General features: G+C 37.1%; 1 protein-coding gene across 1 annotated transcript; it reads right to left on the bottom strand.

Moving 5' to 3' along the window:
- Positions 1-20,618: 20,618 nt before the first annotated feature.
- Positions 20,619-31,189, bottom strand: LOC149923119 (uncharacterized). Its single transcript, XM_090162353.1, has 8 exons — positions 31,138-31,189; positions 29,623-30,279; positions 29,293-29,554; positions 27,869-29,242; positions 26,973-27,625; positions 25,082-26,116; positions 24,086-24,220; positions 20,619-20,756 (listed from the first exon to the last, which is right to left on the bottom strand). Exons 1-8 carry the CDS (start codon positions 31,186-31,188, stop codon positions 20,619-20,621), a joined length of 4,305 nt encoding a protein of 1,434 aa, XP_090018479.1. The 5' UTR covers position 31,189.
- Between the last annotated feature and the right edge of the window lie 29,759 nt (positions 31,190-60,948).

Raw genomic sequence — 60,948 nt, 5'->3', positions numbered from 1 at the left:
CAGTTGCAGTTATGTTTCCCACGAGCCGGTGAAGAAGGGGGATTATGATCTCACTGTCTGGAAAAGTGGGAGACCCAATCAGCAGCCAAGAGAGAAATGAAAAAGTGTCCATGCTTCAATATATGACTTTTTTTTCGGAATTTTGCTCCGATCCCGTTCTATTACAAAGGTTTTGGAAAATTTTACTCCGATCCCGTTCCGCTAAAATGATTTTTCGGAAATTTGCTCCGATCCCGTTCCGTTACAAAGATTTTACGGAAATTTGCTCCGATCCCGTTCCGTTACAAAGATTTTTCGGAAATTTGTTCCGATCCCGTTCCGTTACAACGATTTTTCGGAATTTTGCTCCGATTCCGTTCCGATACAACAAATTTTCGGAAATTTGCTCCGATTCCATTCCGTTCCTCTACTTTCTTATAAATTAGCTCCGATTCCGTTCCAGCGCCGCGGAACGGAACGGAGTCCGCGGAAACGGAATAATTTCCGCTCCGTTGCAGCTCTCTATTTCAGGGTATGTAGATTTGACCTTCCTGATGAACGTACGGTGGTGTGACCTAGTGTCCGAAGTGAGCGCTCGCCGCCATCTTGGAAAATGGCCGTCAAAATAACGCTTTTCCCCGAATTTATCGTTTTATCTCTTAAACCGTACACCCTACAAGAGTGTACTAATTTTTTTCAGATAAAGGATTTGATTAGGCATAAAATGATGTATCCAAATGTGTAAGTACGACTAACCGCTTGACCGCTACGAATTTTTAAAGATTGACCACTCAGTTGAAAAAAAATGGATTTTTGTGTTTTTCGGAACTTTCATGCGTTTTTATTTTTATAAAAGTCTTAAAAAATAAAATGCATTTACAGAGATTTACTTGAGTAACATTCTAAAATCTCCGTTTAACTATAGTTATTAGCATGAGTGCATAAGGAATAAGTATGCCACGTTACAGATTTGTATAGGAAGCCTTGTTTTTGATTATTGAGGTGGAAATTTGTGAAAGTATTTGTCGGCTCCAAGCAGGGCGAATTAAAGGAGTAAAGTTAGTATTGTTTAAATATATTTATTATTATTATTGTTACCCGTTAAGTATTATCCGCATGAGTGGATAAGCAATAAGTATAAGCGGGAGTGTCTGACAGGTAGGTCTCTCACCAGGTGTCGTAGGATAACCGTATGAGCCCTTTTCGATTTTCGGAAACTTCTTTATTTTATTAAAAACTAACCGTTTAACATTTTTTGATTTAGTTTTCGTTACAACATTTATTTTATTTACGGGTTATGTGGTTATATAACTGGTTAAAGCTTGACCGTTCCCCTTTCACACAAAAAAAATAAAGCATATTATAGTATTAGGTTTTTTTAATGAAACATGTATGACAAGAATTTGAGTTTTAAGTATCGGTGACAATGTCTTCTTCTTCTGAATTGTTCTCTAGCCTTCAGTTTCGCCTGATTCTAGACCTTCGTTGTCCGAGTCGATCACCTCTACAGCTTTCGAATTATTACTACCATTACCCCGGCACTGTCCACATGGTACTGAACATAACAGTCCGTTTGCACTTGCATGATATTCGGTTTAATAATATTTATGGTGCAGGTGGTTGTCGTGTAAGTACTGGATAAAGTTCACCATTAACGGAGACCCATCCCCAATCGGTAGCTTTCAACTCATACCCGAGCCAGTGTTGAACTTGGTGGTACGCGCGTAACGAATGTTCAGCAGCTGCGGAGCTAGTTGGTGGCAGAGAAGCTAGTTGCGGGCTATTTTGAATGGAACATTTCGCAACAGCTCTCATGTAAGAGTGAAAACGGTGCTCGTTCAAAGAAGTTGTAGTTTTTGGAGCACCATACAAAGCGAGTAAAAATGTTTCTCCAGCTGCAACAATTTCGTCTTTACTTGAAGTTGGGTTGTTGAAAGCGTCAACTGGTGCGACTATGTCCTTTCTCATCATAAGGTTAAAACCGATTTTCTTCCCTTGACGGTATAAAGCGGAGGTCGTGTCACAGCCCGTGATTGCGTGTAGGAAAAGTAATTCGTTGCAGTGAGTACTAAATTTCATTTGGATTGCGCTTATATCGTAACATCTGCTCTTCACTTTTCCAGAACCTTGTTTGAAATAAAAAAGATTTTTGTGCGGCAAACCAAGTTGAAAAAGTAGAATTAACAGTTCTGCATCGGTTCCGATAACAACTACATTTTCGAAATTCAATGAAACTTCTAGTGCGGTTTTGACGACTAACGTATCCGCGTCTGAAACAGCTTGTTCAACCCGTATACGTTCGATTTCCACGTGCTCCTTCCGAGAGCGTATAAATCACTTCTTGTTTTTAGAATTAGCGAAAAACTTTTCTTGACCAACTGTAATCCCCATTTCATCAGTAAACATTATCTCGGTACTTTTAACCTTCATAGCTCTTCTTATAAATAATCAATCGTGAGGATGGCACCTCCTAATTGTACCGTATATTACAATTTTGTAGGTTGTTTGTAGAATTATTATTTTTAAACTTTTGTGTAGTTAATAGTTTTATATTTACTCTGTCTGACGAGAGCCCTCGATTATTGTTGTTTTTAATACACGCCTGACGACGCGACGGAACGTGCGAATCGTTCCGAAACAGCTGTAAATAAACGTTTTATTGCGTAACAGTGGCATAATTATTTTAATTAGTACTATGCACAAGCTAGCCAGTTTATTTCTCATTTAGAATTTATATCTCAATAATAAAAAAACAAGGCTTCCTATACAAATTGATGCTGATTTTCAAGAGCGTCAACAAATTTAATTTCTAAAAGGCCGTAGTATGAAATCTATAACGTGGCATACTTATTGCTTATGCACTCATGTTAATAACTATAGTTAAACGGAGATTTTATAATGGTACTCAAGTATGACTTTTATATAAATTAAAAGGCATAAAAGTTCCGAAAACCACAAAAATCAATTTTTTCAAATGAGTGGTCAATCTTTAAAAAATCGTAGCGGTCAAGCGGTTAGTCGTACTTAGACATATGGATACATGATTTTATGCCTAATCAACTCCTTTACCGGAAATAAAATAGTACACTTTTGGGGGGTGCACGGTTTAGGAGAAATAACGATAAATGGAGGGAAAAGAGGGATTTTGGCAGCCATTTTCCATGATGGCGGCGAACGCTCACTCCGAACTTTGCCAAATTAGTTGCTATATTTACTGGACTAAGAGCTCGGCAGACATTTTTGCGATAAAACTGGAAAACGATAGCACTCATTTTTAACCTTAACAACTTAGAATTCAATAGAAGTATTAATTCAATGTTAAATTTAAATTTATGAAGAAATATTGGTGATATTACGCTCTCAGTTACGAGGAAGCGGAACTGCCAGGCATTTAAAAGGGGAGAAAGGAGATGGGATTCGTGAACTGTGGGAAATGAATGTCACCCTTCTTATTGCCTACCCGGGTAGCAAAATCTCGTTGATTAACCGTTTTTAAACGGTTGAGAAAAAACTGTAAAGTAAACATTGATAGTACATAGCGCGATGACTGGTGATTAGACGTTTTTTGTAACGTATAATAAAACGTTAATATATATATACAAAGAATAAAAAAATTATCAACGTATTTGAAAGAACTGCTTTATATTTATTTAAAAAAAATTACAATATTTTCAAAATCAGGTAATTCAAATGACTAACATGTCACTCCCAAAGAGTTAAACTTTATAAAAACTTTTAGCAAAAAAAAGTAGTTGAGGGAGAGTTCAATTATGAATATTTCTACTGAAGGTGCTCGTGCGAGGTGCTGTATAGCAGAACCCGGCTTAAAATATAATACTCTATTATATTTAAAACTGGGTTCTGCTCGCAGGAGTTCCTTCAGTAGAAATATTCATAATTGAACCCTCCCTCGACTACTTTTTTTTAGCTTTTGTCATTATCTTTCTGTATTATATATATACTCAGAAATTTGCATTTTACTTCAAATCAAAAAGACATTTTAAATATTGTTTCAATTTGATTGACTCCTTATGAAAGCTTATTTTACCCTAAGCTGATATTAACTTAACAACTTGGAATTATATTTCAAGAAAAATTTTTAGAGTTTTGGGTCAGGGTGAAAAAATTTATTTAATCTCAAACTTCAAGTATATTTCCTCCCGCTTCAAGATTAAAATTAAAGATAGATGAAATATTTCTGGGCCAATTTGACCATCTCCTTATATGAAAGCTTATCTTACTCTAAACTAACATTAATTTAAAAACTTGGAATTATATTTCGATAAAAATGTTTGAAATTTTGGCTCTGGGTGAAAATTTTTATTTAATCTCAAACTTCAAGTATATCTCCTTGAAGTTAGGTGAAATATTTCTGGGCCAATTTGACAATCTCCTTATATTATTAAGTTCGGCATAATGGGCACAGAAGGCTAAACCCAACGAAAGCTCAGTTTGGATTATATTTAAACTGGGTTCAGTAGAAATATATATATAATTGAACTCTCCCTCAACTAATTTTTTAGCTATTATTGTCATCATCTTCCTATATTATATATTCTGTCCCTATCTGTGGGGCTAGGGTGGTCACTGGATTTGCAGTCCATACTCATGGGAGCTTCTGGGTCTATTGACCCATATACCAGGCTCCTAAATCATTTACAAGGTGATCAAATTTCGGTCAGGTCCGGACTGGCCCGGGCGGCTAACCGGTGATCGCCGGTCAGATCGGGGCCAACTCAAATTGGGGCCAAAGTGGAAAAATTTGGCATTAATGGGAAATGAGGCCAACACGATTGCATAGCCGGTGGGGCCAACTACTAGCCAGTCCGGCCCGGAAAGTTCCTATCTTTTCAATACCTTCCTATACAAGAATCCATAACTCTACTTGGAATGCTTATCGAGGCAGATTTTTGTCTCGATGTGGCTGACGGTTTTATTGGCATCATGGCACTGATAAAAATAGTGGTTTACAATGCGTTTAAAATTGGTTTATATTTTTTTGAAAACTACAAATGGTTTACTTTTAAATGTTAAATAGTTTGAAAATGGTTTCGTAATATATTAGACCATTTACTTATTTATTCCATTTAATCGAATGATCTTTTTTATTCTCAATATAGAACGTTTATAAACCATTATTTTAATGGTTTATTTTCAGAATAGCAAAGTAATTATTATTACCAAAAGTGGGGTGAAAAATATGATATGTACAATTTTTCAGTTTTATAGAGGTCACTTCCATTTTGGGTGCGTCTTAATCATAGTAAAATGATTAAATCAGGGTAACCAAGATTAAAAATCTAATCACGATTTGAACGATATTTAATCATTCTAATCATGATCTAATCTTTTTAATCACGATTTAATCAATATAATCGGTCGAATTGAGGTTTTATATTTAAAATCAAAACTTAAGTTAATTAATTTAATATTAATTATAAATATTCATGGTTCTATCGCAATTGTGTTTGATTATCGTTCTAATTTCTAATCGCGATTTAATCATACTAATCATGATTTAATCGTTTCAATCAGAATTGAATCATTTAATCATTTTTAATCAGATTTAACCAATCATTTTTAATCAGATTTAATCAATCATTTTTAATCAGATTTAATCAATCATTTTTAATCAGATTTAATCAATCATTTTTAATCAGATTTAATCATCGTTTTTAATCAGATTTAAACATTCTAAACATGATTAAACGTGATTTAATAAACATAATCATGATTAAATGGAATTTAATCAAAATAATCACGATTAAATCGGATTTAATCTTTCGAGGGGTGCGTCGTTAATCAAGGAAGTGACCTGCCCCTCGGTTGGATTTTCGATTAAGACTATAGAAACAACGTAACTTGAAATATTAAGTTTTGAGATATTTGCCCCTTAGAAATGAGTGGTTGGGCTGATCCTAAAGACTTCGGCCTAAGGCTGTTGGAACACTTCAACAGGCGTCAGTTGACCAGTTGGTCTATTTTTCGCTTAACTTAGGATTAGATTTTTTATCCATAAAAAGTGTACAATGTGAGTTATTTATTATAAAATTAAGGTTAAAAGCATAAATAATAAAAAATAAAACGAAAGTGAAAATAAAAGATGTGGGGGGGGGGGGAAGAAAAGGGGTAACCAAACGGCGAGTGGCGTGATTCTGTTACTTAGGAAAGAGGAGAGAGGTTTCGACGCGATTTGTTTGGAGGGAATAAACATTGAAAAAAAAACAAAACAAAAAGAGTCTAGACACAAGCCGGGCGCATTGGAAAAAAAATAACGGGACGAAAAACGGTAACCCACGACCCCTGGGGGGGGGGGGAGGTATTATAATAAAAAGCATGGATGCCGCGCTAGGACGATTTTGAGACCAGGACGTAATTTACTGGAGGTTAATTTGGAAAACCAAAACCACCCACGGCAAACAGAAAATATTCAGATGGGCTTCAAAAGTGCGTTGAGATCAAGGGCCGAAACTCAAAGTAAGCAGCAAAATATCGCTACGATACCGCTACACCCAATCCCAATCTAGCAGAGCAAGTGGAGAATATGCTTCAGAATTTTGTACAATCAGGAAAATAATATAATATAATATTAAATTTCTTTAATATTTATCAAAGGAAAAAGTCAAAATAAGAAACGCATTTTTTCTTATTTTACAGTTAATATATTAAAACTTATAATATTACCTTACTTTTATACCTTTCAATTTAACAATAGTTCTTTTTATAAACTAACGTGGCCTTCTTGTTGAAATGTTGCTCTTACGTCACAGTCTCTTACTTTCACAAGCCTACTAGCGCGCGCTACAGTCGCGAGGAATATAGGTTTTTTTAGCGCGCGTACAAATCGCTCGTGCGCAAAATATACTAATAAAGCTGTATCTTGTGACGTAGAAGCAACATTTTAACAAGTTGGGCAAGACCACTTTTTATTTTATAAAATCAACTATTAGTCTTCTCAAAGATAAAATTTTAATTTTTCGTCTATGTAAACCAGGCTTGCAGAATAAATAAAAAGCTATTACGCATTTTTCCGATGGCATTTACGCTTTATTCCACGTGACTAAATGAACCCAATGGGGAAAAACTATAAAAAACGAAACACACGTGACCACTTTAAACCAATGAAAATCATACGCGTTGTGTGGAGAAGGCGAAACGCAAACCTACATGAAACAACAACGGCAAATCGCCATTTTTCACATTTCCGGGCATTCGATAACTTCGATAGAATGCTTAATTAATTTGGTAGATTTCGTAATTTTTGTGAGAAGTGCGGATTTCTACCTCCTAGAGGTTTAAAGAAACCTTAATGCGCTCACAGATTGTCGGAATACGTTTTAATATAATATAGTTCAACCTTTCAAAACGAAGTACCAAATAAATGGGCCCCTTTGCTAAGCCTAACCTTCCAATTTCTCCAGGATTTTAACGAAGCGTAGACCGATGCCGTACCACGCACGACAAGTATTCTTGTAAGACTTAACAAAAGGCAGAAAATATCAAGTTATTTTATTGCATTTAGACCATTTTCTATAACATTTAATTGTTATAAATAATTTATTAACGATTTTGGCGTTCGAAATATCAAAGTAAGAAATTGTGGGAAATCAACAAGGCTTAAATTAACTTCAGTCTACATGCTACAGCCTAGCCTACGTGACTGAGGAGAGCTCAGGAGACATTTTTGCGATAAAACTGGAATATGATAGCACTCATTTTTAACCTTAACAACTTATAATTCATTAGAAGTATTAATTCAATGTTAAATTTAACTTTGTGAAGAAATATTGGTGGTATTACGCTCTCAGTTACGAGGAAGCGGAACTGCTAGGCTCGCTGCTAGGCATTGAAAAGGGGAGAAAGGAGATGGGGTTCGTGAACTGTGATAGTTATTACGTTCGCCATTCTGAGGAAGCGGAATTGCATAAGAGTTAATTTTAGCGTCCGTACTAGTGTTAATGATTCTTATTACGGACACGAGTCTCGCCTTGGGAGAGAGATCCGTTAGGCAATAAGGGGGAAGGGAAAATAGGAGATGGTTGGGCAGTGCGTCGGAATAATGATGAAACTCAAGTCAAATTTTAATCGATACTTTTTCAAAATAAACAATAAAACAACAAAATAAAGGAATTTATAACTTACACATATCCCGATCGGGGTAACTTTGAATCGGAGACATTATGGGGAACCGTCTACAATTCTTTGATTTAGAGGGGTTATAAAACTATTCGTGTCTTAAGGACTTAATATAACACTTGGGACAAATATAGCTATGGGGAATTAAAAAAAACTAGATATATCGAGGAATAAAACACTTTTAAAATAGATATACGGGAAAATTAATAAAATGGCACTAGAAAAAATTATGGAACGCTACTACGCTTAAAAGCTAAGAATGAATATAATTCTGGGGGGCACTCTTTATACGTGTTTTCTTTGGGGATTTTCCATTTGGCAAGGAGAGTGGAGGGGGTATGGGTTACTTTCTTAGGGGCTAATATTGGGCCGCGAACGGGAACTATGAGGGGAGGGGGGCTTTCTAGGGATGAGACTCAGTGGCGACGGTTTCGAAGGAATGCGTTTGGCTTCGTTGGCTTTTCCCTTCCGACCAGCTGAGTTCTGTCTCTTTTGGGCCTGCTTTCTGGTTTTGTTCTTTGCCAATTTGGGGAGGGTTGCAAAAAAGGGGTTCGAATCTGTAGGCTTGGGTGTACTAATTAGTTGTGGTTATGGTTGGGGCTGTTGCTATCCTTTGGAAATAACAAGGACGCTTCATTAGGCTTGCCCTTATCCACTCTCTTCTTTCGTCTTTGGGGTGACGAACGGAAATTTCCTTGGTCCCTGGGCATCTAGGTTGCTATGCTGGACGCTAGTGATGAGGTATAGTCCTTGGTAGGGTGGTGTTGGGGCTCTTTTGGTCGAGTTGAGGTCTGTGGTGCAATCGATTTTCGCCTTGTTTTTCTAGTTTTCGTTGGCTCCAAGTAGGCGGGAAGGAGGAAGGTGTGAAATGGTGGACAATGGGAAAGGATTTAACTAAGCCAAGGCTAATAATTTATTGAAAGTGGTTTTAAAACATAGGATTTTAATTTAACGTTAAATGGGGAATATATTGGGGTAGCTTGTGACGGGGGTTTGGAGGGTCAAACTGAGCTTACATTTATTAATGATTTAAATAAGATCTGAATTTTATCAGTATCGATTACCTATTTCACATAGTCTAGCGGTTATTCTGTAAATATTATAAACAATCAGACATATATCAAACACAATTTTTTCAAATTATATAGGTACTTCATTTGGCATTTTATTTAGGGGTTTATTTAAACCTTTTCGAAATTCGGGGGTGATGTAATAATTATTTAAGATGTTGATAAATATTAATTTAAAATTAGGGGGTCATAATTTGTTATAAATGGGCATCAAAATTAACATTATATTCAGTGTCCTTTCTGAGTTGGGGAAAATATACTTTATTAAGGGTGACGTATATGGGCTATGGTTTTCTAATAGTTTAAACCGACAAATAACACTTAAGAATTTTATCCCTTTTATAGGGGAAGTTAGAATTTTATTAAAAAAAATGAAATGACAAAAATAAATAAACAGAGAAAAAAAGACAAACATATCAGAAGTAAACCAAAATTATTTTGGTTTTCGGGGAGGAAGTGAACTTTCAGGGGTAACATTCTCTTCATCTTCATCATTTAAGGAAATTAAGCTAGCGTTATCGCAGCTATTTCCCGGACAGCGCGCACACATGGCTTTAGTCTAAAAGTAGAATTAGTGCTTATCCATACTATGATACGATTGAATTTATTATTGGTTTCGCCATATTAATCAAAATTTGTTTAAGGGCTTATCATAATTTTTAAAAGGAAAATAAATTACAATTTTGAACAGCGCTTCTTCCGATTTCGGAGACTAAAAAGTCCATTACGAAAACATCCAGTGTATCCAAAGTAGTTTGGCACTCTTCGCTCATCAACTGATGTACATCCCTCCGCCGGATGTAAAATGCCGTTACCGAAGATTGAATAGTAGTTAAGGAAGATAAATAAAATAAGAATGTAATTATATATATGTATTACACAACATTATTAGAAATAATACATACGCTAAACAATCGACATTTAGTTTGGTATATCCATCCGGAGGAGGGATGTACAGACCATTGGCATTCAAAATGTATGACTGCATTTCCCCAATAAGCGCGCTTATTTGGGGCCACTCCGGTTCGCAATTTACGGAAAATATCCATCATAACTTTATAAAACATAAATAAACTTACCACTCGTTCTCGGTATCCGTGGTGGAGGATACCTCGTCGTCTAAGCCATTCGCTGGTTAGGGGCAGGGGCGTATCCAGGATTTTATTTCAGGGGGGGGGGGGGGGTGCTGACGGAAATTTCACCCCCCCCTTAAATACGCCCTTGGTTAGGGGCACTTTTCCTACGACCATTTTCAATTTATTAAAAATCAAGAGTTGTACTTTTCAGTCATCGGTAAACCCCTTTTATACGCGTTGAGCGGTCCTGGAGAGTACTGCCCATAGTTGTGAAAAATGAAACGTCCAAACTGTATAGTGTAAATCATCCTAACGATACCGGGTAGGTTCCGTGGATTTCATGACGTAGATAGTACAAATTTAGTGAAAAATAAATATCCCCCAACTGTCATCTTCAGTTGCGGAAGGGTGTTCTCTACTTCCCGAAGACACCCATTAGCCCTTTGATTTCGGGGACGTTATTCTACCCAATCAGAATCAGGTTGGAGATGCCAGTCAAAATTGTCCTCCCCCACGAGCATCTCCACTTTCCCCCCTCCCTACTATTTAATCTACACGGCTTTTTCGATAATTATGAAAATCTCAGAATCTATGCAAATTTTGAAGGACATCGAAAGTAGTCGGGTTCACAGCGTTGGCCGATTTGTCGTGGAATGACCGGTTGGCCATAAAGAAATAATATCGATCTCGAATAAGTAATTGGAGAATACTCGTCGATTACCGAGTACCAAAAAATCGCATATTCGGGTATTTGTTTTTTCTATCCTGGTTACTTCAAAGTTCAAAGAGACCCTTTTACAACTTTTTTGGGGGGCAATTAACGGCACCTAAAAAGTTGTGGAGACTGTGGCTCGTTTAAATTAAAGGAATATACTCCTTTTACATTTAATTTCATAATTACTCGAATAAAACCAACTCCTATTAAATACTCGATAACCCGACTAGGCAGAGAGGCTAGGCTAATACTCAGCATACCTATGTCACCGAATCTGTAGCGTAGCCAGGATTTTGTTTCGGGGGGGGGGGGGGGCACACCATTGAAAAAAAAAGTAAAAAAAATAAAAATATTTGTACGTACGACCATACGTTTCGGGGGGCATGTGCCCCCTGTGCCCCCCTGGCTACGCCACTGCACCGAATTTATAATGTTTTAAATAAAAATTTATATTTCTAACCATCATTAAACGAAAATTGTGGACTAGACCGCCGAAAACAATAATTGTGTTTTCTAAAGATGACATCATTCGCTAATATTATTATATTTCTAAAATGAAAAATAAAACTCAGATTTGACTAAAGTTAGTCAAGACCATTTCTCAGTGCTCGATTTTACCAGATTTTAATTTTTTTGTTTTTTTTTAGTATTTTTTAAATTTGTTTGAAAATTTCCAAATTGCACGTATTTCTCTCGTCTACTAACATCGTCAGTTCGACTAAACAAATACATCCATAGATATTTTGGATACCATACGAGTGATGGCGGAAACCAAATAGTCGAAATGTTTAGACTGTACTAAATCTACTAAAGTAAAAATACAAACCCCCAAAATATGCCGGATTTTTGGGAAAGAACTAAATATAAATATCAATATTTGGGAAAAGGTGCTATTTTTTTGTGCCAAAAACCAAGTTAAGTGTTTTCAATGGATAAAAGAAATTTTAATATTTATAAATGTAAATATCGATATTTTGAGAAATTGGCAATTCTTTGTGGCAGGAACTAAAAAGCAATGTGGTTTTAAACTTCTTAAAACTTTGCTTTTCGGTGTTTGAGACTTTCAATTCCTTGAGGTGTCTAAAATTAAGTGAATATTACATTGCTTTTTTAATTTACACACGTTACGGCTGTTGAGTCTCCTAGTGAGCTCTTGCGTTTTGTTTACGCGTTTCTGGAACTTGTGGTATAGACTAATTATAAGACTGTTAGTACTTAATTTAATTTTCTTAAATGAGGAGACGGAAATTTCACTACTATTATTTTATTTGACTATGTTTCTAACGCTCTCCTTTTCATAGAGCCTAAATTGTTACCCTAGTGGTAGCCACGAATTTCACTTTCCAACTGCTTATAAAAAGCAACGCTTCCATACAAGAAAGCTTGGTCCTACCCTGGTTTTCCCCTCTCTCGCTGACCCTCGGCGACGCTGACCAATGCTTTTATCTACCTGTCTATCAGGATTAAGGTTTTACCCCGTTATGCCGCCACCGAGTCAAGCGTAGAAAGCTTCTATCCAGAATAGGACCCCAGCAAGTTACAATATAGCGGGAATGGAAATTCCCCAAAAAACCGTTGGAAGATTTCACAACGGCCGAGATAGGATTAGTTAAAAAAACTGTTTGGGAGTGAAAACGTATTAATACACCTCTGGCCGTACAACAGCTAAGGAAAGTTTCGCGGTTTGTAGGTATTTTAAAGTTATTTGTATTATCTCACTTTAACGAGAAAAAATATGAATATATATCCAATTTAGTCGAAAATAATATTTTAATTACCAATTATTTGAACTTAAGTGTATAATAATATAATTGAAACTTTCGGTTATTAAATTCAGAGGGTATATTGCATATATTGTACCCCTGTACCCTGGTGCCTACGCCACTGAGCGTTGGGATAATATTTTTGCTTGTGGTAGCTTTATATTCTTTGGTCTATGCATTCAAAAAGAAAACGTTTTTACCAAAATCACGGCACTCCTCCCCCCCGCCAAAAATCTCGCGTCGAAGCCCTTCTTCTGCGGAACCTCTCGACTTTCTCTCGAGCAAAATCGGCAGACGCGTGCCCGGGTTGTGTCTAGACAATTTCTGTTTTTATTTTTCAATATGTATTCCCCCCCAAACAAATCCTTGTTCTGCAGACTGAAACCTCTCTCCCCTTTCCTCAAAAGCAGAATCACGCCACGCGCAGGTGTTGTGGGGTTACTGGGTACCCCTTTTCGCCCTTCATCTTTTATTTTCAATTTGGTTTTTTTTATTACTTCTGTTTTTAACCCTATTTTTATAAATAAATAACATCATCGTCAACGCCAATCTTGAGCTGGGCTTGAGCTCAGCTCAGTGAATTCGTATATTAGCTTACGCTCGGTCTCGGGCTCACCTGTGATAAATAAAGATTGGAACAAATTAAAAGTATTGTAATGCCAATCCATTTTTCATTAATTACCCTTTCATAATTGCTGTTTGTGTCCAAAAAATAAAATGAAAAAAGTAAAAAACCAGGTTTAGCATTTGAAACAATTTTATTTTGAACAGAAAAATTTAGTTAGCACTGCCAGAAAACAATATAGATATATATTAGATATTTACCCAAAATTAGATATTTACCCAAAATTAGAAATTTACACAAAATTAGATATTTACCCAATATTAGATATTTACCCAAAATTAGATATTTACCCAAAATTAGATAGTTACCCAAAATTAGATATTTACCCAAAATTAGATAGTTACCCAAAATTAGATATTTACCCAATATTAGATATTTACCCAAAATTAGATATTTACCCAAAATTGGATATTTACCCAAATTTAACCACCCTTGTTTTTTTAATAATTTCATGTTATAGGACATTTTGGTAAATATAGAATTTTATAGGAATTATAGGACCTCTGGGGTCCTTGTATGTGCCTCAAGAAATTTAAGTAAAATCCAATATAAAGGGCAAAATATGTTTATATGGGCCGTGCACTTCCAAAACTAGCAAAAGCCAAAATAAAGAAATTAGTTTAGGCTTTAGCGTTTGACGCAAAAAAAATTTACTTTTTCTAATCTCCATTGCATTCTATTTATACATTTAATTGGTTCCAATCAAAGATAAATTGTTTATCGTCGATTGGAACAAATTAAAAGTATTGTAATGCCAATCCCTTTTTCATTAATTACCCTTTCATAATTGCTGTTTGTGTCCAAAATAAAATGAAAAAAGTAAGAAACCAGGTTTAGCATTTGAAAAATTTTATTTTGAACAGAAAAATATAGTTATTAAAACAAATTAAACTGGAGAAGAATTCATGGTATAACAAATTTAGGGTAAATTGTAGTTTATGAGAATGGATGTAGTGGAAATCGCGACGAACGAATGAAGAATCTTCATATATTTCAAACTGTAATGACAGGTCAAGTTAAGTTAGGTTAGGTAACGTAACGTAAGGTTAGGTTAGTCGTGTCTACGCGGAAAAGGCGTTCGTCACGTGTTCTATTTTTCCCATTTCCATAAAGTAAATTTTTTTCCCAATTCAATTATCAATAAACCTTTCGAAATTGAACAACTGCGCTCTACAAACTGGGCATTTTTTATAAATGTAAGGCATGCTAATTAATTGGTTCGCGCAGGCTTCGCACGTGCAAATATGATTCCAAGGTTTGCACAATTGTTTTTTTTTTGTTTATTAAGCAAATGATGCGCATTGCGCGATCATGCGGTTGTTCTTCTTCGTCTGAAGAAATAACTACCAGCGATTGAGGGCGGATATCCGATAAAATATTTAAATTTTCAACCGGTTCGGCCTGAACTTGCTGATCTCCCGCAACACCCTGATCTTCGAGTGGAACCATCGCTCGTCTTCTTTTGCTCATAGCGCGCTTAATTTTGGAAAATGGCATAGCGAGGTTCGGGTAACTGAAAAATCAATCGTTAGTATAGGCTTCGAACATAGAATACCTCATCCCGCAGGGTTAATTATGAACTTCTAGTAAAACGTACCGCAGTTTTTCCTCTGTATAAAAGCCACGTAGAGGGGTACGCAATTGGTGGTCCGCTCGTCGTTTGCACGCTGATTTAAAGCGAAGCTCATCCAATTTTGTAGGCTCGGCATCGTGAGAATGTTGCTGCTGATGATTAGGGATAATTTCACCATTAGCCAACTTTGCACGAGAATTACATTGGGCATTTATGCATTTAAAAAAAACTTTACATCAGCGTGCAGTCCTCCCGCTTTGCGGTACCCAAAGTTTCCGGCAACATATATCGTGGAACCTTTTCTCTCGCCTTCTAGTACTTCCATGACAATAATAGCTGCGCACAATCAATGAAAAAGTCCTGTATTGAGAATACCACTTATTTATTAGTTAACTTAATTAGTTTAATAAAAATAATGTACAATATAAAACATACAATATACAGGGTGTCCACTAAAAAATGAACCAGGGCGAATATCTCAAAATCTGTTTTAGGAACAATTTTGAAATTTTCACGTCGTATACAAGATGTAGGGGGACACCTAATGCGAAAATGTCGATGACCTTGAACCATGTCTTCAAGGTCATCCAAAAACTAACTCGAGACCCGTAAGTGTTAGAAAGTGGGTTCCAATTAGAAAAGTGTTCCACCTGACTTTTTAAGTACATGTAGGTTTGACCTGATCGGATTTGACCAATAGGAAGCCGAGAAATGCTAGTTGAAAAACAAGAAGGTCGTTAAGTTGATAACGTGTCGAAAGCGAGGTTCGGGAGCTGATAACTCTAAATATACTCGTGTTAGAGTACTGAAATTTGCTATACATCCTCATCAGGACTGAGGGTCTTGAGTTTAAAAATTTCAATGACCTTGAACAATGTCTTCAAGGCCATCCAAAAACCGTACGTGTTAGAAAGTTGGTTCCAATTAGAAAAGTGTTCCACGTCACATTGTAGGTCTAATTAGCTTTGATTTTTACTGATGGAGATAGCGTTGTTTTTTGTCTATTGTTTGGTATTGTTTTCATGTCTATTCTTTGGTATTGTTTTTTGTCTATTCTTTGGTATTGTTTTCATGTCTATTCGTTGGTATTGTTTTTTGTCTATTCTTTAGTATTATTGGTTTTTTACTGTCTTATATTTTTTCTTTATTTTTTCTCTTTGTTTTTTATTTCCTTTTCCCGCAAAATCGTCCAGTTTGGACGAACCTTTAGAGTGTTATGTCGTGGCGTAAAGTTTATCTGGTTTCATTATAATAACGTGGGAAATTCGTATTTGTGAATGGTATGGTGTTGCGCTTCTTGCTATAATTATTACATTTTCTATTGATTGGTTTCTAAATATTTAAAATAATTTGTTTGCTTGATTGCGTTATTATATTTTTTCTAATTGAGTTATTATTATATATTTTTCTTTTCGTTATTTTTGCTCTGATCGATTGGGTTAATATTTGAAATTTTTTTATTCGTTATTTTTGCTTTGAAGCCTGATCGATTGGGTGACTATTATTAATTTTTCTATTCGTTATTGTTGGTTTGAAGCCTGTTCGATTGGGTGACTATTATTAATTTTTCTATTCGTTATTTTTGCTCTGAAGTCTGATTGATTGGGGTGTTATTATATATTTTCTATTCGTTATTTTTGCTCTGAAGCCTAACTCGATTGGGTTATAATTATATATTTTCCATTAATTATTTTCGCTCTGAAGTCTCATTGGTTGGGCTACTGATAAACTAGTACTGTAAAAAGGGTTAAATTCAATTGTTCATTGTTTTAGTACGTCTAACTCACTGTTGTAACTACTTAATTTATAATATTCTGAATAAATTAAAATCGGTTGTTTCGTCTCAATTATTTTAATTGTAATTAAAATTTTATACCGGGCGGGAGAGAACTAGGATTATGTTTATAGCAAATAAAAACAATTGCGGAGATTTATCTTTAAGGGTCATCTCGTGAAATTAATACCACTAGGGACAATTCTTCCGAGGAGAGGTAAATTTTGGCTTGCCCACTTGTTTTCTATTAAACGGCAAGCGCTAGTAAAACAACTAATTATTATTTAGTTGTCAAAACATTTTTTAAAATCGCACAAGTTTCATTTTAGTTTTAAATATAATAATATCCGATAAAAATAGTTTTATATACTCTTTTGTATAAGTAGCATCCCACTCAAAATGCTATATTAATTACAACCCTTGTTCATCGTGTGCTTAATAATTTGAAACCAAGTTAATAGTTTACTTTCCTTTGGTTTTCCCTATAACTCTAAAATACAAAGGCTCGAGCTAAACATGATCAACTAGAATTGTAGTCATTTTTGATATTTTAAATTAAATTTTTCTATTGGATTATGCAAATATTATGTCAAAGATTTTGTTATAATAATTTTAATAATTGATTTTTTTTTTAGATATTTCTATCATGAATGGATGAATAAAATATTAGAAATTTTTAAATAAATCAACATGATAATAGTTTGATCGGTAAAATTTTTGATGGAATTCTAAGGTTGTGAATGGGTTCTGTAACATATTTAGTACAAAATCTGTACTAAATACGTATGATAACTAAAACTACGGCAAACCCGGGAAATTTACAAACATTGGATTTTACTGTAAAAACTGCATGCATTTACTGTATTAAATACGTCTGGAATGAAGGTTAAATAAACAGCAATACCCTGTAAATATAACTTTATCTTGCTGTATTTTTAAACAGCAGTGTCCAGTAAATTTACCAGGAAGCATGACAATAAAAAAAGTCAGAGTTGGTTGTGAAATTTGTCGTGTTTTCCTGTTATTAGGCTTAGTAAGGTTTTATAGTGAAATAAAACTAATCCGTTCGGTTCTATATTTTAATAATCAACTGCCTTTTTACAATTTCAAAACGCGTGCTTTTCGAATTCTCGCGTCTTTCCGCCAATTCGAAAAGCCCCAAATGTCAAAGCCTTCCCAATTATAAGCAATATTTACATATTTGAGGATATTACATTCCTCCCTTAACCAAACAATTTTTTTAAGCAAAAACGTCCGTAAGTTCCGGTACTTGCTTCGAGGGAGTAAGTCTAGCTTGAGTATCAGGTGGTCCAATCGGAGTTGGATTTATGAAACTAGCGTGGTGTCGTCCCTGGGAACCTGTTCGGTTCAATATGTTGGTTTCCGCTTGTACTTGATGTCGTCTCGGTTTGGCATCATCGTAATCGTTTTCGTATATGTCCCGCTGTGAAATGAATTTGTCGCCCGTCTTAAGTAATTTGATCATTGAACAGTTCCTATGCAGTGTCTTTCCCTGTTTTCTCCGAATTAATATATCCGCACCCTTGACGCCAATGACTTCCCAAAGGTTGGAGTCAAATAAGGGATCAAATTTAGTCCTTTGAATCAATTTCGGTAATACTGTATCACCTATTTTAATTTCATGGGCGTGAGCATTATGTCGTCTATCAGCGTTTTCTTTCATTAAAAGTTTCTTTAAATTGTCTTGTTCTCTTACTTCCACATCGTGGTGTGACTCATGCTGGGAGGCGCGTGTTAATGTCGCGGTTAAAGAACAAAAATGCAGGTGATTTCCCTGTTGTTGGGTGGGTGGTTGCGCGAAAGTTTAGCAGATATTTTGGTAACGTTGATTTCCAAAATACACCGTCCAACATTGCAGTCCTTATTGCTTTCGCCAACATCGGCATTTGACGTTCGATTAACCCGTTGGCTTGTGGTCGTAGATGGTGGTGAATGGCAATTGGAGGCATCGATGGATTGACATGTAAATACGCTTGAAAATTTTTAAGTTTGCCTATGCCGTTGAAAAGACTTGGGTACGTATGTACGATTTCATCAGTGCTCTCCTCGTTGGGTTGACGTAGGGAATTCACCCGAGGGAGTAAATTTAATTTCTTTAGAGTTGGTGCGCCGATTATGTTATACGCAGTTTTACTAGGGTGTAGTACATGGAAGGGTTCGGAAATGGAGTATTCGTTGAAATTAATGTCAGTCGTGAACTTTCCAATTAACGGCAAAGGTTCTTGAGAAGCGTATGGGAGCACTTTGACGGATAAAGGGTCAAGCTCCGGTCTGGGTTGAAGTCGCGAGTATGTGTTGTAGTCTAAGATATTGACGCACGCACCTGAGTCTTGAAGGCCAGTAATCTGCAATCCGCGGATATCAAAAATTTTCATCATACTATTTCGGTTTGTAGTCTCCAATTCATGGTTGTCACGAGAGGCTTCGACTGCAGTTTCCCCAGAAGTAATCAGTGTGCAAATATATGACACGTCATAGTCGTTTTGTACGTCTTCATATTCTCCCGTATCGTCCTGCGACTCATCGACCGTAATGGCTGCTGCTGGAAATTGTGAATCACCTTCATTTGCCTTAGATCGACACATTTGTTCAACATGGCCGAATCTACCACACCATGAACAAGTGTCATTTCGTGCTGGGCAAGTGTTTTTTCCCTGTGGGTGTGGAAATGTACCGCCACAGTTGTAGCAAATACCCGTGAATGGAAGCCTATTGTTGAGACCAATCGGTGGCTGTCGAGAAGTCACTGTTCGGCGGTTTTGTTGTCGTGTTAATGGTCGTATTGGTTGTTGGATAGGTTGGAATGGAAGATTGTTGGGTTGGGAAAATGTGGCTTGTTGATATGGCATGGAAGGATTTGTTGATGAGGGATAATGGAGTTCATTTGATTGTAGTTGTTGTAGTGGGCGAGTTTCCTGATATGTAGTTGGTTGTCGAGTTGCTTGATGTAGTTTCGGTTGGTTAGAATGTGTTGGTTGGAGTGGGTTGTTTACTTGGTACGTTAGCAGTGGATCTGATTGGTGTAGTTGTGGTGTAGTACGCTGTGGAAGTAAGTATGAAGTTGTAGCTTGAGCACTGAGAGCGTTTGTAGTAAAGTATTCTTTAGGTTCAATGAGATGCGCTTGTTCCTCGGCCAGTTCGTACGATTGTGCTATGGTAAGGAATTCGTCCAATGTGTGCGCTGGCTCGCGTAATGCCTTTCGCCGAAGCGATGCGGACGTGCATGTTTTGACAAGGTGTCCCAGAATCTACTTATTCGAGTCGTGAAATTCACACGAAGCTGCGAGAGTTCGGAGTCGCACAGTATACTCGTCAATGGACTAATTTTGTAATTGAGTCGCTTGGCAGAATTTGAATTCCTCCACTACAGAATTTCTTCGCGGTAAAAAGTAGTTATTGAGTACGATTGCTGCTGTAGCGTATTCATCGAGTTGAGGAGCAGCAGGCGTGGCGGCTTGTTGAACTTGTGCCACTGGGTGGCCGGCTAACTGGAGTGTGTCGTAAATATCGTGAACTTCTTGTCCAGCGTAGTACAATAGCATAGATTTTTTCCGATGAGGATCAGTGATGGCAAACGCGTCCAAAAATACGTCAAACCGGTTGAGCCATTTCTTCCAACGAAACCCGACATCTTCTCGAGATTCTTGACCGGCAAATGGTGGTATATTAGGTGGTGGAAACGCCATCGTTAAATGTATAGTGGTTCACGAACATTCGCTGCTAGAAGATCCCATCTTCGTCGCCAATGTCGTGTTTTCCTGTTATTAGGCTTAGTAAGGTTTTGGAGTTAAATAAAACTAATCCGTTCGGTTCTATATTTTAATAATAAACTGTCTTTTTACAAGTTCAAAACGCGTCCTTTAGCCATAAAACCCAAAAAGAGTCTTCAATCATCAGGACAAGTAAAAGATCTCATCAACCAATCATCAATGCAGTCTGTATGATATATATGCATACATGGTAGAAATCGCACAAGATCACCAATTGCAAATTCTCCCATACAAATAACACATTTTCGATTTTTCTTGCTTCCATCATAGTGCGACGACAAGTTTGGGTTTGATGATAAAAACCTTTATTTCAGTAACTATTTACAGCAGTAGTTTGGTTTATGGGTGCGTGGGCGGAGAGAATACCGAGGACTTGATGCGTCAGTGATCGGCGGGGCTGGATCTAGTGGTAGCGGCGGGGTCGAGTCAGGAACGGTCAGTGGATCAGGAACGAGAGCTGGGCGAGGGTCTGGTCTGTCGCTGCAGTTGGTCTGTCGTTCGTCCATAGATAATAAACAGTTATATTACCTACAACTCAGATCGCAAGGACAATTTAAACATCTAAATAAACTTACTTATTCCCACGTATTTTTGCATAGTTATTCAAAAATGAAAGTGAACCTAGCAGCCCAAGTGTTGAGTGAAACTGTGGCGAGTGCAATTGAACACCTTTTAGCAACAAAAAAAAATACTTACATTCATTAGAGTATTCAATAAGTTTTTTGACCTTTGTAACGTGAAGAACAGAGTTGAAGGCATACATCATCGCAACAAACACAAACTTCCTTATACTAATGTAGCTGACGAGCGACTTAAAGTAAGACTAAGCATCCTAGTTTATTTCATGCCTTTGATTTATATATTTATTTTATTTTAGTGGTTGCAGTGTGATTTTATAAACTACCTTGAGAATTGGGAAGGTCAAGTTTACAATAGGCCTGGTAAATTCACAAAAACCCAAAGGGATTCCATGCTTCTTAGCAGGCAGACGATTGAAGGACTCAAAATAACAGGTAATTTTAGGTAATAAAAATGTCACGAATACGAAAGTAAAACTTACTGTTTTTTAGCTCTTTCAACCGTGGAAGTCGTTAAATTCATGCTTAATAAAGGGGCAAAGTATGTACTCACGCAACATCTCAACCAAGACGCTTTGGAACAATACTTTGGAAGGCAAAGGGCAGCTGGTGGCAGAAATAACAATCCTACCGCTTGGCACTATGGTGCTAACAAGGACACTTTTAAAACTTTAAAAGGTCTGGTTTTGGACGCAGTTGGTGGGAATACTCAATATCCGTTGACGGAAACTATTAAAGATATTAGTGGGTTGGATATTGGAAGTGGTAATGAACAGACAGACTGCAATAGTAGCAACGAACAAGATCTATTAAATCTTTAGCAAAAACCTTCAAACTTTGGATTATCCAAATCATTAAAACCATTATATTAAAAATAACAAATTTCATTTATTATGGAACTTCATTTCAGGTACGTAAATCACAAAGTATCACGATTTAAAATATCACTTATAGATATTGCAAAAAAAGATCTGCATCAGGATCACCTTCCAAGAAACTCAAATCTACATCTTCGTCTATGTCTAACCTTTTGTTTGCAACATTAATTTTGGGGGTTTGAATTTTTATGCTATCTGCATTTCTATCATTGAGGAAGGATACATTAGTAGGGTTTTTCAAAATGCTACATATTTTCCTAGTTTGTGAAGGTCAGACAAGTGGCGTAGGAACAAAAATGGGAATGGATCCCTCTTGAACATTTGTTGTGGTTTCTTTTGACTTTAATTCATGGCTGAACAAACTTATATTAAGACTAGATTTATTTGGTTTTTTTTTATTGCTAACCTTTGTGACTTTTTTAGGTGGTGATTGAGTTGGAGCATATGATTTAGTGGGAGCAAGCTTTTCTGTCAAATCTCCTAATAACTTGATAGGGCTTTCGTTCTCATTTTGCTTTGATTCACCACCTTTTTTCTTTTTAGGGGTTTTTACACTTATGCTTTTGGGTTCTAGTTTGTTATGTTCCGCCATTTCTTTAAGTTTTTTCCTAAGTGCCTTTTTGGCCCTTATGCTAGAGTTTGTAATGTGTTGGAATGATTCCGTTATATCTTTCGTTAGGCACTTTCCTCTGGTGTTTAAAAAAGTATCTAGTACCTTTTTAAGCCATTGGCCAGAATCCTCTCCCATGCAGAGATTCGCCCATTCCACAGAAATCTGGGCGTCTTCTAATACTTCTTTGGTAGCATTTAATTTTAATTGTTGATTTCTAATCAATTCGTAGTTCAAGCAGTAATGCTTGTCAGAAATATGTTTGATTTTAATTAGCAACTCAAAAAATTCATCTGATATATTTATCAAGCCCCCCCGTGAGAGCTTTGATATCCATGACTCCGTCTCATCCGTTTGGTTACCTTCTTTAGTTAGTTTCTCTACAGTTGCTTTTGGAACGTTTTTCCTAATCAAACTTCTTACAATGAACCCACCAACATATCGCAAAACATCATTATTAGTCCTTTCCTGCACAGGAAATACAAGAACATTTTCATCATTATTAATTTGAACCTCCTTTTTCTTTAACTCCTCTAGTTTCTCCAAAGCTTTTTTAATTCCAATTTCAAACATAGACATCAGCAGCCCAAAAAAGATTTGTAAAATAGTTTGCAAGACAGTTTTGCGGACTGGGATTGGTAGTACCAAGAATTGTGCGCAAGTATCTAAGTGTCTAGCTAATTTCTCATTTTTCCTTTCTTCCAACATTAATTTGTTAACTGCATCCCAGTAGTCTACTTGGGTTTGATATTTATGCAGGTTTGAGAAGCTTACTACCTTTAAAAGTTGTTCGGTAAAGTTCTTCCGTAACTCTACCTTGTTCAATGAATTTAAATCACTCACAAAGTTGGTCACCAAAGCCCGATGAATAATAAAATCATTACTACCATCTCCCATTTTGGACATTGTTATCGCAAATGCTTCTTCTACGAGTTCTAGGAAAATTCAAAATATATTTCATATTAAGTTGAAACACATGCGCAAATGTTTTTACAAAGGCTTAGTAGTAGTGTATCATTATTCAGTTATTTACCTTTGATTTCTTTTGTTTTGAAGGACACCAGACCATTTTCGTTGTTTGAAAATATACGAACTGTTTCGATATGCGAAATAACACTACCAAATTTATCAGAATTAATTGAGTTCTCCGAATTTTTCGTTAAGTCTGTTAGTACCATTTTTTGATTGAAATTATCTATGCTATAGCAGAAACGACAAAAAAAAATCGTGATTTAAATAAGCTCTTCGCTCTACGCATGCGCTTTTTTCCCGGAAGTTGACTCTACCGAGTTTGTACAAAGCGCGGCCGGCTCTCGTCCAACCTTCTGATCCTTCTGTTTATTATCTATGGTTCGTCCGCTGCTGCCCCGGCATTTGTAGGCGGAGCGCGGCTCCCAGAGAAGCGGTCGTCCCACAATCCGCTTCTGGTGGATGGGGGGTGAGCGCTGCCTCGGGGGGATGGGGGGAGAGCGTTGTCTCGGGGGACAACGCGAACCTCCGGGAACGAGTTGCTCCACAATCCAGTTGTTACAATAGCTACCACTTGGTAAATGTTGAATTAAACCAATTCGTTGAGAAATCTTAATTTGCTCTTCTTCTGTTAACTGAGTTGCAGGTCTACTAACATTTGGTGAAGGATTGTTGCGAAGTAGCTCGAGCGGCGTTTAAAGTTGGGAGAGCGCTGGGCTTACTTAGGTTGACCAACTTGACCGACTGAAAAAATCTCCCTAAGTATTTTATTTTGAAATTAAAAGGTTTTTACTTTAGGAACTGGTTGTATCGCGATTTAATAAATTTTAACTTAGTCTTAATGTTTTCTAAAGAAAAGTCAAGTTGGGTTTTATTTTAGCGACTGAAAAATGGCCCTTTTGGTTTGAGGACCAATTTCTTGGCCCCCAAGTTTACAAGAATGCTATTTCTACAACTTTCGAAATATGCAGTTGCGCACAACATTGAAAGGAGCGGAAATTTTTGGCGTACGGGGTTTTTTGGCACGACACAGAGAGAAAGCTACGAAACGGATATCGAGGCGACTAGAGCGCCTTGCTGACCACAACGACGCTATAGTTACAATGGAATATTTTTCTTTAGATTCTCTCTGTATCGTACCTCCTCCCGCCCGTCACCATTTTCGTCTTACAATGGTGGTTTTTACAAGTAAAAAAAAAAGGAAGGATATTTTGGGTACTTGGTAACTCGTTTCGAACATTTTTATATTACAATGGTTTAAAAACTTATTTTTCCACAATTACAAGATAATACACAAATTATTGAAAAAGAGTTCGCAGATTTTACAAATTATTTTAGGTTGTACAATTTTATACAATTTTAAGGAATTAATATTTTAATTTTATTACTTGGATTTTAATGTTTTGTTAAGGTTAATTAAATTTTATTACGTTACAACAAATTTTCAACACTCCCGCCCAGGTGATACATGAGAAGCATGTATTACCGACAATTTGTAATTTTACATTTCAATTGGTGATTTCTAATGGGCAGAGTAATTGTACCGGCCGTCTGATATGTTTACCATTGGCAGTGCGAAGAACGCAAGATCTAGTTTTACCTTCACGTCCTATCATAACTTCCGTTATCACTCCTAAGCTCCATAATTGTTTCGGGACTTTGTCCTCATGGATCAACATAACGTCACCGACTTTGATAGACGTTTCTTTTTTGGCAAGTGCGACCCTGTGTGCGGAACCGAGTTCTTTTAAATACTCGTCCCTCCAGCGGATCCATAATCGATTCGTAATTTCGGCGCGATATTTTATGCGATTAGTGAAATCTTGGCGAGTTTTTGGGATTTCACCTTCCTTTATTTTTAGCGGAGGTAAACATGTAACTCGTTTATTTAGAAAAAAGTGCGATGGAGTTAGCGGCGTAGGTTCATTCACGTCACTGAAAACATAAGTTATTGGTCTGGAGTTGACAATTGCGGCGGTTTCGGCCAGCGCGGTTTGCATCTCTGATGACGTAAGAATGGCACGAGCTAGAATTTTCTTGAGGGTAGTTTTGGTTGACCTCACCAAACGCTCCCACCAGCCTCCATTCCACGCGGCACGCTCCACAATAAAGCGCCAAGTTATGCCTTTTCTCCCGAAATATTCCTTGACTTTGTCATCATGGATTTTGTCCCAGATTATTTTCAAGTCCTTATTTTCACGATGAAACGTTTGCGCGTTATCGGTATATACGATTTTAGGTATTCCGTATATTGAAATCATTCTGGTGAAGGCGAGTAGAAATTCGTATGTTGACAACAATGGCACCATCTCTAGATGCATGGCACGCGTAACAGCGCAGGTAAAAAGGCATATGTAGGCTTTTTCTATTTTGTTTGCCACCTTGACTATGAGTGGGCCGGCGAAGTCGATGCCCAAGATTTCGAAGGGCTCGGCTTGGTTAATTCGTTCTTTTGGCAGAGGCGCGGTTTCCACTTCGCCCTGCTTAGCTCTGTACAGATTATGCATTTGTTGATAACGGTTTTCGCTAATTGTCGTGCTGAGAATATCCAGTAACGTTCTCTTGTTTGAGTTACTGTGCTTTGGATTCCACCGTGAATTACTTGTTTATGGCTTCTTTCCATTATTAATTCCGAGAGACGCTGATGTTTTTCCAGAAGAATCGGGTGTTTTTGGGCAAATGACAGGTTGCTTTCGATCAATCGTCCCCCGACGCGCAGAAGTTCATCTTCGTCCAAAAATGGTTTGAAGTTGATGATTTTTTATTTTTTATTTAGACGTTCGTTTTTCTGAAGAGCGATTTTTTCTTCGCCGAAGTTTTCGGTTTGAATTGATTTTGACCATTCAATTTCAGCCAAGTTTTTCTCGATGGCTGTGATCGGCCCTATTTTCCGATCTATTTTTTGGGAAGCGTTTAGATATCTTCTGACGTACGCGGTGATTCGGAGAACCTTATCCAGCGAGTTGTAGTTTTTTAAGTTGACGAGATTTTTCCATCCTCCGAATTCTTGGACTCCTACTGCAACGACGTTCTTTCTCCTTCCTTCCTCTACTTCTTCGGGAATCGGAAGTTTCTTAAATTGTCTTCTGGCCAGTCTGTTTTCTCTTTTTTCAGCCAAAATGGCCCTTCTTTCCAGAGGTCACTGTTGACCATCTTCTCCACCGACATCCCTCTTGTTTGTTGGGTTGGTGTTTTTGTGAATTTCCGCAACCCGATTTTGGATGAAAACTCTCCAAGACTGTGGCGGTTTTTTAATCCAGTGGAGCGCGATGCTTGAATCGGTCCACATAGTGATGTTGGCGTCTTTGGTTGGGAAAATGGTTTCGACTTTCTTGATTCGGCGTGAGCCGAGTAGGCACCCGATTAGTTCCAATAGTGGAAGAGTTGGCGTGTTTTTCAAAGGAGAACCCTAGCCTTTGAAGTGACCAGAGTTACTCCAATTCTTCCCGTTGACGTAGTATATCGAACGTAGACAACGGCTGCGTACGCCTTAATTGATGCGTCGCAGAAGCAATGGATTTCGAAATCTACTATCTTGTCTTCTAGACCGAAGTAGTGTCGTGGAAGTTGGACGTCCTTGAGTTTTGGAATCTCTTGGCACCATTTGCGGAATTCGTTGGTTTCGTTTTGAGGCAGTTCTTCATCCCATCCTAACTCGAGTTTCCAAATTTCTTGAAGCGACATCTTCGCTCTGATTGTGTATGGGCTTACGATCCCAACAGGGTCGTATATTTGAGCTACTGCGCTGAGTACGTAGCGCTTTGAGTTTTTAGCGCCTTGTAGGACTTCATTGAGGTCGGATAGGTCGAACGAAAATTTGTCCGATGTTGGGTTCCATAAGAGACCAAGAATTTTTTGCGTTTCTACTTCCTTTTGGAAGTCTATTTTTATGTCTTCATTGGAGTTGTTGCTTTTGTCACCCCAAATCTGACGTAATTCATTGGAGTTAGTGGCCCATTTTCTTATGTTCATACCGGCTTCGCTTAGGACTTTGATTACGTCGGTTGATAGTTGATTGGCTTCTTCAACGGTATTTTTTCCGTCCAGGTAATCGTCCACGTAGATTTTTTCATCAATGGCCTTGGCTGCTTCGGGATACGTTTCTGATTACTTTTCCGCGTGAATTTTGATTGTTGCTCCCAGAAGAAAAGGAGAGCAGGTCACCCCGAAGGGAACCCTTGCCATTTGGAGGACTTCATAATCGTTTTCTAGAATCTTTCCGTCTTCTTCCTTCGTCCAGAGAAATTTCATTGAATTTCTTTCCTCGGGCGCTAGCGCAACCTGAAGGAAAGCCTTTTCAATGTCTGCGATCAGGGCAATTTTATGATTACGGAAACGAAGAAGAAGTTGGAGTAAGTCCGGGTTTAAATTTGGACCGCTCAGCAAACAGTCATTTAGCGATGGTCCGCCTCGAACATGGGACGAGGCGTCAAACACTAAACGTAGTTTTGTTGTTGCGCTTGCTTCTCTCTTGATTGGTTGGTGCGGAAGAAAATATGTTCCTGCCTTTACTGCTAATCCGTCCGGAGCTTTTTCTACGATTTCTAATTCTCGTTGTTCGTCTATGATTTTCTTGCAGCCTTGATAAAGCTCTGGATGGTTTTGAGCTCTTTTTACGAAACTGTTCATCCTCTTTGTTGCTACAGAGAGGTTATCCGCTAACGCTTCCTTTGCGGTTTTCCAGAGTGGTTTTACCACGTAGCGTCCATCTTGAAATATGGTTTCGGAACGGAAGGTTTCCATGCCTTCGTCGTCGAGCGGCGTTTTTTCTTGATCGGGAAGTATTCCGATCGATTCCAAGTCCCAGAAAGTCTTGAGGGTCTTTCCTATTTCGACGTTTTGAAGTTTGACGTTTAACACTTTGATTTTGACGGCATTGGCTGAGATTTGTTCTTGGTTGTCTTCCGTTGGTCCTTGAACGGTCCATCCGAAAATTGTTTCAACAGCTACCAATTTGTCGGCGAATCTGTCAGTTTGTCCCGTTACGGCGTCGAAATAGTAGTCACCGCCCAGAAGAAAACCTACATCGTCATTACGGGTTCCTTCCGCGGTTGCTGGATCGGCGATTTGGTATCCCTTTGATTTAAAGTATTTTATGAATTTGTCGCTGCATACGCTGTTGATAGCTTGGCAAACGTATGGGACTTCTATCGCGACGACTTCTATCTCTTTTCCAGGATCTTGTTGATTTTGTAAAATGACTTTTACTTTTTTACGGGTGACCGTTCTCGGATGCTGGTTACCAAAGTCTCCAATTTCGATGGTGACCTGACCAAGAACGGGTAGTTTGAGTTTACGGGCTATTTCCTCTTTGATGAAACTGGCCTGCGCGGCATTGTCCAATAGACATCTGTAGGCCTGCGGTTTTCTTGGCTCTTCGGGGTTAATGAGATTTACTTTTGCGGTCTGTAGGAGGACAGTTGTTCCTTGGCCGACCGGCGCGACGTTGACGCTGACTTTGTTGGAGGCTTGATTTTGCTCCGAGGGCGTTTTCTTTTCGTCTCGCGACCCGCGGTGAACTTCATTCTTTTCGCACACGGCAGGGTTATGATTTCCGTTGCAGAGGCGACACGTTTTTGTTTGGGATTGGCAAAACTCCGCAGTGTGGTTTAAACGGAGGCAAATGACGCAACGACCTGAGTCGTTAATAATTTTACGTTTTTGACCTATAGTGTGATGACCGCACTTCCACGAAGAGTGGTTATCTTTTTCACAAAAGATGCAATACGTGTTTGACTTTACCGTTGTCGATAACGCGCTAGCTGATGTAACTTTAGAGCTTTCGTTTTTGTTTTTGTAGAATTTGGATTTTGGTCAATTTTCGAGTGCGACGACTGCGAACGCTCGCGCGAATTTTGCGAGTAGTAATTGGTCGCACCACCAAGTAGAGCGCTAGTTTCTCTGCATTCCACGGCTTCGCGGATAAATTCTACTAACGCTTTGAGGTTGTAATCAGAGTCTTTTCTGCGTAATTTGCTATACTCTAAACGTATATCAGACGGTAAGCACTTAAACAACTTTGGCATAAAAAGGTTCCGTTAAGCGAAATATCTACGCCTAATCCTTCTAATTGTCTCAAATTTACTCTGGTATCATACATTTCTCTCAATGCTTTTACATCGTTTGAATCATGCACTGGATTTAATTTCATGAGATTTTTACTAAGGTCATTAATAGCCAACTTAGGTTTATCATAGCTTTCTTTTAACAATGAAACTGCTAAATCATAATTGGCGTCTGACGCCTTTAAACCCTTTAGGGTCATTTTAGCATCACCCTCTAAATTAGCTATCAAGTAATCAAATTTTTCAACCTTTGAAAGTTTCTTCTTGCCATCCACCGACGATTGAAATCGGCTCCAGAATCCATCCCATTCCGTATAATCTCCGTGGAACTTCGGAATCGGTAGCGGCTGGAGTCGGATTTCTTCCTTCTCCACTTGAATGATGCGGGGCGCTGGTGGAACCGGCGCCGACGATGTCTTGTCCGCGTCGGGAAGTTTTCTCCTTACGGCGATTTTGATACTAGCGATGAGATCTTGGTATTCGCAGATTTTCTCGGCGTCGGCTTCCAGGTCCGGTCCGTCCACCGATAAGTCGATGACCTTGTCATCCATGGCGTTTAGATCCTCTTCTTTTTTGAGTATAAACACCAGTTTATCTTCGATTTCTTCTTTGGTTGAAGCGGGATGATTTAACAGTATTTGTAGTTGTGAAACTGTTCGCGTTATGCTTGTTTTCCACTGGCGCGCGCAACGACGCGTTTCTCAGCTTTGAAACGTTCAAACGTTTTTACGCGCGTAACGAAAATAACATTATGACGCGTGCTAGTGGAAAACAAGCTTAACAGTGCTTCTAACACTTCCTATTAGAGTAATTTGTTTTGAAAGTTTGTCTTTTCGCGCTTTTTCGGCGGCTTCCGCCATTTTTTAATTTTAAAGTTAATCACTTGATTAATTTATAAATTGCGCGACTGCGATTCCAATTAATCGAAATTTCGGTTGGTTTAGTTTTGTTTTGACGAACTACGTTTTTCGGAGTTCGCGTTTACTAACTTTCGATTTAAAAAGTTAACGTTTTGTTAGACCCGATATTTAAAGGTCCTAAATTCGTTTTTATGGAACTGCGATTTTTAGTTCCGATAACTTATTTAAACTCACAAATACACGAATATCCAATTCCGTTAATTTTTAATCCTTTTCCCGGGCTGGAGGCACCATCTTCGTCTTACAATGGTGGTTTTTACAAGTAAAAAAAAAAGGGAAGGATATTTTGGGTACTTGGTAACTCGTTTCGAACATTTTTATATTACAATGGTTTAAAAACTTATTTTTCCACAATTACAAGATAATACACAAATTATTGAAAAAGAGTTCGCAGATTTTACAAATTATTTTAGGTTGTACAATTTTATACAATTTTAAGGAATTAATATTTTAATTTTATTACTTGGATTTTTATGTTTTGTTAAGGTTAATTAAATTTTATTACGTTACAACAAATTTTCAACAAGGATAATACATAGGAACAGGAACGCACTCTTGATAGGATGGAGGTGGGCCCAGTTGATCAGATGAAGATTCTCTAACACTTTGATTTTATCTCAACAATGAAATGTCATCTGATGATACCGATTTCAGACAATTCCCCATTATGTTTAAAGATTAACTCTAGTGTTTAATTTTTAGGTTCAGGTGTAACGCTTTTCTACTACTAATATAGGCCTATAGGTGCCTAGCGTTGACATATACTACTACTATGCTACTAGATTAAAATAGTAAGGACGCTAATGAATTATTAAATAAGGACAAGTTTTTGCCATACCCAGATTCTGATAATAATAATCAACTACTAAATTTACTATTAGACAAACATATCGAATCGAACTACTAAATAAAAACCAAACAATACCGCTAACAAATAAAATACTACTAGATTAATTTACATGACCCTCAAAATAACTACATGCAGCATGCACTCGACCAATGCCAGACTACTAAAAATACGCGGTCTACTATATACACTAATTGCGCCATATAAAAAGTACTCATCACTATTATTGATTATCCTTGGTCTCGAGACTTGAAAATAAATGAAAAATGTAGATGCGAGGAGAGTTGAAGAGACGAGTTGAAGGCTTGAGACGTTGGATATACGATGAGGCTACTTCTATCGTCTACGAGGTGTCGTTGTGGTGATGGGCAGAGGAAAACCATGGTCCAGCGATAACTGCTCAATTGGCTGGAGACATTCATAGATTGCGACCAGCGCGAAAACTATGTTCCTTTTATTAAGGTCATCCGGAGCGGTGTTTTAAGATCATCCTTTACTTTCGGTTCCTCTTCTCTCCTTTTTAGTTCCACATCGAGATATATATATCGAAGTGGGACTATTGATATGGACGGATTGTCGTTAAGTGTTGTATGTTTGTTTGTTGGCGTCGGCGGCGTGGAAAAGTGACGACACGGTAGATGGAGCTGCGAAAAATAATTCATTAATATAATTTATATTAGTGGCCTCACCGAAACTCGAACACATAGCTGCTGGCCGCGTAATCTCCAAAACCCGACGCTCTACCAACCAGTGACCACGCCACACCGCTCTGAACAAATTTTACTCGGAACATCTAGTCTTTCCTTGCAACGCGGGGGGGATTTGTCAAGTTAAGTTGTCGCAATTCTCGTTCCTTTTTCCGGGTTTTTTTACGTATATTTACGGCGTTTTAGGGTCAAGTTAACCTCAAACTTCGCCTCCCTCCGCCCTAATTTCGACCCCTTATCGAAACCGTGTACGGTCAGAAGTAATAAAAAAGTGTGGCACTTTCTTATCGAAACCGTGTGTGGTCAGAAGTAACAAATAAGTGTGGCACTTTCTTATCGAAACCGTGTATGGTCAGAAGTAATAAATAAGTGTGGCACTTTCTTATCGAAACCGTGTATGGTCAGAAGTAATAAATAAGTGTGGCACTTTCTTATCGAAACCGTGTATGGTCAGAAGTAACAAATAAGTGTGGCACTTTCTTATCGAAACCGTGTATGGTCAGAAGTAATATATAAGTTTGACACTTTCTTATCGAAGTCGTTTATATGTGGCACAAAATAATATTATCGCCTTCTTGGAGAACTTGTATAGTTTGTATAGTTGGTCCAGAGATTTGGTCTCATTCGATAGAACTCTTTGACACGCACGCAGTGCCGTTAATTTCCGCCCCCTCCCAACAACCCCCTTAAAGGGAAAGTGACCGAGAAACACAAGTTGGTCTCATTCGATAAAGCTCTTTGACGCGCACGCAGTGCCGTTAATTTCTGCCCCCTCCGACCAACCCCCTTAAAGGGAAAGTGACCGAAAAAAACAAGTTGGTCTCATTCGATAGAGCTCTTTGACGCGCACGCAGTGCCGTTAATTTCCGCCCCCTCCGACCAACCCCCTTAAAGGGAAAGTGACCGAAAAAAACAAGTTGGTCTCATTCGATAGAGCTCTTTGACGCGCACGCAGTGCCGTTAATTTCCACCCCCTCCGACCAACCCCCTTAAAGGGAGAGTTATCGAAAAAAACAATTTGGTCTCATAGAACAATAAAAGTAAAAGATTGGAATCGTCTACGCTAGCGTCTACTTGAAAGAGTGAGACCAAAAAATCCAAAGCAGTCGAACTTAGGGCGTGTTGCAAAAGTCTGCTTTGCTAGAATCAAACATGTTAAATTCAATGGGCTAGCACTTTGGCTAGGGCTTTGGCCACAGGCCCTTAAGCTGAAAGTATGCGACCATGGGGACAGAATCTCCGTCTTGCCATATTCTTAGTACATAAATACATTCTTGCAATAATATGATTTATGCAGTTGTTAATAATCCATATTAAATATCTGCTCTAAGAAAATACTAATTTAATCACCGATATAATATAAAATCACATGGCCTGAACAGCTTTTGTATTGGTTTGCCCACCCGGGTATCCTGAGGGTGGGCGGTGGCCAGTCTTTAACATAGGATGGTAAATTATATATCAAACGCTAGGAAATCATATGGCCTCAACAGCTTTTGTATTGGTTTGCCCATCCGGGTATTCTGAGGGTGGGCGGTGGCCACTCTTTAACATAGGATGGTAAATTATATATCAAAAGATACGAAATCACATGGCCTCAACAGTTTTTGTATTGGTTTGCCCACCCGCGTATCCTGAGGGTGGGCAGTGGCCACTCTTTAACATAGGATGGTAAATTATATATCAAACGATAGGAAATCACATGGCCTCAACAGCTTTTAAATTGGTTTGCCCACCCGGGTATCCTCAGGGTGGGCGGCACCCACTCTTTAACTTAGGATGGCAATTTATATATCAAACGATAAGAAATCACGTAGCCTCAACAGTTTTTGTATTAGTTAGCCTACCTGTGTCTACTAAGGGTTTGCCCACTCGAATACACTGATGTGGAACTAATATTACGGCCTGGGCCGACTTGTTTACTTCTTGTCTCCCAGTTTTGTTGTATAGGCCACGTGACTTTTTGGGTCAATCCTGGTTTTTTCGTTACCCAATCGAATTACTATGACGGGCTGTCACGTGGAGGGACACTATGATTTGACCAATCACAAAATTTCAACGTAGGGCTTTATTTCAAGCGCCCATGTGTTTCAATTTCTTGAGATCACAAGACGCGCACACATTCGGTGACAATTACACCTAGGAGTGTTGTGTTTGTGGCTCCTAGATTACACCAAACAATAATATCTACGCGCACTACTATAATTGTAAGCATTGGTCGAGAAAATCTGGCAAAGGTTCGAGTTCAATAATAAATACACGTGGCATGCACACTATACGCTATTCACCGTCGATTCTAAAGACGATCGTAAAACTATAAATCAGTGTCTGGGTTGACAGGAGGGCAATTTCGGGCATCTATAGAGATTCCTTTTAGCAGAGGAGTAACAATGGAAACACGTTGGATCCCTCTTTTGGCCTTTCCCTAACTACTTCCCACTCCTACAAACTATCCAACGCGACCATATGGGGATGCCGAGGGACTAAAATAATTGTTTCCCTAACAAAATCTAAAAGAGGGGTAACGTATTGAAAAATATTCGTTACAAAGGTTTAAAAAAAATTCAATTCGATTTTTAATACAATTTTAACTTTTGTAAAAAAGGGCCTTGGCCTTTCGGTCGGCTGAGCTAGTGGTTCACGAATATTCGCTGCTAGACGATCCCATCTCCGTCGCCAATGTCGTGTTTTCCTGTTATTAGGCTTAGTAAGGTTTTGGAGTGTAATAAAACTAATCCGTTCGGTTCTATATTTTAAAGAGATAGTGCCAACTCAGATTAATTTAAAATTTTGTTCTTTGGCTTACACCACGGACTGTAAATTTTAGAGGACCGGTATTCCCGAGGTATTTTACGCCCCGTTCACCGATCAGGCTGAGGGGAGTCGCTCAAGGTCATAAAAAAAACTAAAGCGCGTGTCTTTCGGTCGGCCAGATTTCCAGATAACATGTGGGGGGGAGGGGGGTCTATCTCTATGCGTGGTACAAATGACCTTGACGGACTCTCTCTCTCTAGTTCGAAGTGATTGATGCTCGGGGAAACCAAAATTCTACAGGGGAAGGCTACGCTTTACTCGTCCTCTAAAATTTACAGTCCATGCTTACACGTTATGATAGATTTTTAAGTCCTGAATCCGAATATATATACATATTAGCACTTTCAATTAGTATTTAGTTTTATATTTTAATGTAAAATAATGGTATTTCAATAGCCGCGCAAAACTTCACAGATTGTTGACGTCATGAGTTTGGTCGATTTCGGCGCGCTCGAGCGGCGGGGAATTTCCAGTAGTCTTTTTCTACTATCGCGTAGAGGATTTGTTAGCGCGTTTTTTGACTTTCTTCTCGCGGACCACGCGGTTCGAGATTCTCGAATCACGACTTCACGAGCCGGCTACGTGTAAAAATATTATCATGGAGGAAGCACGTGACTGATACTGCGTTCAGTCAATAGGTCTGCTTAAATTTCGTTGCACGAAAATATGACGGGAAACTTTTTGTAAATAACCTTTAACCTTTAACTACTCCCTTCCTACTCCAACTCGTTTTTTTCGTCAAGACAGAATTGAAGTAAAATGACGTCATATGGCTATACTTTTTAACCTTCTCAAAAAACCCAGAACAGGCGGAAAAAAAACCACCTACTAGGAGCGGACATCTCCATAGAAGAGGAGGGGTTCAAAAATCAAGTGGCTCTGCCGAACGGCGGAGACACGAACTGAGTCTAAGCGGACGATTTTCGTGAAAATGGTTTTTTCTCCCTAATGCTTTTCCTACGGGAATTTCTTTTCCGAACTGTGTTGCAATTCGGAGACTTTTTAATAATATTAGTGTTTGTACTCAACTTTGAATTTTTCATATGATTTTTAGTAAGTTTCCAGGTTTTATTTAAAACTACTTTCATAATTTTCCCTTAATTATTTCGCTCGTAATCTACTTTTAAAATCGACGAAAATTTTAAGGCGAGGAAATGAATTCCCCGCCTTTGGGACCTATATTTGTGCTAGGCATCGGTTTTAATGTTTGGAATTTAAAAATCATTGCGCAATACCGAGGCCTAGCACAAATACAGGTCCCAAAGGCGGGGAATTCATTTCCTCGCCTTAAAATTTTCGTCGATTTTAAAAGTAGATTACGAGCGAAATAATTAAGGGAAAATTATGAAAGTAGTTTTAAATAAAACCTGGAAACTTACTAAAAATCATATGAAAAATTCAAAGTTGAGTACAAACACTAATATTATTAAAAAGTCTCCGAATTGCAACACAGTTCGGAAAAGAAATTCCCGTAGGAAAAGCATTAGGGAGAAAAAACCATTTTCACGAAAATCGTCCGCTTAGACTCAGTTCGTGTCTCCGCCGTTCGGCAGAGCCACTTGATTTTTGAACCCCTCCTCTTCTATGGAGATGTCCGCTCCTATTGACTGAACGCAGTATCAGTCACGTGCTTCCTCCATGATATTATTTTCAAAGTAGAAATTGAAAAAAAAATCGATAACAAGGTATTGTTTATAAATTATATCATTATTTCTTATACGTAGTCATTATAACAATATTTATATTCTACGGAAATATGCCACCGAAAGCACCGAAGACCGTGGGCGCCACAGTGTATTGTGCAGTTCCTTTCTGCAGTAATAATAACAACAAAAGTGGCTTATCTTTCCATTACTTTCTATCGAATGAGGGTCTTAAAGCGTGCGAAAGCGGGAAACTCGGATCAAAAGAAAGCGATGGGAGTAAAATTTCCTCCTGTAATCCCCTAAAAACCCCTAAAAATTCTATTTCCAGCTAGCTCTAGTAGCAACCAATAAAAATCAACCTATCTATGACGTAGACAGTATGTGATAAAAAAAAGTTACGCTATCTTTCTATTTTAAAATTTGAAATTAATCGTGAATATTTATTTTTATACCAAATGTTTTATAGCTATATTTTTCTTTACTATATTTTTAAATAATTGATGAAAAAACTTCATATGCGTAGAAAATTCTGACACTATCTCTTAAATTATCAACTGCCTTTTTACAATTTCAAAACGCGTGCTTTTCGCATTCTCACGTCTTTCCGCGCGGCAATTCGAAAAGCCCCAAATGTCAAAGCCTTCCCAATTATAAGCAATATATACATATTTGAAGATATTACAAAATTAACAGCATTCTGCAGGCATCTATGCTGACCGCAGCTTACTGTAAAATTTACAATAATATTTTTCTGTGTGTAGCCCACGACCAGTTAATTACTTTTTTGCACTCCTCCAACTTCTTTTCCACTGCCCAACATGGTTTTCTCCCGAAACGCTCTTGTCTTACCAACCTCTTGTCCGCCACTAATCATTGTTCGAGCTGGCTGGACCAAGGCTAAAGCGTTGATGTTATTTTTCTAGACTTCGCGAAAGCCTTTGATTCCCTCCCCCACCCTGCTATTCTCTCCGCCCTTCGCGATGCTGGTGTTTGTGGCGACACGCTTGCTTGGCTCAGTTCCTACTTCTCCCATCGCAAACAGCCCGTTGTTGTTCATGGCGAGGCATCTGACTAGTCCGAAGTTCTATCCGGGATCACTCAGGGATCTATTCTTGCGCCCCTTCTCTTCAATGTTTTAATGTAGTCTCTCCCTGATGCTATCCATGAGGTCTTTGCTGCACCAATTTGCTGATGAAACCAAACTTTACCTTTGTATTAAAACTACTGCTGATTGCCTTAGGCTACAGTCTGTTATTGGCGCCGTAGTTTCCTGGGTTTCCTCTAAGGTTCTCTCTTTCAACTCTTCAGGGGTCATTAACGACTGGAATTCTCTCCCACAGGACATAGTTTCAATTCCCAATCACCACACATTTCGCCGCCATGTATCGGATTATCTACGTAGCTAAGGTCTCCATTAATTTAATTTGCTTTTCACTTGTCATGAGATTTTTTTCTCAAATCGTATTACTCAATTTTCTCATTATCACTAAAACAGTTCCATTCCTCCACTATTTTATAAAGGGAAAAGAAAAATAATTTTTTTTTTAAGGTTCGGTTTTTTACTCATTCCCTCGATGCTCCAATAGAAGCCCAGTGTGGCTTATGGAGGCTTTTGTATAAATAAATTAAATACATAAATTATGACTTGATCCTAGAAATGGGAGATCTCGATCGTGAAAGTTTTTTAAGTAAGTTAGTTTTTCGATATAGAAATTTAAATCTTTGCTTTATAGGTTCTTCCGGATGAACCTGGAGTAGAACGACCTTATCACTGGAGGTCCAAGTTAATTGCCACTTGGGCAACGAAAAATTTGAAGTTTTCTTTAAGTTGTTTAGTTTTGGCAAAAGGAATAAAAAGAGATGAAGTGGATAGGTGAGCTGATTTTGCCAATTCGTCAGCATGCTCATTTCCCTCGGTGCCACAGTGAGCTTTCGTCCAGAAATAATAAATGTTTGAATTTTCAAAAAGGATGTTTTTTAATTTTATTGACATATGAATCTGAGTTGCGGATGGCAGAAAGTTAGATGAAAGGTTATCTATATAGATCTATTTCGTTACTTAACACCCATAGTAAAGCATGATACTGCGTGCGATATATCTGTGTCTAGGCGTAACATTAATTGGCTCAATGGAGTTAAAATACCACGAAAGCAAACGACACTGAGTTCGTGGTTTTGGTGGCAAAAGTTGGATATGGGGGAGGGAAGGGTGTTTTGTCAGGTGAATTGTGCAAAGCCTATCAGGCCTAAATAAAAAGTGCGAAAAACGGATGCTTCCGGACTTATAGTGAGTTGAATTGGTTGAATCTCGGTTAGAGTTAAAAGACTTTTGTGGATGCGGTACGGTAACAACGATAAATTCTAAGGAGGCAAATTCGTTGAATTGAGAATAATTTTCGCTATGAAATATAGTTACCCCTTTTCTTCCACCAGACTCCACAAGCATAGACGAGAATACGTTCGAGAACTTCCGAGTCCTCTCTTAGAACCATCCCCTTTTCTCCTCAATGCTTGCCTGCAATGGCTGCCATGCTTTGTGAGTTTGATTTTATGACTAAAAGATGCGGAAACCAAGATAACCTTGAATCAATAGTAACTCCGAGATAAATCAGGGTTTCAGTATTAGCTAAGACCATTTACAGTTTTACACCTGGACTACAATGCCAACGTTATAACTCCGATTTCAGAGTGTCTGCTACATAACACCACCAAGTGCAGAAAATCCGCGATAGTAATCCACAAACTAGCAGCAACCCCTCTTTTTTGATCCCCCATCTTTAGGAGACGAACGGTTCGCGCTCTCTTTCGCTGTTTTTCTCTTGACGCGGTAAATAACGGGCGAAAATTGGTCACGACTCGCGGGGCAACCGAGTAAAATGTCGGTAGAGGAGCGAACGCGTTTTTGCAGCCCGAATTCCCTTGTGGACGAGAGTTGCCTCTAAATAACGATAGTGGCGTTGGGGTAGCGGCGACACTAGCCTAACAACAACGCCTACCTTCATTGCAGTCCAGGTGTAAATGGTCTTAGGTAATAGGAACAGTGGTGTAGTCCTAAAAAAAAAGAACCCGGGCACTACCTGGGTACGGTCAACTTCGATGTCGCGCGTAATCGAAATTAGCTGTACCGGCCGCTATAAATGTACATCCAACTTCGATTTTTAGCGTGATCGAAGCTGGTCGTACCTAGGTAACGATTTAAAATTGTATGGTATTTTCCTGAGGGCAAAATTTATAATAAATTCACACACCCTTTATTCGAGAAAAATGATTTACGAAATAGAAGCAAGGCGCGCTCTGGCAAGTTGAAAAAAAGAGGCGGGGTGCGCCCTGCCAAGATGGAAAAACCAAGGCGGGGTGGCGCCCTACCTTTGAAAAAAGCACCGGGGCGACGCCCTGGCCCGACTACACCACTGATTAGGAATCGAACTGCCATTAAGCCTAAAATATGGGAGACGCGCAATAGATTTAGCATTCTTTCAGAAAGTAATAGCCTTAATTTCTACGTGGAGAAAGACAATTTGTTGTTAATGGCCCAGTAGTTCAAGGTAATCAATAAATCGCGCCAAATGGTCTCTAATTCACGACGAGATGTGTGACGATTTTAATCCTGGCTCCTAACTTACAGACTGCGAGAGTGTCCCAACCAAACAAACATACGGGATTTTACTTTCGAGCTGACACTAAATGTCATCTACAAAAAGGGTTAATTTATCCCGGGTTTCCATTCGCGTAACTACCACTGGTATTGGAGTTAGCGAAGTAAACTTTGATCAGTTTTTGTCAAGCGGTATGAATATTTTTAGGCTTACACTAAACTGAAAACGACACTCTGAAAATACCAAAAGATTTAATAATATAAATAAAAAGTATAATTAAAATTAAACAAACATAATTGGAAGTACTTCCTTTCGCGACTTAAATAAACTATTAATCATGCAATATATATAAGATTCAGGGATTGGGACATTAGGGATTATTTACAACATTAGTCCTTTGTCCAGTTTCATGACATTTTATTTTCGATTCCCATAAAAATAATTTATTTACCCTTTAAAATATTAATTTCTTCCTTACTGACGACCACCCCAAAATATATTTTTTATACCCCATAGAATTTTTATTCAAGTCTCTAATATACTTAACAAAACTTACTGATAAGATAGGTTAGCTCTTTACTCTAATATGTTTTTAGCCATAGATTTTTTAATCAAGCCTTTACTATACTTCACAACGTATGTTTACTGATAAGATAGGTCATTCGTGTAATTATGGGGCTGGTGGACAATTCTCGATTTTCCGGACTTTCCGGTTGATGGGTGGGCGCTGATGCGGTAGACGCGTCGATACGGAGGATGTGATGTCCTTTTAAGGGAAGGATGGAATTTTATGTACACCTGCAATTGACCTTACGACCGTACATGCGGTTACTTTTGAGCGTCACGCGCGACTCTGGTTAGCGTCTTTTCATAATCGGCGTCTCTTTGAAAGCGCTCACATTTGTCCTCATTCGGAGAGGCAGAGTTTTTTTTTAATTCAAAGAAGAAAGGGCTGATTGAGTCTGAGAAGACCGCGAGCCCGGCGAAGACACCATCTGATTAATCAGGGTGAGATATGTGTAACGGCCACGCCAACGGGGGGATACGTGGGGACAGGGGTGGGGACACCCGTGGCGGAAGTATTCCGACCACCCGTTGGGGGATTGCTGGTCGTCCTCACACGAGGCAGAGTTCTATCGTCTCCACTCTCTCGTTGCGCCACGTCCTTTTTGTCAATTTTGGTCCTTTTTCTAGTAGCCCTGGTCATGTGACCATTCCCAAGTTAGCCACTCACAACTCGCCCACGCATCCTTTTTACATTTCAACCAGGGTTGGCACAATTTTGCCTAGGGTGGAAAAAACTAGATTTTTCCGCGGTTTTTTCCACCTGTTGTTTTCCTGTTAAAAACCATGTGGAAAATCGTACTTCCATGGTTTTTTCCACCTCTAGTGGCAAAGTTCAATAAAAAATAAATAATAAAAGCAGTATATTCTTCTATTCTATTCACTCTTCTTCTGGCCTTTTTTCATCTCTCCTGTTTGCAATGACCAAATTAGTCACTTAATAGATATATCAATGATTAATTTAGCATGAAAAGAGTTTTTTCCGGTTTTTACCACATGTCCCGGCAAAAACCGGGTTTTAGCCAACCCTGATTTTAACGCACCAAGTCCGCATCTGAACCCAAGCTTATGAGTCATTTATACCTACTATATTTATAATGGCACTATTTGGTCTTTGTTGGATATCCATAGATCTAACGCCGCACACAAACATCACAGATGGGGAACACAAACACTCGCCGAAGAGGGGACACAACAATAAAGCAACGCCTAAAATCAAATAAAACTGGTAATGATTCTCGCTGGGCACTCAGTCATAAAACGGGGATGGCTAAACGGGGTTTTACTTTAAAAATATTTAAATAAAAGAAGAGAGTTTCAGTTTTAAAAAAGGCTTTAAATATCAACGATATAAATCAAGACTACAAAACAAATATTTAAAAAAAATGATGGTTAACATATACAGTTTAAATTTTAAAAATTACTTAGGGTAAGTTCTTTGAGATGCCAAGTTCTTTTAGAAAGGCTTCTTGACTAGGTTCACGTTCACTGAGTATTAAAACACGGCTTATCACAATGCGCTTAATTTTATTAAAAATATTTGCAGTTTTTTCGTTAATCGAAAAGTTTTCAAAAATAATTATATTTTCTTTGGAAAAGGAATAATAGTACTCTAAAAGCACCCGTTTAATTATGATAAAGATGAAATTACAAAATTTATGTTCCCGGTTTTGGACGAGCAGCCAATAATCACAAGCTGAGTGCCTATGACCACAAAGCTCTTCGATCCAAAGAAAGGTCATTTCAGTTACACCTTCAACAAGAGGGCAAATTAAATAAATATGACTTAGGTCACCCAAAGCCGGGCAGAAGTGACACGACGGGGTATCACAATGATACAGCTGAGAAGGAGAAGGCAGTGCTCCGTGTAGATTGCGCCACTGAATGGCGTTTTCCATGCGCGTTGTTAGACTGGAGACCCGCGAAACCATCCACGTTAGAGAGACTCTCCGACCGTAGAAGCCATTCGCGATACTTATAGGGGCAAAAGGTTTGGGAGGATTAAAGTCGTGGTGAACAAGGAGTTGATAAATAGTCCGGATCAGTGTAAAATCAGTAAGTTTTAAAGATTTTATCCCGAAAAAAGTAGAGGCCCTAAGGTTGAATTTCAAAATGGAGGATAGGTCGTTAGTGGCATGAATGCAGCCATTTACGATGGCGTCAGCAATCGAATTATAGGCGTGAATGATAAAACGAGAAGGATGCGACATTGGTATGGCTTCTCCTAGGCGAAACCACGCGTTGGAAAAAGGATCTATGAGATCTCGGACGCGACAGCGATCTGCGGAAACGAAACGAAGGACGGCGCTAAAAGGTGCACCGCCCGGGTCAAGGATGAAACGGTTGTCGAAAGTCGGCAGGTTTCCGACAGTATCGAAAGAGAGATCGTCAGTTTGCAGCACGATCGGCGACTCGGCCCACATACGTAGAGACGAGGCGTAGACCGTGCGGCCAAGACTACCCAGCGGTAAAATGGAAAGAAAAACGTCGGAAATTGAGTTTAAGGAAGGTCGCAGACCCCTCAGGACAGCCTCCGCGGTTATAACGTGCGGGAGCTTGGGAACGCTGGCGTTTACTAGGTCGGCGCAGAGGGCTAAGCGAAATGCTTTAATATTGGTTTCAATGTGGACAAGACCAAGACCACCACACCTCTTATCGAAGGTAAGTTTTTTCTCCGAGATCCAGTGGAAACTGTCCCAGAAGAATTGGGACAAGGACCTCTATACGTCGGAGACGAAATCCTTCGGAGGATCGAGAACTTTAAGTTTATGCCAGAGCACGGAGGAGGCGGATTGATTGATTAATAGGACGCGACCGTAGGCCGAGCACAGATGTCTAAGTCTGTACCACCGCCCTAAGACGCGACTAAAGTCGAGTCATCAGATCTGGCCAATTCCGTTTTTCGTAATCGGGGAGTTTCCTAAGAATACACCGAGGAACTTTCCACCTCCCGAGTTCCACGGCATATCAAGGGGCTGGTCCGTTCGGTGGCGCCAGGCGCCACACCACAAACCAAAAGACTTGCGATAGTTAACGAGGGCTCCCGAGACTCGGCAAAAGAGATCGAGGGAGAACTTAAGAATTTGGAAATCCGCGTTTGACCTCAAAAAAGCATTGAGGATGGGCGGTGGCCACTCTTTAACATAGGATGGTAAATTATACAGGGTGTCCACTAAAAAACGATCCAGGGAGAATAACTCAAAATTGGTTTTAGTTAGGATTTTGAATTTTTCGGGTCACATAGCACGCCCAGGGGCCCATTGAACGATGAAAAATTCAATGACCTTGAACCATGTCCTCAAGGTCACTCAAAATTATCTCGAGAACCATTGGGTTTAGGGATTAGAAAAGTGTGCGCTACCACAATTTACATCTAATAAACTTTGACCCGATGTAAATTGACCAATTAGAAGCCGATAAAACGAAGAAAGAAAACAAGTTGGTCATCATGTTCATAATGCTAAGCTGACTACGCGAAAGTTATTATGAATCGGACAGAACTTATGCTATGTTCACGAAATTTTAAACTTAAGGGTATTTTTCTTTGGCAATTTTAATAAAAAAAAATTATTGACCTTGAAGACACGGTTCAAGGTCATTGAAAAATCATCTAGAGAACCGTTAGATTTAGAAACTTGGTTCCAAATAGAAAAATGTACTTCATCAAATTTTATGTCTATAGAAATTTGAACCGACTGAATTTTATCAGTTGGGAGCCTAAACATTTCACGCCGAAAACATGTTGGTCATCATGTTCATAATGCTTAATCAGCTACTCTTTAGTTTTCATAACTCAGGCACAACTTAAGTAAAGTGCACTAAATTTTAAACACAAATTCTTTATGTTGAAGCAATTCGAATAAGTTAAATTTGGTTGACCTTGAACTATGCTTTCAAGGTCATTAAGTACCATTCGGAGAAACGTAAGAGTTAGAAACTTGATTCCAATTAAAACGATGTTGACTATTGCAATTTAAATAAGTTACTTCTATCCGATTCAGTTCAAACAACGATAAGTCGAGAAAATTAACAAGAATTCAAAAACCTCACTGTACTGAATTTGAGTAGAAATTTATCCCAAATTCTACAAAATAAATAATCGTATTTACAGATAAAATTCATAACGATTTTTTTATTATTTTTCGGGTAACCTTAAGGCATGTTATTAACGTCATTTGTTATCCAGAATCGTTAGATTTATTTCTCAATTTCAATTAGAAAGCTGCTATTATGTAGATTTTACGTTAAAATGTCGTATACCGGGTCCAATTTAAACAATTTAAAACTTAGAAAATTTAAATCAAAACCGTTTCATTTTGCGATAGCAACGAACTGTTGTCATGGAAATCTACAAACGATCAAAAGTTTTCAAAAACTCGTTAAGCCTAACATGATCGCACTATTTCACTTACAAATCTGTATTATTTTGTGTGAAATGTTTGCATAAGTTTAAATACAATTAAACCACAGTTTTAATTATTTAGATAATAAAACTATGTATACTGCTCAAGATAAAGTAGAATTAGTTCGTTTATTTTATGAAAACGGAAGAAACGCTCGAATTGCAGCAGCAATGTTTCGGCACAATCATCCACTTTTAAGGCCCACGCATTCAACTGTCTCGCGCGTTATTAGAAAGTTTCAACTAACTGGTAACGTAAATGGACCATTGCAAGAACCGAATCAGCCAAACGCCATCGATATTGACGTTTTAGCTTATTTTAATGCTAATCCGAGATGTAGCACCCGAGGAGCTGAAGGAGAATTAGGACTATCAAAATCCTACATTTGGAAAATACTTAATCGAAATAAAATGCACCCTTACCACGCGCATCTACTTCAAGGTTTAAAGGAAGGGGATACAGATTTGAGACTTGATTACTCCAACTGGCTATTGAACGAAATTTACGTGGATCCGCATTTCCATCGAAATATCCTTTATACTGACGAAAGTACCTTTTCTCGTGATGGCGTTGTAAACATACATAATTGTCATTATTGGGACAGTAAAAATCCCCGTTTTGCAAGACCATACAATCACCAAGATCGATTTAGCCTTACATTTCGAGCGTAGGGGTAATGACGGGGGTTAACTCTCAGCCGCGTATATTGGACGCTTCTGAAAACGATTGAACACAATTTTACCCAAAATCGTGTAGAGAGAAAACTTTGGATTACTGGTTCCCAAATTGAACAAATTTGTACATATCGTCCTACGTTGGCACACTGTGTGCAATTTGGACTTGATTTGGAACCTTTTTTCTAAGAGTGTAGCCACATCATCAAGAACATCAAAACAAAGTTTCTCGAAACTATCAGTGAAGAAGGTTCAGAAGATGTGTCAGGCAAGTATGTCATCGAGCTCTACGAGCTACAGAAGAAGGAAAACATCAAAGCCGTTCGTTGCCTTACAAGAAATGCGTTTTATCCAACAAATTTTGATAAGATGAATGTGAAGCGAGCCATAGATATCTTTTCTCCTCCAGTCGTAGCCACTCTTCAGTATCTGAAGACCTACCCAAGAAGCCATCCATTGGCTGACAAGTTCAAAACCGCTGGACCTACTATAGCCTACATGAAGACTATTCAAAAATGGTACGATATGCACAATATAGGCACCAAGAGCATTGTATACGAGACAAGAAATCCAAACAAGCTTCCTTTTTTTTTCAATCGATGACGAGAGACTTGCCTGGCTCAAAGATGGTTTGTTTTTGTATCAGAATAGTGTACTATCAGAATGCGAGAAGCCAGTTTTAACAAAAGAAACACATGAAGCTCTTTACATAACTAGCATATGTCCACAAAATCTCGTGTGAAAGACCTCCTTGAATCTGGCTTTCATTTTGTTTTGACAAGAAAGTTAACCAGCGACGCTGTCGAAATGTTCTTCAGTATCCTAAGACAAATGTCCGGAGGCACTGACATGCTGGATGCAGGGACGTACCTTTTTGGGGGGGGGGGACCGGGGGGAGGGAGGCTCCCCCCCAAAGCTTTGTAGAGTTGGCAAATCGAGGTGGACTTGGCAAAATGAAAATTATGAAACATGTTAGTTATTTAAAAAAAAACTACTAAATCGATTGTAAACGATTTTGCAAAAAGTCATTTAGAATTTCCCAGCAATTACTTCTCTAAAGTCATTAACTATGTTGAGATTTCTATGTAGTTGCTTCTCCTTATGTATAACTTAGAAGACCTGATTTCTATGCTAGGCAGCTAGTGTGTCGGAACATAGCCGCCTATGGTCGGAACTTTAGTTCAGCCTTGAGCCTTGTGGTAAAAGCTTTTTAAATAGTCAATTTTCCTACAGCATCTTATAAAATTCAAAGGCAGATAGACGCGTGATAGAGAATATCGGTTGTTCGTTATTATTTCAGTGTTAATTTTCTACGTTAAATTTGGCAATCTGTGTAAAATTTGTAAAAATACCTAGTTTTAATTTCTATAGGAGATGTTACAGTTTTTTTTTACTTAGGGTAAATGAGGTAAGTCATGAATATTATAGTGATATTCTTTAGGAAAGTGAAAATTTTACAAGCCACTATTCCTAAAGTTGCGTTAATATTTCAGTAATAAGTGTTTGAAATGTTTGTGTTATATTTGGGTATGAATAATTCCAGTTATTCAAAGCAGTTCAGTTAATCAACAACTAGTATTCGTCAGGATGAAATGTATCTATTTTCTACTACAGCGGGATACACGACGAGAAAATAGTAAGCGGGTTTGATGGGATTTTTAAATTGCTGTAGCATCGTTCAATCTCTTTTTTCTTCTTCGTGTATCTCGCTTTATATATAAAGAGAGTACGCAAATGCCGAGCCGTTTTCGCCATTAAATTAGCCTTTTCAGTTTTCATAGAGCCACGTAGTGGCAAATGCGAGAAGCTCATGAACTGCTGGATTTTCGTCTGCTAGGCAGACGATTTTTCAATAAAGCGTCTGCTTAGCAGACGAAAATCCAGCAGTTTATGAGCTTCTCGCATTTGCCACTACGTGGCTCTATGTAAACTGAAAAGGCTAATTGGGAATAGTACCGCTAGAATGACATAGGCGCGGTAGTCTTGGTTTCGCGAAACAAATTCTTAAATTTCGAAACGGCGCACTCAGCCGTCAACTCTATCATTATACGGGTGGCGCCATCTATAACTTTCAAAGTACATTAGTACTATTAATTCAATTGTATAGTATATAGTTCCCGCCGCTAACAGCGGATGGCGCCACCTTTTAAAATTTTAATAAAACATTTTAATTGAAATGTACCGTTACAATCCAAACTTAGACTTGACAAACTTTGTTTTTTACTTGGCAAATTTCACTTACCTCCCCCCCCCCCCCCAAACGTACTATCTTCGGTACGCCCCTGGCTGGATGCAAGAGCTACAACTTTCAGTTTAGAAAATATTTTGAAGAAAGGGACACTTGCAAAATCAATTCCCAAAACATCTATCGTTCCTGGAGACAGCTTTTTACAACTACAAGCTAGGCTTGATGCTGGACTAGAGGAATTAGAAAGAATGTCAAATACATTTAACCAAGACAAATTGCTACCATCCGATGTAACTAGAGCATAGCGCCGAACCAATTTTCAACGGCGGCGGCGGGAACGATAATTAGTTCGGCGGCGGAGTGGCGCCTAAGGGGAAAAACTGCCCCCCCCCCTCAGAAATAGCGCCAGCCTTTTAATAGACCGCTAGAACTTAAACTGTTAAACACATTTAAAAAAATACATGTTTAATAGAATGTATTTTATTATAATAGGAACCACTTGTTTCCAAAACAAAGAAGAGGTAACTTTGTTTACAATCTATCAGATGTAACTTATTTAATTATTAGTGTGCCTGAAAGAATTTTTTCATAATGATACCTTGTTGCAAGGATATGACGTTATTGACGTCACTTCCCAGTCGATGACGGTTTTATCGTCATCAAAACTAGTTCTCGCGTAGGGGGGGAAGGAAGTTAAAACCAGTTTTACGCGACGTTAGTGCTGTATTTTCTTTGGTGGATGTCAAAGACTATATAAAGTTACGCGTAGCTTTATATAGTCTTTGGTGGCTGTGGAACAAGGTCTCATTTAAATTTTTAATACAGATATGTTAAACTTATGAGTAACTATGTCACATATGATACTATTAAACTAAAACATTTACGCCGTCGAAATTAAATTTATCGGCGGCGGTGTTTCGGCGTTAGCTAAATAATCGGCGGCGGCGGCGTTTGATCGGCGGCGCTATCCTCTAGATGTAACCGATTTACTCTGTGGTTTGGACGAACAGCCAAAAACGCAGACAGCAACATTAAAACTAGCAAGTATAACGTATTTGGCTGGCAACGTTACTCGGATCATGGAGGAAAATAAATTGTGTCAGTTGTGCATTGAAAACGTATCGCAAGCTGATTCAAATTCACCATTAGTAGGACTGATAAAATTTTCAGACAGAGGTGATCTAAAATATCCCCGAGGGGTAGGTCACTTCCTTGATTAACGACGCACCCCTCAAAAGATTAAATCTGATTTAATCGGGATTATTTTGATTAAATTCAATTTAATCACGATTAAGTTGATTAAATCACGTTTAATCATGATTAGAAGGATTAAATCTGATTTAATCATGATTAAATGATTAAATCTGATTAAAATGATTAAGTCTGTTTAAAATGATTAAATCCTGATTAAAAAAATTATATCGTGATTAGTATGATTAAATCGTACTTTAGTTTTGATTTTAATGATAAATTCTCGATTCGATCGATTATATTGATTAAATCGTGATTAAAATGATTAAATCAAATTAAAATGATTAAATCGTGATTAAAATGATTAAATCGTGATTAAAATGATTAAATCGTGATTAAAATGATTAAATCTAATTAAAATGATTAAATCTAATTAAAATGATTAAATCTAATTAAAATGATTAAATCTAATTAAAATGATTAAATATAATTAAAATGATTAAATCTAATTAAAATGATTAAATCTAATTAAAATGATTAAATCTAATTAAAATTATTAAATCTAAAATGATTAAATCTAATTAAAATTATTAAATCTAATTAAAATGATTAAATCTAATTAAAATTATTAAATCTAATTAAAATTATTAAATCTAATTAAAATGATTAAATCTAATTAAAAAGATTAGATCCTGATTAGAAAGATTAAATCTCGTTTAAATGATTAAATCCTGATTTAAAAGATTAGATCATGATTAGAATGATTAAATCTCGTTTAAATCGTGATTAGATTTTCTAATCTTAATTAGATTTTCTAATCTTAATTAGATTTTCTAATCTTGATTAGATTATCTAATCTTGATTAGATTATCTAATCTTGATTAGATTTTCTAATCTTGATTAGATTATCTAATCTTGATTAGATTTTCTAATCTTGATTAGATTTTCTAATCTTGATTAGATTTTCTAATCTTGATTAGATTTTCTAATCTTGATTAGATTTTCTAATCTTGATTAGATTTTCTAATCTTGATTAGATTTTCTAATCTTGATTAGATTTTCTAATCTTGATTAGATTTTCTAATCTTGATTAGATTTTCTAATCTTGATTAGATTTTCTAATCTTGATTAGATTTTCTAATCTTGATTAGATTTTCTAATCTTGATTAGATTTTCTAATCTTGATTAGATTTTCTAATCTTGATTAGATTTTCTAATCTTGATTAGATTTTCTAATCTTGATTAGATTTTCTAATCTTGATTAGATTTTCTAATCTTGATTAGATTTTCTAATCTTGATTAGATTTTCTAATCTTGATTAGATTTTCTAATCTTGATTAGATTTTCTAATCTTGATTAGATTTTCTAATCTTGATTAGATTTTCTAATCTTGATTAGATTTTCTAATCTTGATTAGATTTTCTAATCTTGATTAGATTTTCTAATCTTGATTAGATTTTCTAATCTTGATTAGATTTTCTAATCTTGATTAGATTTTCTAATCTTGATTAGATTTTCTAATCTTGATTAGATTTTCTAATCTTAATTAGATTTTCTAATCTTAATTAGATTTTCTAATCTTAATTAGATTTTCTAATCTTGATTAGATTATCTAATCTTGATTAGATTATCTAATCTTGATTAGATTTTCTAATCTTGATTAGATTATCTAATCTTGATTAGATTATCTAATCTTGATTAGATTTTCTAATCTTGATTAGATTATCTAATCTTGATTAGATTTTCTAATCTTGATTAGATTTTCTAATCTTGATTAGATTTTCTAATCTTGATTAGATTTTCTAATCTTGATTAGATTTTCTAATCTTGATTAGATTTTCTAATCTTGATTAGATTTTCTAATCTTGATTAGATTTTCTAATCTTGATTAGATTTTCTAATCTTGATTAGATTTTCTAATCTTGATTAGATTTTCTAATCTTGATTAGATTTTCTAATCTTGATTAGATTTTCTAATCTTGATTAGATTTTCTAATCTTGATTAGATTTTCTAATCTTGATTAGATTTTCTAATCTTGATTAGATTTTCTAATCTTGATTAGATTTTCTAATCTTGATTAGATTTTCTAATCTTGATTAGATTTTCTAATCTTGATTAGATTTTCTAATCTTGATTAGATTTTCTAATCTTGATTAGATTTTCTAATCTTGATTAGATTTTCTAATCTTGATTAGATTTTCTAATCTTGATTAGATTTTCTAATCTTGATTAGATTTTCTAATCTTGATTAGATTTTCTAATCTTGATTAGATTTTCTAATCTTGATTAGATTTTCTAATCTTGATTAGATTTTCTAATCTTGATTAGATTTTCTAATCTTGATTAGATTTTCTAATCTTGATTAGATTTTCTAATCTTGATTAGATTTTCTAATCTTGATTAGATTTTCTAATCTTGATTAGATTTTCTAATCTTGATTAGATTTTCTAATCTTGATTAGATTTTCTAATCTTGATTAGATTTTCTAATCTTGATTAGATTTTCTAATCTTGATTAGATTTTCTAATCTTGATTAGATTTTCTAATCTTGATTAGATTTTCTAATCTTGATTAGATTTTCTAATCTTGATTAGATTTTCTAATCTTGATTAGATTTTCTAATCTTGATTAGATTTTCTAATCTTGATTAGATTTTCTAATCTTGATTAGATTTTCTAATCTTAATTAGATTTTCTAATCTTAATTAGATTTTCTAATCTTAATTAGATTTTCTAATCTTGATTAGATTATCTAATCTTGATTAGATTATCTAATCTTGATTAGATTATCTAATCTTGATTAGATTTTCTAATCTTGATTAGATTATCTAATCTTGATTAGATTATCTAATCTTGATTAGATTTTCTAATCTTGATTAGATTATCTAATCTTGATTAGATTTTCTAATCTTGATTAGATTTTCTAATCTTGATTAGATTTTCTAATCTTGATTAGATTTTCTAATCTTGATTAGATTTTCTAATCTTGATTAGATTTTCTAATCTTGATTAGATTTTCTAATCTTGATTAGATTTTCTAATCTTGATTAGATTTTCTAATCTTGATTAGATTTTCTAATCTTGATTAGATTTTCTAATCTTGATTAGATTTTCTAATCTTGATTAGATTTTCTAATCTTGATTAGATTTTCTAATCTTGATTAGATTTTCTAATCTTGATTAGATTTTCTAATCTTGATTAGATTTTCTAATCTTGATTAGATTTTCTAATCTTGATTAGATTTTCTAATCTTGATTAGATTTTCTAATCTTGATTAGATTTTCTAATCTTGATTAGATTTTCTAATCTTGATTAGATTTTCTAATCTTGATTAGATTTTCTAATCTTGATTAGATTTTCTAATCTTGATTAGATTTTCTAATCTTGATTAGATTTTCTAATCTTGATTAGATTTTCTAATCTTGATTAGATTTTCTAATCTTGATTAGATTTTCTAATCTTGATTAGATTTTCTAATCTTGATTAGATTTTCTAATCTTGATTAGATTTTCTAATCTTGATTAGATTTTCTAATCTTGATTAGATTTTCTAATCTTGATTAGATTTTCTAATCTTGATTAGATTTTCTAATCTTGATTAGATTTTCTAATCTTGATTAGATTTTCTAATCTTGATTAGATTTTCTAATCTTGATTAGATTTTCTAATCTTGATTAGATTTTCTAATCTTGATTAGATTTTCTAATCTTGATTAGATTTTCTAATCTTGATTAGATTTTCTAATCTTGATTAGATTTTCTAATCTTGATTAGATTTTCTAATCTTGATTAGATTTTCTAATCTTGATTAGATTTTCTAATCTTGATTAGATTTTCTAATCTTGATTAGATTTTCTAATCTGATTTAAATGCTTAAATCTGATATAAATGCTTAAATCTGATTTAAATGCTTAAATCTGATTTTAATGCTTAAATCTGATTTAAATGATTAAATCTGATTTAAATGATTTTCTGATTTAAATGATTTTCTGATTTAAATGATTAAATCCTGATTTAAAAGATTATCCTGATCATTATTAGAATAATTAAATCGTGGTTAGGTTTTTAATCTGGATTAGATTTTTAAATCTTGAATACCCTGATTTAATCATGATTACCCTGATTTAATCCTATTGCTATGATTAAGACGCACCCAAAATGAAAGTGACCTGCCCCTCGATAACTTCGATAGAATGCTTAATTAATTTGACATATTTCATAATCTTTGTGAGAAGTGCGGATTTCTACCTCCTAGAGGTTTAAAGAAACCTTAATGCGCTCACAGATTGTCGGAATACGTTTTAATATAATATAGTTCAACCTTTCAAAACGATGTACCAAATAAATGGGCCTCTTTGCTAAGCCTAACCTTCCAATTTCTCCAGGATGTTAACGAAGCGTAGAGCGATGCCGTACCACGCACGACAAGTATTCTTGAATCTTAAAAAACTTAACAAAAGGCAGAAAATGTCAAGTTATTTTATTGTATTTAGACCATTTTCTATAACATTTAATTTTTATAAATAATTTATTGACGATTTTTGCGTTCGAAATATCAAAGTACGACATTTTGGAAAATCAACAAGGCTTAAATAAACTTCAGTTTACACGCTACTGCCTAGCCTACGCGGCTGGGGAGGTAGTCCAGTCATTAAAGGAAAATCCTCGGAAAAAATAGGGAAGAAAATTTCAGGGTATGAACGTACGGTGGTGTGACCTAGTGTCCGAAGTGAGCGCTCGCCGCCATCTTGGAAAATGGCCGTCAAAATAACTCTTTTCCCCGAATTTATCGTTTTATCTCTTAAACCGTACACCCTACAAGAGTGTACTAATTTTTGTCAGATAAAGGATTTGATTAGGCATAAAATGATGTATCCAAATGTGTAAGTACGACTAACCGCTTGACCGCTACGAATTTTTAAAGATTGACCACTCAGTTGAAAAAAAAATGGATTTTTGTGTTTTTCGGAACTTTCATGCGTTTTTATTTTTATAAAAGTCTTAAAAAATAGCTCCTAAATCATTTACAAGGTGACCAAATTTCCCAGGCCCGGACTGGCCCGGGCGGCTAACCGGCGATCGCCGTTCAGATCGGGGCCAACTCAAATTGGGGCCAAAGTGGAAAAATTTGGCATTAATGGGAAATGAGGCCAACACGATTGCATAGCCGGTGGGGCCAACTACTAGCCAGTCCGGCCCGGAAAGTTCCTATCTTTTCAATACCTTCCTATACAAGAATCCATAACTCTACTTGGAATGCTTATCGAGGCAGATTTTTGTCTCGATGTGGCTGACGGTTTTATTGGCATCATGGCACTGATAAAAATAGTGGTTTACAATGCGTTTAAAATTGGTTTATATTTTTTTGAAAACTACAAATGGTTTACTTTTAAATGTTAAATAGTTTGAAAATGGTTTCGTAATATATTAGACCATTTACTTATTTATTCCATTTAATCGAATGATCTTTTTTTATTCTCAATATAGAACGTTTATAAACCATTATTTTAATGGTTTATTTTCAGAATAACAAAGTACTTATTATTACCAAAAGTGGGGTGAAAAATATGATATGTACAATTTTTCAGTTTTATAGAGGTCACTTCCATTTTGGGTGCGTCTTAATCATAGTAAAATGATTAAATCAGGGTAGCCAAGATTAAAAATCTAATCACGATTTGAACGATATTTAATCATTCTAATCATGATCTAATCTTTTTAATCACGATTTAATCAATATAATCGGTCGAATAGAGATTTTATATTTAAAATCAAAACTTAAGTTAATTAATTTAATATTAATTATAAATATTCATGGTTCTATCGCAATTGTGTTTGATTATCGTTCTAATTTCTAATCGCGATTTAATCATACTAATCATGATTTAATCGTTTCAATCAGAATTTAATCATTTAATCATTTTTAATCAGATTTAATCAATCATTTTTAATCAGATTTAATCAATCATTTTTAATCAGATTTAATCAATCATTTTTAATCAGATTTAATCAATCATTTTTAATCAGATTTAATCAATCATTTTTAATCAGATTTAATCAATCATTTTTAATCAGATTTAATCAATCATTTTTAATCAGATTTAATCAATCATTTTTAATCAGATTTAATCAATCATTTTTAATCAGATTTAATCAATCATTTTTAATCAGATTTAATCAATCATTTTTAATCAGATTTAATCAATCATTTTTAATCAGATTTAATCAATCATTTTTAATCAGATTTAATCAATCATTTTTAATCAGATTTAATCAATCATTTTTAATCAGATTTAATCAATCATTTTTAATCAGATTTAATCAATCATTTTTAAGATTTAATCAATCATTTTTAATCAGATTTAATCAATCATTTTTAATCAGATTTAATCAATCATTTTTAATCAGATTTAATCAATCATTTTTAATCAGATTTAATCAATCGTTTTTAATCAGATTTAAACATTCTAAACATGATTAAACGTGATTTAATAAACATAATCATGATTAAATGGAATTTAATCAAAATAATCACGATTAAATCGGATTTAATCTTTCGAGGGGTGCGTCTTTAATCAAGGAAGTGACCTGCCCCTCGGTTGGATTTTCGGTTAAGACTATAGAAACAACGTAACTTGAAATATTAAGTTTTGAGATATTTGCCCCTTAGAAATGAATGGTTGGGCTGATCCTAAAGACTTCGGCCTAAGGCTGTTGGAACACTTCAACAGGCGTCAGTTGACCAGTTGGTCTATTTTTCGCTTAACTTAGGATTAGATTTTTTATCCATAAAAAGTGTACAATGTGAGTTATTTATTATAAAATTAGGGTTAAAAGCATAAATAATAAAAAATAAAACGAAAGTGAAAATAAAAGATGTGGGGGGGGAAGAAAAGGGGTAACCAAACGGCGAGTGGTGTGATTCTGTTACTTAGGAAAGAGGAGAGAGGTTTCGATGCGATTTGTTTGGAGGGAATAAACATTGAAAAAAAAACAAAACAAAAAGAGTCTAGACACAAGCCGGGCGCATTGGAAAAAAAATAACGGGACGAAAAACGGTAACCCACGACCCCTGGGGGGGGGGGGGGGAGGTGTTATAATAAAAAGCATGGATGCCGCGCTAGGACGATTTTGAGACCAGGACGTAATTTACTGGAGGTTAATTTGGAAAACCAAAACCACCCACGGCAAACAGAAAATATTCAGATGGGCTTCAAAAGTGCGTTGAGATCAAGGGCCGAAACTCAAAGTAAGCAGCAAAATATCGCTACGATACCGCTACACCCAATCCCAATCTAGCAGAGCAAGTGGAGAATATGCTTCAGAATTTTGTACAATCAGGAAAATAATATAATATAATATTAAATTTCTTTAATATTTATCAAAGGAAAAAGTCAAAATAAGAAACGCATTTTTTCTTATTTTACAGTTAATATATTAAAACTTATAATATTACCTTACTTTTATACCTTTCAATTTAACAATAGTTCTTTTTATAAACTAACGTGGCCTTCTTGTTGAAATGTTGCTCTTACGTCACAGTCTCTTACTTTCACAAGCCTACTAGCGCGCGCTACAGTCGCGAGGAATATAGGTTTTTTTAGCGCGCGTGCAAATCGCTCGTGCGCAAAATATACTAATAAAGCTGTATCTTGTGACGTAGAAGCAACATTTTAACAAGTTGGGCAAGACCACTTTTTATTTTATAAAATCAACTATTAGTCTTCTCAAAGATAAAATTTTAATTTTTCGTCTATGTAAACCAGGCTTGCAGAATAAATAAAAAGCTATTACGCATTTTTCCAATGGCATTTACGCTTTATTCCAATAGCCGAACGAAATGATTTGATCCTAAGCAGACGACCCACGTGACTAAATGAACCCAATGGGGAAAAACTATAAAAAACGAAACACACGTGACCACTTTAAACCAATGAAAATCATACGCGTTGTGTGGAGAAGGCGAAACGCAAACCTACATGAAACAACAACGGCAAATCGCCATTTTTCACATTTCCGGGCATTCGATAACTTCGATAGAATGCTTAATTAATTTGGTAGATTTCGTAATTTTTGTGAGAAGTGCGGATTTCTACCTCCTAGAGGTTTAAAGAAACCTTAATGCGCTCACAGATTGTCGGAATACGTTTTAATATAATATAGTTCAACCTTTCAAAACGAAGTACCAAATAAATTGGCCCCTTTGCTAAGCCTAACCTTCCAATTTCTCCAGGATTTTAACGAAGCGTAGACCGATGCCGTACCACGCACGACAAGTATTCTTGTAAGACTTAACAAAAGGCAGAAAATATCAAGTTATTTTATTGCATTTAGACCATTTTATATAACATTTAATTGTTATAAATAATTTATTAACGATTTTGGCGTTCGAAATATCAAAGTAAGAAATTGTGGGAAATCAACAAGGCTTAAATTAACTTCAGTCTACATGCTACAGCCTAGCCTACGTGACTGAGGAGAGCTCAGGAGACATTTTTGCGATAAAACTGGAATATGATAGCACTCATTTTTAACCTTATCAACTTATAATTCATTAGAAGTATTAATTCAATGTTAAATTTAACTTTGTGAAGAAATATTGGTGGTATTACGCTCTCAGTTACGAGGAAGCGGAATTGCTAGGCTCGCTGCTAGGCATTGAAAAGGGGAGAAAGGAGATGGGGTTCGTGAACTGTGATAGTTATTACGTTCGCCATTCTGAGGAAGCGGAATTGCATAAGAGTTAATTTTAGCGTCCGTACTAGTGTTAATGATTCTTATTACGGTCACGAGTCTCGCCTTGGGAGCGAGATCCGTTAGGCAATAAGGGGGAAGGGAAAATAGGAGATGGTTGGGCAGTGCGTCGGAATAATGATGAAACTCAAGTCAAATTTTAATCGATACTTTTTCAAAATAAACAATAAAACAACAAAATAAAGGAATTTATAACTTACACATATCCCGATCGGGGTAACTTTGAATCGGAGACATTATGGGGAACCGTCTACAATTCTCTGATTTAGAGGGGTTATAAAACTATTCGTGTCTTAAGGACTTAATATAACACTTGGGACAAATATAGCTATGGGGAATTAAAAAAAACTAGATATATCGAGGAATAAAACACTTTTAAAATAGATATACGGGAAAATTAATAAAATGGCACTAGAAAAAATTATGGAACGCTACTACGCTTAAAAGCTAAGAATGAATATAATTCTGGGGGGCACTCTTTATACGTGTTTTCTTTGGGGATTTTCCATTTGGCAAGGAGAGTGGAGGGGGTATGGGTTACTTTCTTAGGGGCTAATATTGGGCCGCGAACGGGAACTATGAGGGGAGGGGGGCTTTCTAGGGATGAGACTCAGTGGCGACGGTTTCGAAGGAATGCGTTTGGCTTCGTTGGCTTTTCCCTTCCGACCAGCTGAGTTCTGTCTCTTTTGGGGCCTGCTTTCTGGTTTTGTTCTTTGCCAATTTGGGGAGGGTTGCAAAAAAGGGGTTCGAATCTGTAGGCTTGAGTGTACTAATTAGTTGTGGTTATGGTTGGGGCTGTTGCTATCCTTTGGAAATAACAAGGACGCTTCATTAGGCTTGCCCTTATCCACTCTCTTCTTTCGTCTTTGGGGTGACGAACGGAAATTTCCTTGGTCCCTGGGCATCTAGGTTGCTATGCTGGACGCTAGTGATGAGGTATAGTCCTTGGTAGGGTGGTGTTGGGGCTCTTTTGGTCGAGTTGAGGTCTGTGGTGCAATCGATTTTCGCCTTGTTTTTCTAGTTTTCGTTGGCTCCAAGTAGGCGGGAAGGAGGAAGGTGTGAAATGGTGGACAATGGGAAAGGATTTAACTAAGCCAAGGCTAATAATTTATTGAAAGTGGTTTTAAAACATAGGATTTTAATTTAACGTTAAATGGGGAATATATTGGGGTAGCTTGTGACGGGGGTTTGGAGGGTCAAACTGAGCTTACATTTATTAATGATTTAAATAAGATCTTAATTTTATCAGTATCGATTACCTATTTCACATAGTCTAGCGGTTATTCTGTAAACATTATAAACAATCAGACATATATCAAACACAATTTTTTCAAATTATATAGGTACTTCATTTGGCATTTTATTTAGGGGTTTATTTAAACCTTTTCGAAATTCGGGGGTGATGTAATAATTATTTAAGATGTTGATAAATATTAATTTAAAATTAGGGGGTCATAATTTGTTATAAATGGGCATCAAAATTAACATTATATTCAGTGTCCTTTTGTAGCCACACTCAATATAAGGTTGGGGTAACGTGGCCCAGGAGGCTTAAGGTGCGACTACACAATGTTAAAAGAACCAAGTCTAAGCTTCACCGTAAGCCTAGACTAGAATGTATAGGTAATAAGGAACGGACTCACAGCTGGTATGACAAACGTGGCGTCCCTTGGTGCTGGGCATGAACCAGTAGACATGTTGGGCAAGATGCAAACAAGAGCTTCTATACCGGGCGACTTCAGGATTGGGAATGAATATCTGTCTCGGTAAAGCAGCCGACGGTAGCTTAGTTGTAACAGGGCTACCAGCTCATCCCGGACTACCTTAAAAGGGTGCCTGACATGGCTACATACCCCCCCATTCCAAAAGACGCCACTTTATTGAACAAAAAAAAAATAAAGGCCCGATAAGTTGACAGCAAATACCGACAAAAAAGAAAAAATGATCCGGATGAAACACTCAAAAAGAAAACACAACGCGAACCGGCATAGCACGCACCACGGAAGAAATAAAGAAACATAGCCCGAATGCTAAAAACGAGCACGGCCACGATAAACACGCGACGTGTTACCATAATAAGAGCAATGTTTGGGTACCCGGGGCCGAGAAATGGCTTTACGCGGACGAGGAAAGTTGACTTGACGGTGAAAACGCCTGGGCGGCGAATGGGAACGAGGATCAGTGTAAGAAGATACGACGGAGACGGCTGTATCGTGGTCGGTGTGATCAGGATGTAAGAGTAGCACATCATCATCAATGGAGAGAGCATTCGCTGCGCTGGCGGGCGAAAAAGGCGCCACACCCGGGGAAACCGAGTGGGCATACGAGGACGACGACTGGACCACAGGAACAGCGGGCGACGCAGTAGGCGAAATCATGGCGGCGTGCATGTAGTCACGGCGTGATTGAACAGTCATCTCATCCAAATGGGGCACCGGAGCGTCGGTAGACGGATTAGTATGACCACCCGCGGATTGAACAAAAAAAAAATAAAGGCCCGATAAGTTGACAGCAAATACCGACAAAAAAGAAAAAATGATCCGGATGAAACACTCAAAAAGAAAACACAACGCGAACCGGCATAGCACGCACCACGGAAGAAATAAAGAAACATAGCCCGAATGCTAAAAACGAGCACGGCCACGATAAACACGCGACGTGTTACCATAATAAGAGCAATGTTTGGGTACCCGGGGCCGAGAAATGGCTTTACGCGGACGAGGAAAGTTGACTTGACGGTGAAAACGCCTGGGCGGCGAATGGGAACGAGGATCAGTGTAAGAAGATACGACGGAGACGGCTGTATCGTGGTCGGTGTGATCAGGATGTAAGAGTAGCACATCATCATCAATGGAGAGAGCATTCGCTGCGCTGGCGGGCGAAAAAGGCGCCACACCCGGGGAAACCGAGTGGGCATACGAGGACGACGACTGGACCACAGGAACAGCGGGCGACGCAGTAGGCGAAATCATGGCGGCGTGCATGTAGTCACGGCGTGATTGAACAGTCATCTCATCCAAATGGGGCACCGGAGCGTCGGTAG

The sequence above is a fragment of the Leiobunum rupestre genome, chromosome 11 (assembly GCF_980474605.1).
Source record: "Leiobunum rupestre chromosome 11, qqLeiRupe1.1.hap1, whole genome shotgun sequence".
In the NCBI taxonomy this organism is placed as follows: domain Eukaryota; kingdom Metazoa; phylum Arthropoda; class Arachnida; order Opiliones; family Sclerosomatidae; genus Leiobunum; species Leiobunum rupestre.
The sequence above is the reverse complement of the archived record's forward strand: the minus strand, read 5'-3'. Positions and strand labels throughout refer to the sequence as shown.

Bases quoted from the DNA above. Each gene is read 5' to 3' on its own strand.
- LOC149923119 (XM_090162353.1), bottom strand. From the start codon at position 31,188: ATGGGGAATTGTCTGAAATCGGTATCATCAGATGACATTTCATTGTTG. The intron at 27,626-27,868 runs GTAATCATAAAA...CGTATCCCGAAG, and splicing joins CCAACTTCTTCTTCGTTTCC to CAGCCAAGGCCATTGATGAA. The intron at 24,221-25,081 runs GTACAATTACTC...ACGCCGCTCGAG, and splicing joins GTAAACATATCAGACGGCCG to CTACTTCGCAACAATCCTTC.